Raw genomic sequence first — 72,089 nt, forward strand, 5'->3', positions numbered from 1 at the left:
TCAGGGAGTCATATGTGGTACTGGGGACCAAACCAGGGCTGGCCACAGCAAGGTTACTGCCTTCACCTCTGCACTACCTCTAGTCCCTTGATTATATTTTTGTTGATTATAGGTACTATGCTAGTCAGGAACTTGCCCTCAGGAATTTTTCTCATTCTAAGATTATGAAGCATTTGCCGAAATCATAAGGTGATCACTGTCACTGTCACTGTCCTCCCATTGTTCATTGATTTGCTCGAGTGGGCACCAGTAAAGGTAAAGGTAAAGGCCGTCCCGTTGTTCATCGATTTGCTCAAGCAGGCCCAGTAACGTCTCCATTGGAGACTTTGTTGTTACTGTGTTTGGCATATCGAATACGTCACAGGGAACTTGCCAGGGTCTGCCGTGCGGGCGAGATACTCTCGGTAGCTTGCCGGGATCTCCAAAAGGGGCGGAGGAATCGAACTCAGGTCGGCCATGTTGGCTGCGTGCAAGGCAAACGCCCTACCACTGTGCTATCGCTCTAGCCCATAGGCACCAGCAACATCTCCATTGTGAGACTTGTTGTTACTGTTTTTGGCATATCGAATATGTCACGGGTAGCTTGCCAGGCTTTGCCATGTGGGCTGAATATTCTCAGTAGCTTGCCGGGCTCTCCAAGAAGGGCAGAGGAATCTAACCCGGGTCGGCAGGCAGCATGCAAGGCAAACGCCCTACCCGCTATGCTAATAATAATAATAATAATAATAATAATTTGGAAAAGGAATCAATTTATATAAGGTGGGAAAGAGTGAGAAATAAGCCAAAGATGACTTGTAGGCACCAGATGGATGGCAATGATGGTTTTCACATAAAAGACTTCATCTCAGCACTTAAAGAGCCAGAGAGATTTTTCAGAGTTGCCTCCCCAGGCTCATGGTGGGAAGTTCCTCTTGGGACTAGAGTTCGGTGGGATCTAAGGCCTAGGAGGGGAAATAAGAACTTCCTTTACATGTTGCTTTTCTAAAGGTACTGTGCTTCTTTGGTTAATAGTACTTTCACAGGCATTATTTATAAAATAAAGATCTTTCCTCCCTCAAAGAATATCTGAGTCTAAATTTCAGTCTTGATTTCAGGGGCTTGAGTGATAGCACAGAGTGGAGGGCACTCGCCTTGCACGTGGCTAACCTGGATTTGATACTCAGCACCCCATATGGTGCCCAGAGCCAACAAAAAAAGAGTAAACCATAAGAAAGACTGGTTGTGACCAAAAATAAAACAAACAACAAAAAATAATTTTTTTTATAAAGCCTGATTTCAACCATTCATTCATTCTTTTCATGTCTGGCAAGACACAAGCACCAGAAGCAACTTTGTCCTGGAGCTAAAGAACCTGAAATCTTAGTATTCTCTTCTAACAGGTCTGTCCACAACTCTTTGAGGGCCTTTAGAACAGGTTCACCTGGAAATTTGTGGACTTATGTTTTGTCAAGTTTTGTCAAGTAAGGTAGTTAAATCGCACTGAGGTAAAACTTCCCTCTCCATCTGAGAGTCTCTCCACCTGACACTTTTTACCCGTGGCCCAGAAATCCTTGGAACAGAAAGGAAGAAGTGAATGAAGACTGATTAGACTTGCATTTGGGGGTTACTTTTCTGTCACGCAGTCTGTCTTAAGGATGATCTTGCTAACTTGGGAGACAGCATTTCCAGGAATTCTTCTGTCTTCTGTCCCAAGTTACTTAGTCTTATTTTTAAATTTTTGTTGAGTTTCTTTTATTTACAATACTGTTATTTGTTTTCCAGGCACATAATTCCAACACCACACCCATCACGAGTATATCTACCTCTTACTCCCAAGGGCCCCAAAGCCCCTCCCTTTTAGTCCCCATCAGCTCAATTGTGTGGATCAATTCTTCTGTTGTGTTGTCCTTGGCCCTCTGTTGCCACTTTGCTGTATAACTTTAGGTCCTATATATAACTGAGCTCATTCTGCATCTCTCTCTTTCTTTCTAACCACCAAAAAACTCGGTCTGAAAGTTTAGAATCAGAATCAGTTTCTTTCGAGGTAGGGGTTCTCCCAAGAGGTGCTCAGGAGTCCCAGGTCCCCCAGGTCCCCCTACATCTTGGCCAATCAGACCAGCCGTACAATGATTAGGCCCAGGGATGCCAGTGTCATGGATTTCCAGGAGCACCTGGAAATACTTGGATATACAGGGCCACACCAAGCAATGCTTGAGAGTTTCAGGATCATGTCTAGTGATGTTCAGGTGACCATGTGGTGCCAAGGATTGAACTGGTGTTGCCCGCATATAGAGCATGCACCTTAATTCCTGTATTATCTCTTCTGTTCTGTTTTTTTTTTAACTAGTAAAGCTATTTTTATTTTTTGCTTTTTGGGTCACACCCAGCAATGCTCCCAGGAGTTACTCCTGGCTCTGCACTCAGGTGTTACTCCTGGCAGTGCTTAGGGGACCATATGGTATGCTGGGGATTGAACCCAGGTTGGCCACATGCAAGGCAAAGGCCCTACCCACTATACTATCACTCCGGTCCCAAGGACAGGATTCTTGAAGAAGATTCTTAAGAGAAGGTGTGTATTTTCTTCAACCAACCTCTGGTCAAAACAACATTCTATTTAGGGAGTTAATTACAAGGTGACTATCATGAACAATGCTATGCATGAGGTCCTGGGTTGAAATCACAGCATCACACAAGTACCTTTACTCACTGACTAAAGATTCATGAATTTCTGATGAAAGATTTTAAGTGATCCAGACAATTTGGTACTCCTTTTCCTGTCCTACTTTCCTTTCACTGCCTCACTAGCTTCACCAAGAAGCAACAGCAACCCTTCTTTGTTCTCCCTCAGCACACTGCTGGTATTCTAGTTTTGCCATCAAATTGCCTTTGGGAGAGGTAACTGTTAGGCCACACCAACCAGTGCACTGGAGCTATTCCTAGCTCTGTGATCAAAAGTGACCCTCAACACTGCTCAGGGAATCATGTGAAGTACCAGGGACTGAACCTCGGTCGGCTCCAGGAAAAGTAAGATGCCTGAACTTACATCTTGAGGCCACATTCAACTGTGCTCAAGACATACTCATAGATCTGTGCTCAGGGGATTACTCCTGGCAGTGCCGAGGAGCCATACAGGGTGCTGGGGATTAAACCTAGGATAGCAGTATGCAAGGCAAGTGTCCTACCCAGCCCCCAGAATTGCCTTTTCACAAAAATGTTCTACAGAACAGCCTGAAAGCTGGGACTGTGTCTTCTTTGAATGTTTGCATCCTGGAACTTACTGCTTGCTTAGTATATAGTGGGAATCCAATAAGTGTTTGTAAATTGTTTAGTGAGCTTCTGTCATGGATAAAGTCCTGTTTGGGACACCAAAAGACACTGATCGATGAAATAGACACAGTCTCTCACCTCCTGAGATTTCCCTGAATGTCTATAAGGCTTTGGAAGGATGGGTGAATGGCAGCATCGGTGTGGAAGCAGATAGTGGAAAGCAGTGTTAGGAAAGGAAACTGAGCAAGTCTACATCTGTCCTCGCCAATCCCACTTTCAGAGCACCAGCAGCTGATCCATAGATATGAGTGCCACCCTGGCTGAAAATTCTCTGTTCATCATATTCAAATCATTGATCTGTTATTCAGAGTTTTCCTACAAGACCCCGCTCCTTCAGTTGTGCCCCCTTCTCACACATTTGTGGAAATATACATGAAGGGTTCTGACAATGTAATAACCCTTGTTATATGATACCAGCAACTACCAGCTACCCTAAGCATTTAGTGCCTGCCGTGTACCAGGCTCTGTAAGTTCCTTGGAAGAAAAAAGAACTTGTTTACCTTCCTGGAGGCTAGGAAGATATTCACATCAAGGTTTCACTGATGATACTAGGAAATCTATCAATAGGTAAATGAAGAGACAAAAATACCGAAAGCAGGAAAATAATTTTTCTACATCCTTTAAATTCATTAAAAGATTGATGCATATTATTTTATGTATCACAGATACATACATATTACCCATCAAACAAACTGTCATTCCACCAATTCCATTCATATTTATCAATATGCATTTATTGAGCATCTGGCTTATCCAAGAAATCATACCCAAAGCTGGAAACACAAAGAAGGCAAAGTCAGAATTTTGACTATTATAAAGCTTCAAGGAGAATGGATTCTAAGTTTAAGACAGATGGCGGGGGAGTGAAAGGTTTTATATAGAGAAACAATGGTATATGTTATATATATATATGTATGTATATATTGCTTTTGGGGGTCACACCCGGTGATACGCAGAGGTTACTCCTGGTTCTGCACTCAGGAATTACTCCTGGCGGTGCTCAGGGGACCATATGGAATGCTGGGAATCGAACCCATATTGGCCATATACAAGGCAAACACCCTACTTGCTGTGCTATCGCTCCAGCCCCAGTATATGTTATATTTTGAAAACATCACTTTTCCTGGGCTATGGCATAAATGTTTATACTCTAATGCATTTGATACATTTAGGTATATTAGATGAATCATTTTGATGGCAGTGAAAGGTATTGGAGAAAATTAAAATGGAAAAATATGACTAGTTGATAGAATATTGAATCAGGATAGTGATCTTAGTGGTAGACAGGAAGAAAATTATTGATGCCTTCTTTTTTACATTTTAGACTAGGCGATTAAGGAAACAGTATAAGAAACAGTGTAAGAGAGCAACAAAATAGGATGGCTCTCAGAATTGTATGTAGATTGTGTGGGTATATAATGCCAAGCCATAAAATACAAAAGGAGGGAAAGATATGAGGGAGTTCTAATGCTGAGTCTGGTTCCAAACAAGTATGTGATATGCCAGTAGGGATGCTACCATTCAAGTTGTAGATCCAAGGGAGAAATTGAGGCTAGAAATAAGAATTTGAAACATCATCAGGTTGCATAAACTAAAATATACCATGAGGAGATTCTGTTGAGAACATGAAACTGAAAACTGAGTACTGAGGTGGGGGCGGGGGAAGAGAAGGAGTCTTATGGTTGTTAGAAGAAAGAACATTGTAATGTTACAAGTTGGGGACTAGAATCTTTGGCTCAAAGATAGAACCCCTTGTCTAACCTTGCATGCATGAGGCCAAGAGTTCAAATTCTGGCACTGCCTCACACTTTACAGTTTGTTCACTGGCCTGCTGTGTGCTTCCAGTGCCATAAGTACAACAAAGGGTATGACTCATGGACAGTGTATCAATAACAACAAAGGGAAATGAGTGTATATATATATATATATGCACTATAGCACTGTCCTCCCACTGTTCATAGATTTGCTCGAGTGGGAACCAGTAATGTCTCCATTGTGAAACTGGTTTTTACTGTTTTTGGCATATCGAATACACCACGGGGAGCTTGCCAGGCTCTGCTGTGCAGGCTGGGTACTCTCGGTAGCTTGCCAGGCTCTCCAAGAGGGGTGGAAAAATCAAACCCACATTGGCAACATGAAAGGCAAACGCCCTACCCCCTGTGCTATTGCTCTAGCCCTCTCACTTCATAATTTAGAAAAATCTACTATTTTTAATAGTTTCTTCATTTGGGTCCAATGTCAATCAATCATGAATAAGGTACAATCTGAAACATATCTGAGTATCTGAAGAAGCTGAGGATAATTAAGTCATTAATGACTCTATCATCAGCATATCAACTCTTATTCAGTAACAATAACCATAAATACCTAAACAGGAGAATCAACACATAACATAGACTTTTGTAACTTATATGTTTTCCTTCCGGGTGTTTCTAAGGAAAGAATGACTAACTGTCATTCAAATGAATTGAGACCGTCAAATAAGGTAGGGCCTGAATAGCATTTATGTTTAGCAAAATGGAGTCATTTATAAGTGTCCTCCTAGAAACAGAACCTATAAGAGATTTATGTAAGTAAATAAATAGAAACATACACACATACATACATAGGAAGTTATAAAGACTGAAATCCCAAGATCATCAGTAAACTACCTGGAGACCCAGGAGGGTGCTTAATGTAGTTCTGGTCTGATCCTGAAGGCTGGAAAACAGGGAGAGACAATGGTGCAAGTTTCAATCCAGTTCCAAGTCCAGAGGCAGGCAAAGACCCATGTTCTCACTTAAAGGCAATGCAGAGAGAATGAATGTAAATTCTCTCTAATGCACCCATTCTCTTCCAGTCAGAATTTCAGTTGATAGGGTCCACCCATATGGAAAAGGGCTATCTCCTTCACTCAGTTTGTTTGTTCAAATATAACTTCATTCACAGGCCCATCCCAAAAGTGTTTGATCAAATATCTGGGCTCACTCAGTCCAGTGGCACATAAAATTAACTTCATTAAGGGGATGGAGCGATAGCACAGAGGTAGGGCATTTGCCTTGCATGCAGTCAACCCGGCCAAGCCAGATTTGATTCCTCCGCCCCTCTCGGAGAGCCTGGCAAGCTACCAAGAGCATCTCGCCCACACTGCAAAGCCTGGCAAGCTACCCGTGATGTATTCAATATGTCAAACACAGTAACAACAAGTCTCAAAATGGAGACATTACTGGGCCCACTCGAGCAAATTGATGAACAACGGGAGGGCAGTGCTACAGTGCTACAAGAAACACTAGAGGTGGTAAACATCAGAGGGGTGAGTGAGAAATAGGTGGAAGATTGTTCTAAGTAATTTGAGGGCTGGGGTGATAAAACAGCGGGTAGGTTGCTTGCAATTCATACAGCTGATTCAGGTTTGATCCCTGCCACCCCGTATGGTTCCCTAAACCCTGCCAGGAGTGAGTATAGAACCAGAATTAAGTCCTGCGCACAGCTGGATATGGTCTCCAAACCAAAACAAAATAAAATAAATTTGGCATAGGGATGAAGATCAAGTTAACGAGCCAATTCTCTGAGAGCATGGAGTTGTAGACTTTCATGTAATAAACTAAGTAGCAATCACTCTTCCAGACAGAGCTGGGGAGTGATTCAGCTTTGGGAAAGGAGATAGAAAAGAAGTACCACAGATATGAGTGTGAAAAAGAATTAGTAGATAGTGGACATTAGTATGTCTAGAGTGGGGTCAGAATGAATTGGGGGGCCGGAGCAATAGCACAGCGAGTAAGGCACATGGACGACCTTGCACATGGACGACCCAGGTTCAATTCCCAGTATCCCGTATGGTCCCCGAGCATTGCCAGGAGTGATTCCTGAATGCATGAACCAGAAGTAACTCCTGTGCATTGCCGGGTGTAACCCAAAAAAGCAAAAAAAAAAGTGAATTGGTAGAAGACCACAAAGTTTGGTATACATCACTGTTCTTAAGACCCTGGGTTAAATTCCAGCATGGCTAGTTGGGGCTGTTTGGGGCACAGACAAAGCCCAGGATACAGCCTGAAGAAGGAAGGGTACAGTGGAGTGGGTGAAGGCAGCTAGAGTCTCAAAGGTCAGGGAAGCCAAACACTCTAGTGCAGGCTAAATGATTCCTAAAGCCCTTTTATTCTCACCACCTTTCCCGCCTCACTTGTTTTGCTTTTTCCTTTGTTGATTTGGATTTTTCGTTTGTTTGTATTTTGTGTTTTGTTTTTAGCTTCTGTCATGGTACTACAGAGGACCAGTGGCCTCTTTTGGTGTTTCAAGTCCAACTAGGCCAATGGTTCAATGTAAGAGCCTGAAGATGTGGTACTGATTGAACCACATGGTGTTGATCTTACCCTGCAGTGCCAGGGATTGTCTGGGTTCTGGGGTCTCCAAAGCCACATCCCAAGATGCTCAACAGGCCATACAGTACCCAGGATCTAACCAGGGCTGGCTGCATCCAAGCTTGTGTCTTTACACCTGTAGTATCCCTCAGGTATCTCTCCCCACTGTTAAACATTCTTCAGGATTAGCATTGCTATATTAATTTTCCAATCACTACTCTACCCCCACACATATGACAGAGGTCATGGGGTACCCTCCACCAATCCAAGAAAATACAGTATAGAACTAGCATGACATTTTATCATAAGACATTAGATTTTCACAAGATTGAGAAATGGAGATTTAATAGCACAGCGGGCAGGGCGTTCACCTTGCACACAGCCGATCTGGGTTCGATTCCTCTGCTACTCTCCGAGATCCTGGCAAGCTACCTAGAGTATCCCACCCACCCTCAGGGTAGAGCCTGGTAAGCTCCCTATGGAGTATTCGATATGCCAAACACAGTAGCAACAAGTCTCACAATGGAGACGTTACTGGTGCCCGCTTGAGCAAATCGGTGAACAGCGGGAGGACAGTGCTACAGTGCTTGCTACCTTCTAAGCACAGAGAAACCATAGCTTGCTAAAGAGGCTGATGGAACAGATTCTGATTTTATGGATCTGGCATGAAGCTTCATTTGAATATTAGCATGTACTTCATATAGGTAATATGATGCTTGGTGGCGGCCATGTGACATAGGCAGCACGGTGCTTTATGTTGCTTTATGGTGGAACAAAATTTCTAGGGAGCAAAATGAGTAAAATGCTATAATGAAGTATTTCCACTGTTTCAGTTGCAGTTCGGAAAATAACCAGCAGGTGGCAAGCAACTCACACAACCCGCAAGTTTCTTCCTGCTCCACCAACACACTGACTGTAGAAACTGAGTTGTTAGTCCTTAAGGAGTGTTGAGTGTCTTCCCTTTGCATGTGGATCCAGTTGAGCGGAGGGGTTTTATACCTTTTAATAACTTCTAAGAGCTAAAGTTTTTCTGCCCTGGTTGACTCCTTCTGGCAACCTGGAACCATAATTTTGGCATCAGCAAGCACTGATGAATGAGGTCTCTGAAGTTGTGGATACATACAGTCTTTGGGTCTTTGTCCCTGGAGTTCTGGGGGTGGGGTGGGGGACAACAAGATATTTGCTCAGTGAGAGGAGCAGCTAGTAGTTGAAGGTTATGCAGAAATGCCTGTTTTGCTGTATTGTTTACTGCCAGAACTGGAAAGAACAATATCCAAGCCTACTCATTCGCAGAGGAAAAGTCTGGGTAAAAATGCGTAACTTGCCTTAGGGCACAGAACTAGAAAGTTCCAGAAATCTCTTAATGTCAAATCATAAAATCGTCCAAAAGTCTCTTGATGTCAAGTGGCTTCCTTTGTCAATGCACTTCACTATAGAAGATAAAGGGATGTGTGTGTGTGTGTGTGTGTGTGTGTGTGTGTGTGTGTTGAGTTTATTCTTGTTTGCTCCTTGTTTGTCAGCCAAGAGAAGTGGAGGGGCAGCTGGATGAGGAAATGGGACTGGAATACTTTAGGGTGTATACTTTAGGGTCTGGGGGGCGGGGGTCAGTGGCTGCCTGTTTTTTTGTTTATTTGTGTAACAAGTACAGTCTATTTTATCCAGATTGTGTATTCATGTGCCGATAACCTGGTGCATGAAGTAGGATGGCAGTTCAGATTAACTGAGCATGAAGGAAGAAGACTCTCCATTTCCCACCCCACCCCTCATATGGTCCAGTCAAAGAATTGTTTGAATGGACCTTCAATTCTTATACTGTAGCGTCTATGAAAATACAAGCCAATAGAGGTCTTATCTCCTATTATGCTCAACAATTATTTCCTGAATCAAGAGCATATCAGCCTTGAAAACTTATAGATAGAAACAGTACTCTCTACTGCCTTACAAATTGCATGCTTTTCTAAACTTTTGCAGCTACAAATTTCAATGTGATGTCGCATTTGCTGCTGTTTGCTGTTTCATGTCAAGGAATATGCACCCAGGAGTTAAGAAATCAACCGAATGTTCTTCCATCTTCTCCAGCAACCCCCCCATCCACCCCCCCCCACCCCCGGCAAAAGCCAAGGGGAAGGAAGAAAACAACATAGAGGCAGACCCATTTGGGAAACTTTCCCAAATGGGTCTGGGGGGCGGGGGTCAGTGGCTGCCTGGGTCCCAAGCTGCTGCGAGCAAACCTTCCCCTGGGCGGCCGCCCAGATCTCCCTGGAAGTGCAGAACCGCCGCCGCTGGGCTCCTTTCTAGACCGCAGCACTCCCGGGCCGCGCCGCCAGGAGTCGGGCTGAGCTCGCGCTTCGGGGAGGTGATGATGGACACAGGACACGTGGCCACACAATGAGGACACACGACTGACCTCAGTCACCGGCACACTGCCCCTGGCTTCGGGAGGCGGCAGGAGCGTTGCAGAAACCCCAGAGATCAGGGAGCCTCTGTTCCTTGCCCCCCCAGGATCTGGTGGCTCCCGTGGCTTGGGGGAGCTCAGAGAGCATCCAGGAACGCCGCACCCCGACCCCACGGAGTCCCTGACTCCTAGTTTTGAAGACTTTTCCTGGGAATGAGAGACTGGGTGCGTTCTGCACCGAGTAAAGAGGACGCAAACTGTCTCCTCCTGGAGGCCGTGAAAGAGGGGGTGCGGGGGTGCGGGGGCGAGGGGGGCAGGGAGAAGAGGGGGGCCAAGAGGGAACTTGCCCTGCAGGTCTCATAGGGGCATGCCCGGGTTTTGGAAGTCACAAAGCGGCCACCCCGGGCAAATGACCTAGAAGGGTCCAAAGGGAATGGGTTGGGGTGAGACAGGGTGAAGGAAAGATGTAATGGAAGAGAAATCAAGGCACGGAGAGGGGGCCGGGAGGGGGCGGGGAGAAAGCGTTGAGGGCTATGATTTTGAGCGCAATCAAGTTGGGGACAAAAATTGCAGGACTATTTTTTTTTCATCCCTCCTATATGCAAACTGTCACTTCGGGTTAGTTGGGAGCCCTTATCTGGCTCATTAGCATGAGCTGTGGCTAACACGCTTAAAACCTCTAATTATTTATTATGCCGTCTCAGAGAGGGGCGCAACCCCTGGAGACGCTTGCTGGGGCCGGCGGCGCACGGTTCAAGCCGCCCTGGACTCCGGGGAGCCCCGCGGAGTACCCTGTAGGGCGAGCCAAGCAGCCGGACCGTTGGGGGGGGGGGTCGTCCCTTATTTGGGGGGGCAGTATCGGATGCTTCGGCTCTCAAAATTCACTCTCTCTCGGGAAGGCGGCACTCCAGACTCCCCTGCTGTCCATTTCAATGACGGACGTTGCACAAAAAGGGGCCAGGAGTTGTGCAAAATTGGAAACCAACCAAGAAAGTGGAGCACTTGGGTTGCCTGATGTGCCCTGGGTGCAACTAGGGAGAAGCTAAAGGGAACCCCAGTCTTCCTGCCTCGCAGCCGCCTCCCCGGGGAGTTTCAATAAGTTCCTGGAGCTGCGGCCGGCCGGGGTGGGGGGGGGGGGGGGAATGCGCTGGCCTGAAAGGCAGCCCCCAAAGCCCCGCGTTCTGTTCAGAAAACAGTTCCCAAATAAGTTAACCTCCGACGGGTGTTCGCTCCCCTCCCTTATAATTGTCCTCTCTCTCCCCCGGCCCCTCCCCTTTCCAGTCTTCCAGTCTGTTTTATGTTCCTCCGCGTTGTGCCAACTATTTTATCTTTATTCCTGCTTTTTTCCCCCCTGCGGTCTTTCACCGTGCGTGCGTGCGTGCGTGTGTGTATATGTGTGTGTGCGCGCGCGCGCACTCCCCCGCGCGTGTACCTTTGGTAGATGTGCGGCTCGTTACCACCCACTGCACGCTCGCTCCTGTAGCTGAGGTGTTTCTATACAAACTCGAGCGTCCAGTTGTCATATTAATTATTACACTGGGTAATGACTGAAATGGTCAAAATAAGGGGCGACTCGAGAGCGCTTTTTCTTGTTGCTCAAAGATTCAGCAAAGAAGACGTGCAACAAAGCACTAATTGGTCCCCAGAAACCCTCCGACAAGGCATGGAAGATAGGTTTCATAGAAGACTGCGATTGTGAAGGGGGAAGGCTCTGAATGGACCCCACGCTTCTTTTCTAAACTCTCTTGCTGAGCAAAAAATGGACCTCTGTTTGAATACGGCCCTGATCCTTGAATACTATACCCAGCAGAGAAAAAAATGCACCATTTATTGTAAGTTTTTTTTTTTCTTCTCCAGCTATTCATGGGTTCTCTGTGAAGAATCAGCTGGTTTTGTTTACCGTGAAAGACCTTTACTTTATGTTCATCCTTGGAGGAGGTGGGGAGGGGGGTCGCAAACCTCCATGTGCCTAGACAGAGGAGCCGGGCCTACTGTAACAAAATAGAGTGTAACAAATCCTACAAAAGTTTAGAATGTATTGATTCTTTGGAGAGCTATATAGATTAACGACTTTCTTTATGCTTACCCGAGGAAGGTATTTAATCATAATGTAAATGGGGCTTTAGAAAAAAATAAAGACTTAGCATTACTTCTCCTTATTTGGAGAACTTCAAAAGGCCTTGTGAGGGTGGCTGCAAATTACCCCCTCCCCCACCTCTACCTCCCCAAAAGCCACAATAAAATAATAGTTTGTGCTTTTTTGTTGTTGTTTGGGTTTTTTTCTTCCAGCTTTGTTTTTCTTTTTTGGTTGTCTTGAAAAAAAGCAAATCAATTTGTTCAAAGGCTAGATTCCTTAATGCAGGTGCAGGCCCCGGCTGCTGGGACCAAAGAACCAAACCAAATGTGGGGTTTGTGCTGTTCTGCCCTCCTGCTCAGGCCATCATCAACTGGACAAACCCCACTCAGGCCGAGCAGAGGTGGTTTCTGAAGTTACCTAGTGGATTTTGGACAGGAAGGCGGCAGGTTGTGGGGAAAACATACATGTTTCATTTCCGCCTGGGGAGGACAGTGTCCAACACAGGTGCAAGGTAACACACAGCCCAGGGCAGAGGTCCTGTGTTACTGGCATCTGCTCTGAATGCTCCGCACACCCCAGCAACAGGGGCATCTGGGCCCTGGTGCTCACCAACATTGAGGCTTGCACCTAAAATGGTGTGTCCGAATCAAGAATGGAAAGCCTGTATTCATCGTGGTCTTCTTGTTACCCTTTATTTAGGATAAAATATAATTTTGTGAGGTGATACATCATAGAAAACCTCATTTCCTTTCTAATTCGAACTTCCTCCCACCACTTTTTTTTCTTTTGGGGTCACACCCATGATACACAAGGGTTACTCCTGGCTCATGCACTCTGGAATTACTCCTGGCGGTGCTCAGGGGACCATATGGGATGCTGGGAATCAAACCCGGGTTGGCCGTGTGCATGGCAAACACCCTGCCAATGGTGCTATCGTTCCAGCCCCTCCCACCATTTTTTTAAGACATGAGGTGGTCTCCTTTCCACAAAGAGAAAGTGTGCAATTCTGGAGGTTGATGCAAAAGAGGTGACCCCGGACTGGTCTTTATCTATGAGTGGAAATTAGCCAGTAGGTACCAGGCCTTCAAGAATTCTTGGTCACAGATTGCAATGTTCTGCCTTCAAAAGCTCTCAGTCACTGATTGCTATGTCCTAGTGTCAAATTTTGATCCAGGATTATTGGACATACAAGAGGGGTATGAAAGTGTAAACATGAAGTTCTGTGTTATTTGGCAGAAGAAGAAACCCCTCTCCATTTTTTTCTGCAAAATCTATATTCTGAGAAATGTCCTCCATCCACTATTCTGGGGTCACCAAAGGGGCCAGTGTTCTGACTCACTATCACAAGAAGTGGGGGGAGGGGCAGATAACTCAAGAGGTAGAGCACAGACCTAACATGTACCTACTCTGAGTTGGATCCAGAACACCACTGAGCATGACCCTGTACTGAGCACTGCAGGCCCTTACCACTAGACTGTGCACTGCTCAGAGAGGGGCCCTAATTAAGTTGAAAATAAAAAGAATGGCAACCCCTGGTAGAAGTGGAGGGGTTGCGTTAGATTTCTCCAGACTGTTCTGATAGGTAAGGAAAGGGGTGCCGGGGCAAATCCTTTCGAGGATGAAGGTCTCAAAAGTCAATGGGTCCTTGGGTGTTCTGGCCAAGTTATGCCCTGAGGATTTGCTGCACAACTTCTTGCTGACTTGAAGAAGAGTCTTCTTGAAGACTCACTTCAAGACAAGGAAGAGGTCAGGACTATGACTCTATTGGTGTGCTGCCAGGTGTGGCCCAGGAATCAAGTTTGTGTTTGAGCCCATTTACACTCTGTGATGAAACCTTGTTCTAATCTCCCATGCCTTCCTCCATGAGTTCCCCAACAGTCCTCAAATGTGACATTAGTACCCACTTCCAGGTGACTAGTGTGGTGAGATAAGATGACACTGGCTCACCAGGGGCTGCAACAATGATCACTGAGGGTTCCAGAGAGTCAGAACCGGCCACCCTCCTCCCACGGCCCTTTTCTGGATGGGCTGGGTGAATGTGACTTGTCCCACCAGTTTCTGTTAGTCCCTTCCATTCAATCTCATCCTGGGGTGCTCCACAGACATCTGGTTGAAATCTAACCACTCTTGGAGAGAGATACTACAATTTGGGGCCTGGTAGGAGAGGGAAAAGCAAGACTCAGTGTGCACTATTTGCTCAAGGTCACAACTGTCAAAGATAGAACCTAGACACCCAAGCAAGTCCATCTGTTTAACAATCCCCTGGGATTATGGCTGCAACCCCCCAGGGCTAAAGAGAATAAGTGGAAGTTTAGAGGATGGGACATACCATAATCTAGACCATGAGGTCATCATAGGGATTCTAACCTTCTCTTGGGCCCTAGAACTTTGCTCCAAAGTGTTGGAAGCAACCAGAAAGTTTATTTCAGTGGGAAAATCTCCCATGGTGATGCACAGTCTCCAAGAACCTGGGCCATAACACCTGGGGAAAAAAAACTCTAGATTGTAACCATCAGCATTGGAGAATGTGGGGAGGGCAATGTCAGGCTAGGGGAGCAAAGCATTCCCTGGCGTTCACTAGAGTAGGTAGAACATTTGGGCTTGTGTTCACTTTTGCTATGCATGTAAGAAGCAGAGAGCATGAGGCTTGGGGTTTGGATCAGGGCTGACCCTGAGAGAATAGGGACAAGTGTTCCTCTGGCTTTGGCAGGAAGGATCCCTGCACCCACTGTCTTTTTTCCAGGGCTGAACCCAATTATAAAGGGGCACCTCACTGGCTGGCATTTCTGTGTGTGTATGTGTGAATATAGTCTGCTGTTACTGGGCTCTCTGTTGCACTTGAGAAGCCCTCTCTGGAAAAGCAATGAGCTGAGTTCTACTATCTGGTGTTCACCCATCTGTACCCACCAGAAACTGGAGGTGGTCATGGAAGATGGATTCATTGATGGCTACAATGCAAAATATTGGTAAATCTAGTACTGTGGACTTTTGTCAAGTATAAGATAATAATTGGACTGGAAAATAATTCAGAGTAATGAATTAGCTTAACACAACTAGATGCTTCTGTGTCAACAATGCTTTCCACAACACACACGCAAACACACACACATACACAAAATACACACACACACACACACACACACACACACACACACACATCTCAAAGGTCTTCCCTACCCGCAGCTAAGGAGTGGACCCTGCAGGCCGAAGGCTTTTCCCAGACGCCTCCTAGTGGCCTTCATACCAGGACATGGTTGTAGAACCGCTAATTCCCAAGCGACTGGTAGGTTCTTTCACTTGGAAAGGCGCTGATCTGCCTCTGCTTGGGGCCTTCATCATCTCTTTGACTTCCTGGAGAAGGAGACCTCCCAGCTCCCTTCCTGCGGTGAGTTGCAGAGGGGACCAAAACTGTAGGTCCTGTGGAGTCCCCAGGAGTCGTCAAAAGTCCTGTCGGGATTGACAAACCACAGGTGACTGTGAGGGCGCTAGGGAGGTGCAGAGAACCAGTCTTGGAGGACACTCTCCGGGGATTTGCTTTCCAAATCCGGGTCTGAAAAGACCGACCAGAGGCAGAGAATACATTGTTGCATTGTTCGACGTAGCCACACTCACCAAAGCACCAAACCAGGCTTCCAGAGCACCCCTCCCACCCCCAAGCTTTAGAAATACACATCCCCACAAAGGGAAGTTCAATAAGAAGCGATTATCCGGATAATTCCCCACAATCACCCCCGCACCCAGGCCTCGGATCAAAACTGTCGTTTTCTACTGGACAAATCAACCGGATGATTACCCTCTGCTTTCTTCTATGTAGACGAGACCCATGGCGCGCCCAGCCTAAGGCCCTGGCGTCCGCCGCGGGGGCGGGAAGGAGATGGGTCGCGTGGCTCGGTCCCCTTGGCCCCGCGGCGTCCCGCAGCGCCTCGCAGCTGGACCCGGCTGGACCAGACAGCGCCAGGGCCCTGGGCCCGGGAAGGGAGCCGGGGCGGGCGCAGTCCGAGCGGCCAAGCGGCGGCGGCAAACGCCTCCCCCTCCCTCGCGGCGCCAGCACGCGGCCCCACCGGGCTCAGCTCCCAGTCGCCTGCCACCGGCCCGCCGGGCACACGCCTGGGGCGGGCTGAAGGCTGGGCCAAGGCCGCCAAGGTGCCCGCGGCGCAGCCCAACAACAAGGGAACCTTTCCAGGCACCCGCCGACCCCAAACACTCCACCCTCCTCCCCAGACCCACGCTCTTCCTCCACAATCCCCCAGACCTACCCCGGGAATATCCCAAATCTCTCCCCTCTTTAAGTGTCCCCTGAGGACAGGAAATATTCTGGGTTTTATTTGGGGCGGGGGGGGGGGGGCTGGTGGTCAGCAAAGCAATTCTGGCGAGTCTCAGGATGGGGCACCCCTGATAAGCGTTCCTACCTGCTGAGATAGCCACCACCACTCCTCAATGCAGACCGAGCCCTCCTCTCCCCCCACTCCCCAGCACTCACTTAATCCGTATTGGGGTTCCCATCCCAGCTTTTACACCTGGATGGGACATTGGAGACCATCTAATACAACCTTGTGTATCTACAGACGGACAAAGTAAGACTCGAGAAAATGCCCCTTCCCAAGGAGCACAGAATTGATGAGTACCAACGGTGGCACGAGAACCCAGGTCTCAAACGCACTTTGACTTTCAGAGACCAGCAGGTCCCACGGAGTTCTCCCCTTCTTCCAGAATTCCAGTAGCAAATTTGCCTCTTTTTCTAAGGACAGAGAACGCCCTGACCGCAACCACAGAAAGCATGAAGTGCATAGGTTGGGATTAGGGGCGGGAGGTGGGGGGGAGGGCTGCAGCCTCCCGAGCGCCCCGTGCCACTTTGACTACCCAAACTTATCCCTTGTGTTTTGCTCCAAGTTCTCAGGAGCATTCCGGGGGGTGCACTTCTCCCCAAACCTTTGTATGCATGCACCCCAACACCCGAAGCCGCTCACCCCTCCTGCAGCGCCGCCCCCCACCTTTCCAGAGCCACCCCCAGCTGCAGCCCGCCCCGAGCACGCCGCCTGTTTATTCAGCCGGGAGTCCGGCACGCGCCAGGCGCACGCACTGCAACAACAAACCCGGCTGAATGGAGAGTTTGCAAGGAGCGGGCTCCCGGAACGGGCGGGCGGGGGGTTGGGGGGGGGGAGGAGGGAGGGAGGAGGGGGGGAGTTTAGGGAGTTGGGTGGGAGGAGGAGGTGAGAGGAGGGGGGAGGGGGGGCCGCAGCCGCTCGCTGCAACAGCGGGGAGTGGGGTGCGAGGCGGGGCCAGGGCTGCGCGTGGGGCAGGGTGTCCCATTGAAAAGGCGGCCGCACTCCGGCCGCCCGGCACTCTCTCACTTCTGGCCAGGGAACGTGGAAGGCGCACCGACCGGGAGCTGGCCAAGGAGGGCGAGTGAAAGAAGGACATAAGAAAGGGGGGTTAAGCAAATGCTCATAATCATAACCATAATAAACCCGGCAGAGCCACGGTTGGAGAGACTGAGACTCCGCGCAAGAGAGCACTGCCCCAGGGGGCAGAAGAACCGGAGACCCAACGGCGCGCACTCACCACTGACGTTTGCTGCATCTGTGGCTTTTTAAACAAACAAGCAAACAAACAAACAAACCAAAAAAAAAAAAAGCCAACCGAGAAAACCGCTAGCGGCAGCCTCACACGCGAGCGCCACGCGAAGCTCCCGGAGCCAAAACCGCGACGGGAGGAGGGGGAGGGAGGAGCAGGAGCGTGGAGGGAGGAGGAACAGCTCGGGCACCTTCTTCGCTCCCATCCTGAGTAGTCTCCCGGGGGGCTCTCTTCTTTTTTCTTTTCTTTTCTTTCCTTCCCTCGGGGCTCCCTCTCCGTCTGTCCCCCGCTTTCCCTCTCTGTGCTCGCGCGCCCGAGTCCCGCGCGGTGTCCCCCCTCGCGCGCCCCACACCGCGCGCGGCCCCGGCTCGCTCCGATCCCGCGACTCCTTGGCCGGCGCAGTGCATGGAGAGCTCTGCCAAGATGGAAAGCGGCGGCGCCGGCCAGCAGCCCCAGCCGCAGCCGCAGCCTCCCTTCCTGCCGCCCGCCGCCTGCTTCTTTGCCACGGCCGCGGCGGCCGCAGCGGCGGCGGCGGCGGCCGCGGCGGCGCAGAGCGCGCAGCAACAGCAGCAGCAGCAGCAGCAGCAACAGCCGCCGCCGCCGCAGCAGCACCCACAGCAGCATCCACAGCAGCACCCGCCGCCGCCGCCGCCGCCGCCGCCGCCGGCGCCCCAGCTGAGCCCCGCCGGCGACAGCCAGCCCTCAGGGGGCGGTCACAAGTCGGCGCCCAAGCAAGTCAAGCGGCAGCGCTCGTCGTCGCCCGAACTGATGCGCTGCAAACGCCGGCTCAACTTCAGCGGCTTCGGCTACAGCCTGCCGCAGCAGCAGCCGGCCGCCGTGGCGCGCCGCAACGAGCGCGAGCGCAACCGCGTCAAGCTGGTCAACCTGGGCTTCGCCACCCTGCGCGAGCACGTCCCCAACGGCGCGGCCAACAAGAAGATGAGCAAGGTGGAGACGCTGCGCTCGGCCGTCGAGTACATCCGCGCGCTGCAGCAGCTGCTGGACGAGCATGACGCGGTGAGCGCCGCCTTCCAGGCGGGCGTCCTGTCGCCCACCATCTCCCCCAACTACTCCAACGACATGAACTCCATGGCCGGCTCGCCGGTCTCTTCTTACTCCTCGGACGAGGGCTCCTACGACCCTCTCAGCCCCGAGGAGCAAGAGCTGCTCGACTTCACCAACTGGTTCTGAGGGCGCTCGGGCCTGCTCAGGCCGGGTGCGAGTGGACTTGGGAGGCAGGTGAGTCGCCTGTTAGCGCGAACAGGTGTTTATTCTGGTCCGGGACCCCTTTTGCCCCGTCCTTTTAGTGATGATGGGGAGGGGGAGGGCGGTGTCTCCATGAGGGGCGTCGAGGGAGGCTTTAAAGGACTGTTTGTGTCTATCTCAAATTTGAATGTTTGGTTAGTTTCAACATTGACCTCGAGGGTGCCTTTGGGCAGTTCTCCTGGGGCCTCGAGGTAAGGGTCGGGTGGGGAGACGCTGGCTGAGATTTTGGAACTGTCAAAAGTGGCGTTCTTCCTGACAGGTCCCCTACCCCCACCCCTCGGTTTGTCCCCACCACGCGTGCCTAAATTCACACTAATCTCTCCTGTTCTCATGTTGTAGGGCGACCACACAACCTGTGTCTTCAGTGCTTTCTCATCAACCACGTTGGAAGGGAGAGAGACAGAGAGAGATCATTTTTAAAAAAAATTTGAAAAGAGGAAGAAGAAGAAGAAAAAAAAAAACAGAGGACCTGTCAATCCCAAGGCCTAGAGGAGACGCATCCCTAGAGAAAGCAAGACTCTCCCAAAACTGGGCTGCGCTCCTCGTGGTGTCCCGCACGCCAGCCAATCGCGGAACCAAGAGTGAAGAAGACCCCAGGCAAAGCTCGAAGTGCAGTTTGTGTACAAAAGCAGAGGGCTGCGAGCTCAAGGGAGCCCCAGGCCCCCACCCCCACCCCAGAAACTCCCACCCACCACTAACAGGTCAAGCCACAGCCGCTGGCTCGGGTGCCTTCAACTCCCGCCCTCTCTCCACGAGCAGTTTTTAGCCCTCCAAAAAGAGATTGGTTTCTTTTCCTCCCAAAATTCGCCCCCCCCCCCCCCCCCCCGCCAATATACTGCAGGCTTTTGCTTGCAGGGAAATTATAGTATACTCAGTTCTTTGAAAGTCCATCCTGCGGAGGGTCCCTTCTCCGGGAGCCACTCCCTCCCTCCCTCTCTCAGTCCCTCCCTACCTCTGTCCGTCTGTCCCTCCCTCCCTCCCTCCTACCCTTACTTTCCTCCCTCCCCTCCCCTCCCTCCCCCCTCCCATCGTCTTTTCTACTGTTTTCATTATAGAATGCTTCCAATCTTTTTGTGAATTTTTTATTATAAAAATCTATTTGTATCTATCCTAACCAGTTTGGGGATATATTAAGATATTTTTGTACATAAGAGAGAAAGAAAAAATTTATAGAGTTTTGTACAAATGGTTTAAAATGTGTATATCTTGATACTTTTAACATGTAATGCTATTACCTCCACCTCTTCTAGACGTGTCCTTTACCTTACAACTGCCACCCCCCCAACCCCCGCCCCTATGTGCTTTGTCAAGAACTCTCCTTATAGGTGAGGTCAAGAGGCCACCAGATGTACTTCAGCACCAATGTGTCTTACTTTATAGAAACTTTGTTTAATGTATTAATGATGTTATTAAATACTGTTCAAGGAGAACAAAGTTTATGCAGCTACTGTCCAAACATAAAGTGGCAGCCAGTCGGTTTTCATTGGTTGTCTTTTGGGAAATTTCTATCACTGCCTTTCCCCTCACCCCTGACTGTTTTATTACAAACTTACAAAAAAAAAAAGTGTATAACCCTGTTTTATACAAACTAGTTTCGTAATAAAACTTTTTTCTTTTTCTTTTCTTTCTTTTTTCTTTAAAGAAAATAATTCATGTCTCTAAGTCTTATTTGACTCCACTGACCCAGCCCAGATTATTTACTGAACCGCCAAAGGGTAAGGAGTGGGTGAGGGGACAGGGTGGCAGAGAATATGCTACTTGTCAGAAATGACAAAGATAAGTGCTATAGCCCATCCTACTCAGGGAGCTCTAGGATGGGTTTGGAGAAAAAGAATTTTCTAGAGATTAATGGTTACAATGGCTCTTATGCAGCCAGGGGGGTGGTGATTAATGTCTGCCTCCTTTGATAAAAAGACCATATATTTAAAAAAAAAAAAACTCAAACTGGAAATTGGAGAGGGCTTGCCCCTCCCCCCTACTTTTCAACTCTTATCACTACTAAGTTTCTTACTGTGGAAATGGAGGACGGTCTCACTGACCAGACTCTAGGGGTGAGTGGAGGAGTGGTCAGTGTTGCTGGATTTTGGGATGAAGAGGGTGGTACTCTCGCTATTCCCAGTAAGGGCTACGTTCTCCTCTTTCCGACATTTATTTTCCATGCCTTCTCCCCTTCCTCCCAAATGACACTTTGCAAATTAATTTTAAATGAACACTGGGATATGAAGTCCTTGCAAAGTGAGATGGAAAGAAATAAAATCCTTAGAAATGTGTGGTCGCTTTGAGACACTGGCCTATCAAAGCTTGTGACTCTATCCAAATGGCGTGAGCTGCGTGTAAAAGTACCCAATTACCAAGATTCAAAAAGAAATTGGTGGGTTTTTGGCTGGCTTGCTTCTTGTCAGTTAGCAAGGACGTGCTCAGAATCCTACTCTGCCTCTGCCCCGTCCTCGCTCGCTGCCTGCAGTACTTGCAGATTCAATTTGCGTGTCTCCAGCCAAGCGGAAAGCCCAAGCGCAAAATGCATCTTACAAAACCCAACAAAGAACAGGGAGCCAGCACGTCTTCCAGAGTTAAAAATCTAGTCTGTGTTGGTACATCTATACCATTTAGGGGGACCCAATAATCATTTTTTAAAGCCACGATGCGTGGAGCACGCCACAGCGTCTGATGTCATTTTGCTAAATGACCCTCTATAGAATGCACATTGAGGCTTCAGTCCTTTTCAAAGAGATGAGCGTAATTAAGGGGAAAAAAATCAGTAAATTCCTCGTCGCCATAAATAATCGGACTTTCTGCCAGCAGTGAGTGGGCCAATTTAGAGCTTACTTGAAGGAAGTAATGCTTTTGTGATGCCTGCTTTTATTTTTATCTCCTTTGGAGGACCAGAGTTAGGCTTCCTCCCTCCCTCCTCCTCCTCCCCAGCCCCTACCCCATTTCTTTTTCTTTTAATTTAGCTCCTTTGCAAGTTTCCAGATAAGGTAGGCAAAGAAAGTGTAGCAAGTCATTTATGGCTATGAATATAACATTAGGATAATGTTTCAGTCCCCCACAAAGGGCATCTCCCGCCCCTTCTGCTGAAGACAGGTGTTCTTTTACTCACTTCTGAATGGGAAATATCCAGTCTCCTTAAACTCGAGGCAAAGTTAGCCCTTGTTTGCCACAATGCGAAGGCAAACTCTCAAAATTCACAAACACACACACAATTTTGCCGAAGCTAGGAAAGGGCAAAGCGGGGATTGGGCAAAATCTCATTACATCTGCTCTAATCGCTTAGCAACACAAAGCCTGGGCTTGTGCGGCGAAGGGAAGCCATTCACGGGGCTGTGACAGGCGGCATTCAGCCGGCATTAGTCAGCTCCATAAATCACCGCTGCCCATTGGCTGCGCGGCGGGCTTTGCAGCGGCTCTGGGCTGTCAGCGCAATACAAAATATAGACCCCAGCGGCTAGGCCTGGCCGCTGCGCCCTGGGCCGAGCCCCCACCCCTCTTTCATTGGGGGGCGGAGGAAGGGAGTGCAGTGGAAGGACTTTATTGACTGAGGAAGCTTACCTATTAAAAAAAATACTCATAGAGTGCCGAATTCCCACTGGAGACGCGCCTGAAATGCAGAAGGAGAGGGGAGTGAGCGCGAGAAAGGAAAATCGGGCCCAAACGGGCTACGGAACTGTTGAATGCGAGCATGATCATAGCAGGCAGTGCTCGAGCTTCTGGGACACATGTTTCAGCTCCCTGACGGTCTTTATGTATGTATGCACATCATTGTGTGCATCAGTGTGTATATGTAGTGTGAAGAATCCCTGTCAAGTTCGCATCAAGGGGACCCACCCAGGAGGAGAGAAGGAGAAACAGTTATTGTTGGTGTTCTTTGTATAAAGCATCAGGAGTAGCCCCTTGAGGGCCTAAGGAAGTGAAAGTAAATGCCCCCTACTTCTGAGCTGTTCTGACTGGTCCGGGCAAGGTAGAATCCTCAGTCCCTGTCCTTGGTACCCACAGCAGCCAGAGGAGACCGTGCAGAGCTGTTATCTGCACTTGGCCTTGTGAGGAAGACTATAAGCTGTACATTAGTAAGAGTGCTAACAGCGATTTCCAACTTGCAATTCCCTCCGCTCATTTCCAAGAGAACTGAGCAGTTGGTGCATCTACACCGCTATCTAGCTAGCATCAAGGCTGGCTGGTGGTCAACTGACCTCTAATGCCTCTACTCCAAGAACTTTTTCCTTACTGTGTTATCTGCAGCAGCTCACGATAGTTCTCTATTCTTTATATGGTTTCTTCTGCCTAGCATTCACCACTCTGCAAAACCCTCATCTTTATTTATATGATGCTATCCATGGCTCACCACCAGATGGTAAACTTGTCCCTGGACAGACCCTTACCTGTTTTGCTTACTGTTGTATTTGATTGACTGAATGGTGGCTGCCCCCCACCCCCGCCCCCCACACACAGTGATTGCTGTTGCTCATTCTTCCTCCCCTGGGTCCATTAACTCTGTACCCTGCTGAGCTCTGCTTGTGTCTTTGGGACTAACCTCCATGGAGTTCATCTCTGGGACTCTCTTACCCTCCGGTTTCCATGTGGACTTGGCCCATGAGAGGTCCCCGCAGATTATGAGATACTTGCATTTCTGCTCCTCACTGCTGTGCTCAGTTGTTCTGCTCCTAGTCTTAAAGCCACAGATCTTGGCAGAAGTCTGTTCTTCCAGGGCAATTGCTCCTGCTAAGACACTGCAACTTCCTTGTCTCCCCCTGCAGGCCCAGAGCTGGTAAGGGCTCCCTGGAGTTAATACTCCCTGAGTGCTGCATCCAGTAGATTTTCTGAGCCATACTCATATCTCTGTGACTCCAGGAAACTCTCTTAGTCTTCCAACAGTGCAGACTGACTTTCACCTGTACCCTGCTGAGCTCTGCTTGTGTCTTTGGGGCTAAACTCCATGGAGTTCATCTCTGGAACTCTCTTACCCTCCGGTTTCCATGTGGGCTATCCATATTTTCCCATAAACTATCAAGAGGTTGTGAGTTTTGTGTAAAATTTTCTGGATCTCATAAGGCTACAAGTAAGATTGAGACTGGCTCTATTCAAGATCTAATTCTGGGAAATCACCCTTGAGTCAAAAAAAGTTTACTAAAAAAGTTTGCAAAAGAAGTCAATGCCAGTTTTCTCTTCTGAAAAAGGAAGATCATACCTTCCTTTGCATAGACCACCAGATCAATAGACAATGAAAGGACTTAGAACTGTTAATGTATGTGTTGGTGCCAGAGATAAACCCTTTCTCCAGAGTCACTGAGATTCAGGTAGAGGGGTGGTGTTGGGGACCTGCCACCAAGATAAACACAGTACCAGCTTATTTCCATTTGAGCCATCTGAATTGTTATTTACATATTCTTCTTTATTCATTCTGTATCTTTGCATGCTCTTAAACAGAGAGTACCAAGGATTAAGTAGAAAAAATTCTAGAACTTAATCATCTTTATTTTTATCAATCACTTTTTTTGGAGGTTTTGTTGGGGGTCCACACCTGGCTGTGCCCAAGGACTTACTCCTGATTCTGCTCTCAGGGATCGCTTCTTGTGGGACTTGAGGGTCCGTATGAGGTGCTGGGGAGTAAACCCAGGTTCCGGTTCAAGGCAAGGCAAATGTCCTACCCATTGCATTTCAGCACCCCTCCCCAATTACTTTTTTTTAAAGTAGCAAGGATACCACTTGCTACACAAAATATTCTCAAGCCCACTTTTTTTTTTCTGTTGTTGAGACATTTCTGAACTTGTCTCTCTGTTCTGGGGGCCAAGAATAGATGTTTTGGGATTTCCCCAGAAAGCCCAGGTTATCTTGAAATCGGGGGAGGGAAGGAGATAAATTTGCTAGCACTCCCCCCCCCACCCCCCTTCAAAGGCGAAGGGCTGGGCTCGAGCTCAGGTCGAAGTTATATTCCTTCTTCTTTTGTATGCAAGATTAGGTTGTTACAAAAGAGGGTGTGTAGGTTAATGGCAGGAAGCAAGTTTCAGCACTGAGATCGGCCGGGAGCGCGTGTCAGGCTTAATGATTTATTCAAGCCGCAGCGCATCAGGGAGGTGATTGGCTGCAGGCATGCGCCCGCTGTCAGCTGCGCGCGCCGGACCTCGCCCAGCTACCTGACGGCAGGGGCCGGGTGGGAGAGCTTGAGGGGGCCGAGAGGGGTGGGCAACCGGCTGCAGCGGAGAGGTGCAAAAAGGAGGAAGAGGCCAAGAGAGAGATTGAAGAGAGGAGAAAAGGAGAAAGCGATTAGGAGAGGGGCGAGGGAATGGGGGGCAAAGTAGGGGAGGGGAAATACGAAGATGATGGGGAGGATGGGAAGGAGGGAGAGAGAAAGAGGAAGAAACAGGAGGGCGAAAGAGACAAAGAGGCGAGGAGAAAAATGAATGAGAGAGGAGAGAGGTTGGAGAGCAGAGTGGGAAGCGCTCCCAGAACGTCCCATGTGCGCACCCCCCGCCGCACCCCCACTCCAGGCAGCCTGCAGGCGGCTCTCACAAAGCGTCCTTTGATGCACAGGCTCCTCGGGCTATTTGGCTGGGGGGGAGAGATGGGGGTAAGGCGCCAACCCACACTCCTTGAAGGGACTCACTTTTTGCAAAGTGCTTTGGCGAGGGTTGTTGAGTCCTGAGTCCGGGCGGTCACGGTCAGGGCAGGAAGTGAGTGCGGGGGGACAAAAGCCAGGCACCTGCCCAAAGGACATCACTCAGAAAGCCCACGTCCTCCCGCTACCCCTCCGTGCCGGGCAGCGGGTCGGAGACGCTGCTCGTTGGCGGGTGCTGGGACAGTGCCGAGCTGGTCTCCTGCAGGCGGCCGGCGCTGAGTCCTCACCGGAGTAGGGCGCTCCAGCGCCCTCTCCTCTAATCCTCCTGAACCCCGTCTCCTTCAAATCTCGGGGACCCCCTCTCCTTTCCTCTGGCCTCTCTGCACTCCCCTTTGGGCCCTTATGATTTATTTACAATGGAAAAATACATCCCAAGCAGTCCCTAGCACTAGGAGAGGGGCGCCCTAGAAGGGGGTTCAGGAGGAGAGGTGGGGAAGAACAAAGGAACGGTATTTGGGGTGGGGGCTGGAGGGGGGCGAGTGTCACAGTTGAAGATCAATGGGAGAACCACCACGGGGTGCCGCCGTTTCCAGATAAAGTTGTTGCTCCTACGGAGGCGGCAGCCTGAGGGTGACTCGCCCGTGCTGGGGGCTGCGGGACATTCTATCAATAACCACGCTCTCCCCAAGACCAAGAGAGAAGTAAAACGGGCCCCCAACCCTCCACCTCCCCTCCACACCGCTTTTGGCCTCCCCCAGCCATGGGTCTTTACTTGGAAAAACAATCTGTCTCCTTTGTCCAGGTGCCAGCGGGGCCTTTGGCGAAAGGGAGGCCGGCCAGCCCTCTGATCACACTCAAAGGTTAGTTAAAAAGACAAAAACAGCTGAAAGTCTTCATGAATAATGCCGGGCTCACCCTGAGCCCCTCCACCCCCACCCCGGCGCAGCTCTGTGTAGAGCAAGCCCCCCTCAATGCCCTACCACTTAGTTATGCTGCTCGCCTAAGTCAGAATTTCACAGAAAGGCCAAGAAGAAAAGCTCCCACAATTAGAGGTCGCCTGTCAGAAAACATTAACGCCTTCCTCTCCCAGCCTGTCAGCCGGCTGCAGCTCCAAACCTCCATGGCGAATTGGCTCTCCACCCCGTGAAGTGACCGCCAGCCAAAGGAACACAGAGACCAAGGACAGGGGACTCTCCTGAAGCCGTCTCTGTCCTGTCTCCAGACAGGGGTACAAGGGTTCAGGAGGTATCCTCAACTCTGGCTTTCTCAGAATCAGCACAAGGTGCATATGAGGGATCAGACAGGAACTTCTGGCCTACTGACAGACAATCCTTCCACATCAAGCAAGACCTTTTTTTTTTTTTGCAATGGGGATGGTTCACATATACACACGTTACCCTTTCTTCTCTGTTGTTGGAGCATTTTCCATACTCCAGACATCTTAATTTTCTCATGATCCTCACTATAATATATATGTGATATATATATTATATATCATATATATATATGCAGCACAGCGGGTAGGGCATTTGCCTTGCATGTGGCGGACACAGCCGACACGAGTTCGATTCCCTAACCCCTCTCGGAGAGCCCTGCAAGCTACTAGAGTATCTTGCCCACACGGCAAAGCTTGGCAAGCTACCCGTGATGTATTCGATATGGCAAACACAGTAACAAGACTCACAATGTTTCTGGGCCCACTCGAGCAAATCAATGAACAACGGGAGGACAGTGACAGTGATACATATGTACATACACACACACACACACACACACACATACACACACACACATATGGCTCAGAAAAGCATGGTTCAAATGACACATGCTTTCCATTGCAATCCAACCCACATTTTCTCCAATAAGACCCAGTGCTTGTACTTGTTTGCCTCTGGACATGTTACCAGTATGAGAGCCTGTTCCTTCTGTTCTCTGGTCCCAGGATGGCAAGGGCACCTATAGAGCATGCTGAAAATGTGTGCAAGAAAGGAAAGAGGAAAGGAATAAAGAAAAAGAAGAAGGGAGAAAGGAAGAAATTCTTAGAAAAGCCCCCTCCCCTTTTTGTTTTGGATATAATTTTGTTCTGGTAGATATTAATGGGGGGTGGCTCAAGAAATCTGCTTTAGGACCTTGAGAAATAGTTAAGTGAGTAGGGTGCGTGATTTTCACACTGCTGACCATGGTCTGATCCCCAACATCCCATATGGTCTTTGAATCTCACCAGGAATGATTCCTGAGTACAGGAGCCAGGAGTAGTAAGTTTTAAATACCACTGGGTAGGCTTAAAACTAAAGAGAAAAAGAGAAACACACACACACACAAAGAGACCGAGTGAGAGAGAAAACAAGTGTGCATGCATGAGAGAGAATGAGAGAGAGAGGGAGAGAGAAAGAGAGAGTGAGAGAGAGAGAGAGAGAGAGAGATCCATTTAGTGGGAAAGCAGAAAGTAGTTTGAGCAGTGGAGGCTCAGTTCAACCCCAGGCCCTGCATGTCCCACAACACTTCTGGTTGTGATAACCCCAGAGCTTGAAGTACTCTCTGAGCATCATCAGGTATGAATCCAAACTAGCAAGCAAAATGAGAAGTCTGATTGGGGTTCTGCATGCCCCACTAATTACCTACCTGTTTGAAGTTTGTTTCCTCATCTGCATAACTGGAGGTAGTAAAATCTTGGGAGGGGGTGTGTATGTGTGTCTGTGTGTCTGTTGGGTGGGTAGAATTATAAGAATATAGTTGGATAAATAATGCAGAAGTGTCTACCATATTATTCAGCACACAGTAAGTACTCAAGGAAATTCAGTCAAGATTCTAACACATGACTTCTGTACATCTGCGACCTCTTCCTGTGTTCCCCAGACTGAGGAAGCCCCTCCCAAGCCCCTCTCAAACTCAGGACATGCCTTTTCGAATCCAGAAAACTGACACTGGCCTCTTGTCATTCAGGTACATCAAGGGCACCAGTCCCCATACTGCCTTCTGGTGTCTGCACCACCTTATGTCCTCTTCTTGAGTCCTCTGAACTGAGAAAATTCCTTTCAAACCACTCTGGAACCGAAACAACACCACCCCTTCATCCCCACCATTTTCAAGTGTTCTTGGGTCTTCTATATTTCCTCAAATATGTCTGTTTTAAGGCTTTTATACAAAAGGATGTTAGACACTGAACTGCATGACCAGTGGAATAACCTCTAAGGGCACAGGCATTGTTAGACTAAGATTTTGAGAGTATTGCTTGCTAACTGTGAGTAAAAGTGAACGACATATTTGGTGGTCAAGAACTGCCTCCCTGGCTTCTCCAATGGAGGGACGATGAGATAGGGACCACAAAACTGATTGTTAAAATGGCCCCTTTAATTTCAGAGCTGGATAGTCTATATAGACCACCTAAGGGGGTCCGAGGTACAGCTCTGTATGTAGGTCTGATTGAGCCTTTACAGAGGTAAAGCGCTTCAATGACAGCAATTCTCTTGGGGGGATTAACGCAAGGATATGCTCTGTCTAAGACTATGCTGAGAAATTCTCTCAGTGGCAACAAGCATCCACGTTGCTTTTCTTTTTCCTTTGCTGCTAGTATATATTAAACAAATATTTTTACTTACTATTAATAATTGTACTGGGATGGAGCAATAGCACAGTGGGTAGAGCATTTGCCTTGCATTCAGCCGACCCGGGTTTGATTCCTCCACCTCTCTCCTCTAGGAGTGCCCAGCAAGCTATGGAGAGTATCCTGCCCAATTGGATATGCCAAAAACAGTAACAATAGGTGTCACAATGGAGGCGCTGGTGACCGCTTGAGCAAATTGATGAACAACGGGAGGACAGTGCTACAGTGCTATTAATATTTGCAGTTATTTGGATAAACACAGTAAGAGATAGAAATTAGTTCTCTGGGCTCTGAGGGCAAGCAAGGGTTAAAAGCCATTTAGGCTTTTGCCATAAATCTTAGACTAGGTCCTCAGACTGACTTAGCTCTTCCTACCTCATAGATTCCTGTCTCTTAGGTCATGGCTTGCATAAAAACTATGCTTTATGCTTTCTAGACAGTCCCATTTTGATACTGGGGTAGCTTTGTTGTTTGACTTGGGTCCATCTAGGCATCTTTCAGTGGGACCCAGCTTTTTTTGGTATTTTTGAAACTATGGTGATTGAAGCCTGAGTCAATTAATTATGATGGATGACAAGGAGTAAATATATTACAGTCAATTAACTCCCAAATATTAGAAGCAGAGCATTAGTGACTTTTCTGTGTTTAAGCAAAGAACATTGCTCTATAGTAAAATATGAAAAGGTTATTGGGGAAAGAGATAATGAATTAATTCACTACAGATATACACTCCAGAATCACGAGAAGGTTTGACATTATAAGCCACCTAGCCTGACTTGGGGAATCTAGTAGCTAACAGAAAGAAAGGTAAAGCGCAAAGGAAAGGTTAAAGATAAATTTGGGAATTAGGAGTGCTCATAAGAGCACTGTAAGCTTCTCAAGGGGTAGGGGCAGGAAAAGAGGCAATTCACTGGTGCAGTGAATATTAACCCAATTCACTTTGGGTTAATATCCAAGAGCTGACAAATAACAAATTAGTTCAGATCTCAGATACCTGGCATCTGAAACTGAAATCATAGGAACAATGGTGAAACGAAGAATTTCACCTGCTCTGGTAGACAGAGACAGAAGTCCTTGTAAATAACAAGTGAATAAACCTTCAAACCTTCAATGATGAACTTAAATCATTGGTCCATTCAATGACCATGGAATTCCAAAGCAATCACTGGAAGAAAAATTCAACCAATTTAAAGATGAACCGATTGAGGGCATCATAGAGTAGTCCATACAAGTGGAAGTGAAGGAGTTAAAAAAACACAACAGCAAGTCACAGCAACAGAACTCAACATGCAGAGGACCATTTACTGATATTGAAGACAAAATATTAGTCATCACCAATAACGAAGTGAAAAAAGAAAAGTAAACAAATGGAAAAGAATAGCACAGCTGGTAGGGCGTTTGCCTTGCATGCAGCCAACATGGTCGACCCGAGTTCAATTCCTCCTCCCTTCTCGGAGAGCCCAGCAAGCTACCGAGACTATTTTGCCCGCACAGCAAAGCCTGGCAAGCTACCTATGATGTATCTGATATACCAAACACAGTAACAACCAAGTCTCACAGTCGAGATGTTAGTGGGCCCGCTTGAGCAAATCAATGAACAACGGGAGGACAGTGACAGTGACAATGGAAAGAGAAATAATCTTCAAATCATAGAAATATCAGAAGGAGAGGAAAAAGGCAACCACTGCTCCCCTGGATCCCCCTCGCCACCAGTGATGCCTGTGGCATATTATGGATGAAAATATTCCTGAGAATGGACACCGACTGCCTAAAGACTGGACCTGAAGAAGGGGGTGAGTGTCCCCTGGACAGGTTCTGCTGGACTAGTGGTAGTTCCCCCAAACTCCACCCACCCCAGAGCTCTCAAGCCACATATGGTAGGTTCCCTGGCTCCATTCTGGTCCCTCCCGGGGCAGTTGCTGCTGTTACAACAGGGACCTAGAGGGCACAGCACTGCCAGCAGGTCAACCTAGACCAGCAGAGTGAGATCATTAGCAACCCAATGGTGCTCTTGGGCTTCCAGACACCTCAAAATCACTTCTATACCACTGGCCAGACCCCAATAACTCAGACCAAGTGTTCTGAGAAATTAAATGGCCAAAATTTAAGAATGAGGAGCCATGCCCACAAACCACCTCAGGCTCGGCCATACAAACTCATTTATCCATCTTGCTCCACAGACTCATAAATACATCTCAAAAGAGATAAAAAAACACAATAAACCTCCTCAAACCCATGCATGGCTGAATAATCTGTGGTATATAGGAGGTGGGACTGGTTAGCTCAGTGCCTACCCAAGCCCAGGACAACCACTTGCTCCCACAATCCAAAATCATTATAATGTCCCCAGCTGGACCCTATTGTCTTGAGATAGACTTCACAGAGAAATTGACCTGCTGAAAATTTGGGTATGCAGGTTTTGTGACTGAAATCTCCGGGCTTTCTCAGAGTTGAGATGGACTATCTCCCCTCACCTCGTTGTACTTCTGGAAGTCCCCGCAGTCACATCCACACCTAAAAGTTGCTATCCAGTTAAAAAGGCCTTTCTAGCTGTACTTCATCAATAAAAATACTGAGCTCCCTCAACAAACTCAATAATCTTTAGTATCTGCATTTCATACCATAATACACAGAAGGAAAGAAAAAGATAGAGAGAAGTAAAGTGCCTGTCATAGAGACAGGCTGGGGTGGATGAGGGTGTTTTGTGGTGGTCAGAGAGAAACTGGGAACATTAGTAGTGGGAAATATACAGTGGTGGGGAGATGTGTGCTGGAACATTGAATGACTGAAACCCAATCAACTCTGTAATGGTCTGTTTCATTGTGATTTAATTAAAATAAATAACGGAGAACCTTCATGATATATTGAGAGAGGTCCAAAGAGTATCAAACAAAATAGACTCAAATAAAAGAATTTTAAAACACATAGTAATAAAAATGGTGAACTCAAAAAACAATACTACTTAAAGCAGCAAGAGAGAAGCAAAACCTCACGTATAAGAAAAATAACAAAAGAATTGACAGGCCTTTCATATGTCATTGTACAAGCCAGGAAAATGTGGAATGACATACTCAAAGTACTGACTAATAAAAACTTCCAGCCTATAGTCCACTACCCTGCAAAGCTGTCATTTAGACTTGAGGGAGGGATAAGAACACTTTTAAACAAACAAGAATTGGCAGCATTTTCAACAACTAAATCAATCCTGCAAGAATTACTAAAAGACTGCTTACAAAAAAATAGATTCTTGAAAAAACAACTATCTCTCACACACATACATTTACAGATGGCAATATAGACTTTTATGCCAATAATCTCTCTGAATATCAATGTACTAAAAAAGACATAGAGTAGCTGGATGGATCAAAAAAGAAAACCCATTTGCTGCCTACAGGAAATGCACCTAAACTCTCAGGATAAATACAGACTTAGAGTGAAAGGATAGAGAACAAGTATACAAGCAATGTAAGACAAAAAAAGCTAAAACAACCATATTTATATTAGACCAAATTCCATTAAATATAATATGCAATTATTGACGATGTTGGATACTGCTTATTGGTCAAGGGAACAATAGATCAATAAATTAAACTGTCATCAATATTTATACACTAAATGAAAACTCAGCAAAGTTCATAAAGCTTCTGTTCACAAACTTTCATAAACACATAGATGGAAACACTAGTAGTGGGAGACATCAACACACCATTTTCCCTACTAGACAAATTAACTAGACAGTATATCAGTAAAGAGACAAGAGCCTTAAATAAGGAGCTGAAAGAACTGGGGTTGTTGAACATATAAAGGGCTCTACATCTTCCCAAACAAGAATACACATACTTCTCTAATGCACACGCAATGTTCCAGGGTATATCGCATATTAGGCCACAACTCAAACATACTTAAATTTACAGATATAGAAATTGTACAACTATCTTCTCAGACCACTATGCCTTGAAATTAGAAGTAAACCATATAAAAAGATGGGGAAAATATGCAACGTTCATAAGCTGAATGAAACATTGCTAAATAATAATTAGAACAAAGAGAAAATCAAGGAAGAAAGAAAAAGATTCCCTGCAACTAATAAGAATGAAGGCACAGCTATCAGAATCTATAAGATACAGCAAAAATTGTATGAAGAGGTAAATTCATAGCATTGCAGACCTACATTAAGAAAGAAGAAAATCATCAACTTAAATTTTCATCTCAAAAACCTGAAGAAGAAACAACAAACAAACACAAAAAGTAGCAGAAGGAGAAAAATAAATATAAACTAGAGTAAACTCAACAACATAGAAACCAAGAAAGCAATTCAAAGAATCAATAAAACCATGAGCTAGTTCTTCAAAAAAAAAAAACTAAACAATATAGATAAACCTTTCTCTAATGAAGAAAAAAGAGAAAATGGTCAGATAAATAGAATCAGAGATGAAAATCTGTTATAAGAAGTTATAACAGATTCTTCAGAAATCCAAAATATAATGAGAGGTTACTATGAACAACTTTATGCTTTTAAACTGGAGAACCTAAAAGAAATGGATAGATTCTTAGTCACGTAATCTCTAATGCAAAGGAGGAAGTAGAAAGCCTAAACAAACCAAATGCAAGTAAGGAAATTAAAAAAGTAACTAAGAATCTCTTCAAGAACAAATGTACCAGTCCATTTGGGTTCACTGGTGAGTTCTATCAAACACTCAAAAAAAGATTTATTGCCTATACTCCTTAAGCTCCTCCAATAATATCAAAGACACAGAAATCTTCTGTGAACTAGCATTGCAGTAATATGAAAACAAATAGAGACACTTCCAGAAAAGAAACTTTCAGGCCAATCTCCCTGTTGAATATTGATGCAAAAATCCTTAACAAAGTCTCAGCTTATTTAATACAAAAACGTATCAAAAAAATCATACACCCTGATTAAGTGGGATACATCCCAGGGATGAAAGGATGGTTCAACATATGAAAATCAATTATCATAATCACCACTTTAATAAAATGAAAGATAAGAAGCATATGATTATATCAATTGATGCAGAGAAAGCCTTTGACAAGATATGACATCAATTTATGATGAAAACACTCAACAAAATAGTAGTGAAATGAACCTTCCTCAAGATAATAATGGCCATTCATAATAAGCTCACAGCTTGTATCAACCTTAATGGTGAAATTCTTCCAGTTTTACCTGAATTACATTGAAACAAAGAATTTCACCAAAACTAAAGGAATTCCCTGAGATCAGGCATAAGACAAGGATATCCACTGTCTCCATGTCTACTTAACATAGTATTAGAAGTCCTGGCCATAGAAATCAGGCAAGAAAAACAAATCAAATGATCCAAATTGGAAAAGAAGAACTCAAGTTATCACTATTTGCAGATGACTTGATAATATACCTAAAAAGTCCACAATAAAGCTCCTAGAAACAATGAACCAATATAGCAAAATGGTTGGTTACAAAGTCAATACACAAAAATCAGTTGCATTCTTATATACAAAGAATTAATTAGAGGAGAAAGTGGTCAAGGAGTCTATTCCATTTAAAATATTATTCAAAAAATCAAATATCTACAAATCAACTTTAAAAAATGTGGGAGATCTATACTATGATAACTTTAATCACTTAAGGTGATATAAGACCTTAGGAAATGGAAAAGTATCCCATATTCATGGATTGGAAGAATCAACATTATTAAAATAACTATCCTACCTAAGTTATTATATAGACTCAATCCACACCCAAATTCAGTTGACATTCTTCCGGGATCTAGAAACATCAATAATAAAGTTTGTATGGAATCATAAAAGATCACGAATAGCCAAATCCATACTGTAAAATAAAAAACTGGGAGGTATTTCATCACCTAATTTGGAACTGTTATAAAGTGATAGTGATCAAAACTTCATGGTACTGAAATAAAGATGGACCCTATGATCAATGGGCCAGAATCAAATACCCTATGCCAAACCCCCATATATATGAAGAGTTAATTTTCAATAAGGGCACTGAGAACACAAAATGGAATAAAGATAGCTTCTTCAATAAATGGTTATGGGAAAATTGGATAAATTGTGTAAGAAATTACAGCTGAATCCGTATTTTACAACTCAAATAAGAGCCAATTCAAAGTGGATCAAAGATACTGAGATATAGCCAGAAATTATGTGTTCTGCCTATATTGAGTGAAGAAAAGGCAGAATACTTCAAAATTTGGACCTCAATGTTATCTTCAGTGATCTGATACCTCTGGCAAAGACAACACAATAAAATATTAAACAAATGGGACTACATAAAGTTAAAGAGATTCTGCATAGCAAAAGAAACAGGGATAAAACTAAAAGACAAGTAACAGTATATGAAAAAGAAATATTTGCACTTAACACATCGGATAAATGTTTGATATTCAGGATACATAAAATACACAAAAGTCAACAAAAATATTAAAAAGCCCTGTCAAAAAATGAAGAGAGGAAATGAATAGACACTTCTCAGAGGAAGTCTGGAGGCATATGAAAAATGCTCAGCATCACTTGTCATTAGAGAATCCAAATCAATATAATATGACAATGAGATGCTGTCTCAAACCAATGAGAATGAAACATATCAAAAATAGCAGGAAAAATCTGTGTTGATGAGAATGTAGTGAAAAAAGAACTCTAATCCATTGCTGGTGGGAATGTTGTCTGGTAGAAGCCCTCTATAAAACAATATGGGGAGTTTTCAGTAATTAGAATTGAACTGCCATATGACCCAGCAATACCACTTTTGGGTATTTGCCCTCAGGACAGTGGTAGGGCGTTTGCCTTGCACACAGCCAACATGGTCGACCCAAGTTCGATTCCTCTGCCTCTCTCCCTCTCTCGGAGAGCCTGGCAAGCTACCCGTGATGTATTCGATATGCCAAACACAGTAACAACAAAGTCTCCAATGGAGACGTTACTGGGCCCTCTCGAGCAAATCAATGATCATCGGGAGGACAGTGACAGTGACAGTGCCCTCAGGACACTAAAACACTCTCAAAAGGACATATGCACATCACTATTCATTGGTGCATTAAGTGCAATAGCTAAGATATGGAATCAACTAGGTGTCCAGTGATAAATGAATGGATTATGAAGACACGGTATATAATGCACAATGAAATACTATGAAGCTACAAAGAAAAATGAAATCATGCAATTAGCTGGTTGGAACTGGAAGATAACACGTTGAGTGAATAAGCCAGAAGACAAACACAGGATGATCTCCCTTACCTGTGGTATATAGAATACTGGTTGAGGGAATGTATCGTAGTAAAGGGGATATCCAGACCACCCTTGACTCAGTGTTTAGAGAGGAGAAGAATATACAAGGAAAGAAATCAAGTGGGGAAGAAGAGAATGGGAAATAATGGGTGAACAGGCATCAGGGCTTCAGTTTACTGGTAATACGTATGATTGGCATAGCCATATATTCAAAACATAGTCCACAAAATGAAAAAACATGAGATCTAAGGAGCAAAACAGAAACTCTGTAATCTTCCCTTCAAGTTGACGGGGATGGGAGTAGGACTTTCGGTGGGGAGGGAATATGGGAACAAGAATGGAGGGAAGGTGATACTGGTGGTGGGATTGATGTTGAAGAGTTATAATGCCTAAAACTCAGTTATCAATAAGTTTGTAAATCATAGTGTTTTTGCTTACACAATGGATAAAAAGATTCCACCTTTTAACAAAAATGGCACTGTAGCACTGTCCTCCTGCTGTTCATTGATTTGCTCAAGCAGGCACCAGTAATGTCCCCATTGTGTTACTGTTTTTGGCATATCAAATATGTCACGGATAGACTGCCAGGCTGTGCCGTGCAGGCAGGATATTCTCGGTAGCTTGCCTGACTCTCTGAGCGGGATGGAGGAATAGAACCCAGGTAGGCCACGTGCAAGGCAAACACCCAACCCACTATGCTATCACTCCAGCCCATGAACAAAATGAAACAAACAAAATGAAATGAAACAAATGAAATGAAATGAAACGAGAATATTGTCAATAAATTGGCAAAACAGAATGAGGTATCTCTTAGATCTTCTTTGTCTTCCAGAAGACAAATTCTGTTATTGATACAAAATCATTACCTCATGGACTACAGCCAAGAAATAATAGAGCTGTGTGAACACAAGATCTACATTGAGGCTATTTAATAAAAATATTACTTTGAAGATGTTTGGGATATAATCTTGCTGGAACTTGAGAATGTTTCTTCTTCATCTTTTCCTCTTAGAGCAGCCATGAAGAGGGCTTATGCACCCATATCCCCCCACACAGGAATGTGACCTTATTTTCCTGGGACATGGAAGGAGGGAGTTATATTCTGCGTCATCTAAAGGGTATTCAGATATTTCAATGAAAAGCTAATTTTCCCCACCTTTTTGAGGTGCCCTGATTTACAATACTGTTAATGATAGTTTTGTTAGTACTTTACACCCATAAGTTCCCAATTCCTTCCACCAATATCCCAAAGGCACCTCAAACACCTTTTCCCAACCTAATTAACATCCCCAGGTAAAGCCAATTCTATGGATAAATTCTTCAGTTCTGTTGCTTTGGACATTTGTTGCTATCTAACTACGTATCCTTATATGAGAGATCATTCTGCATGCACTTATGAGAGATCATTCTGCATCTGTCTCTCTCCTTGTAAATAACTTTATTCAGCATGATTACCCCTTTTACCATCCATGTAGTGGCAAGTTGCATGTTTTTGTCTTCTCTTGTGACTGAGTAGTGTTCTATGGTGTTTGTACACCACAGTTTATCAGTCATTTGTTTTGGGGCATTTGTTTTTTCCAGAATTGGCTGTTGTGAATAATGCTGAGCAGCTAATTTGTTGCTAGAGACCTACAGATGGAAAAAGACATGGTAAATTCCGAACACTATTATTTTTCTTTTTTGGCTCACACCAGGGATGCACAGGAGTACTCCTTGTTCACGCACTCCAGTATTACTCCTGGCGGTGCTCAGGAGACTCCAGCCCCAAAACACTATTATTTTTTTCTTTTTGGGTCACACCCAGCGATATACAAGGGTTACTCCTGGCTCATGCACTCAGGAATTACTCCTGGCGGTGCTTGGGGGATCATATGGGATGCTGGGAATTGAACCCGGGTCGGCCGTGTGCAAGGCAAACACCCTACCCGCTGTGCTATTGCTCCAGCCCCGCAAACACTATTTTTATTTATTTATTTATTATTATTATTATTATTTTTTATAATTTATTTATTTATTGAATCACTGTGGGAAAAGTTACAGAGCTTTCGGGTTTAGGTCTCAGTCATGTAAATATCAAACACATTTCCCTTTACCAATACTTATTTTTAACCCCGAACCCCAATAGACCCCCACCTCCCACCCCTCCCAATTCTTGTGAGGCAAACACTATTTTTAAAGGGAGAAATTAGACCTGTTCCAAAGATATATAGCCAAGGCCATTTGTCTGTAGTAGCATATTTGTATAATGTCAAAAAAAGAAGAAATAATCTGCTACCTTATTGTGGGATGATTAGTTCAATAAATATTGGCAGTCTTATATAATGGCATATGGGGCAGAATTTCAAATGGTAATAAATATTTGTATTTACTGACCTGGAAATTGAGCTGTTATTTGCTGTGTGTAAAAGAAGAGAATAGCTATGGCCTATAATTCTGTGAGTCAGAGAAAACCACCCATCATCAAATTATCTATATATTTCTTATAAAGTGGGAAAATATGGGCAAGGGAGATGAATCAAAGCACTGAAGTGCATGGGTTGAAGCCTTAGGTTTGGTTCCCATCACCAACAGCAGTAACCTCCTCACGGTCAGTCACGGTCCTCCCGTTGTTCATCGATTTGCTCGAGCAGGCCCAGTAACATTGTGAGACTTGTTACTGTGTTTGGCATATCGAATACGTCTTGGGGAGCTTGCCAGGCTTTGCCCTGCGGGCGAGATACTCTTGGTAGCTTGCAGGGCTCTCCGAGAGGGGCGGAGGAATCGAACTCAGGACGGCCATGTTGGCTGCGTGAAAGGCAAACGCCCTACCCGCTGTGCTATCGCTCCAGCCCAAATTTAAGAATATTTTCCAGGACCCATTTATTCTTAGAGGATCACTGTCACTGTCACTGTCCTCCCGTTGTTCATCGATTTGCTGGAGCGGGCCCAGTAACATTGTGAGACTTGTTCCTGTGGTTGGCAGATCGAATGGGTAGCTAGCCAGGCTTTGCCATGTGGGCGAGATACTCTCAGTTGTGAAAATAAGAAGCATGATCTGACAGGTGATGGGGTGAGAAGAATACAAATATCTGAACCATCAACTAGCCTTCAACAAAATAATTTTAAGCATTTCTGGACGATTCGATGATATTTTGGCAAATCTGTTAATTTTTATACAAACAGACCTTTTAAAATTTATTTAAAATTTTTGTGATTTATGAATAAATTTCATGCTTAAAGAAGCACCTTGTAACCAAATTACACAAAATTACATCCTCAGGTGACACCTGAAGAAAGAATCGCTTTGCCAAATGTGTTTTTGGATTCTTATTCCTTAATTGCCTTCAGAAAGGTGGAATCCTGTTATAATTTCATTAGCAGTGATATGAGTGTCAACTTCCCCACAGCTTTGCTGGGTATCATTATGCAAATAAGCACTGTGCTACACAAACAACTTTATCAACTGTAAGTTAAAAGAAAGTGATGCCTCATTCTTCCATTCTTATGGTCATACATCACTTGTGGCATTCGAGGAATTTTTTTTGTATTTAAATATATGGATTTTTTTAAAAAAATGCCATTTTTTAAAAAAACACTAAAAAATATAGTGATTGTGTATGGGACTGGAATAAGATGGGCCTCACAAATGGGAAACACTGTTTGCTTAAAATTTCTATTTCTGTTCATTCTGATCAATTAAGTGGCGCAGATATAAATTCACATTATGGCCAGATATTTTAAGTTTAGTTTTTTTGGGGGGAAATGAATCAAATAGAATACACTAGAAAGAGCAACTGAAAATAAAGTGAAGCCCTTGATCTTATAAAAGTGCTGTATTCCAAATTTATGATTCCCAAGTATTTCCAAGTTGAATGACCCCAATAATTACTCTGAAGAGGGGAATGTGGAAGATTACTCTGGACTTTGATTCCTCTCTGCCATCATTCCCTCTCCCTTCTGGATTCTTCCTCTTCTTGCTCACCTCCCTCCCCCCACCTGCTGCTGACCTAGAGAAGAAAGCCATTTCCATTGGTCGTGGTTGCCTGGGGATAGATCTGTATTACTCTGGGGGAGACAAGAGCTGTCCCCATGTTGGTAAAGTGTGAAATTCAGTTTTGATTGCGAAGGAAGCCACTTCAATGAGATTACACTGTGACCATGTAGATTAAACTTAGCCATAAGGCCCTGGGATGCTTCTTCTACTGTCAGGTAACAGTACAGTGCTAATGACGTGGTGATGACATTTTCAGATGGAAAACAAAGCCACCTGGACTGGAAGAAGGGGTGGAGGGAGGAAATGACAAGATGTTGGTAAGCAATGACAGAGCTTTCTCTCTCTCTCTGAGGCTTTGAAGAAGAGATGGGATTTGTGCAATTCACAAGTAAAAGCTGAAAATGTTCAGAGTGTTAGAAACATCATCCTACCTCTTGCTTGTCAGAGTAGAAAGATACTGTGTTTTCATGTATGGGGATTCCAGGGTTGACTCAGAGATGGCTTGACCTCTTTTGCCATCAGTTTCTTCATCTGTTAAATGGATTTAAAAGCACACTTTCGTGAAGTTGCCGCACGAATGATACAGTTTATGTAATAATGATTTATAATGTGTTGCCATGTAACTTTAAAAATAAGCTGGTGTCATTGACTGGATTTCTCAGTTTCAAGCGGTAGAAATAAATTCAAGTTGATTTAAAGAGAAGAGAAACCTATTAAAAGGCTTTGAGTATGAGAGAAATTCTGCTAAGGTCAATTCCCAAGTCTAAAAATGAGATAGAAAAGATGAAGCATAGGAGAATTCCAATCATGTTGCAAACTAGCACTGTAGCGCTGTCCTCCGTTGTTCATCTATTTGCTTGAGTGGGCACCAGTAATGTCTCCATTGTGAGACTTATTGTTACTGTTTTTGGCATATTGAGTATGTCACGGGTAGCTTGCCAGGCTTTGCCGTGAGGGTGGGATACTCTCGTAGCTTGTCGGGCTCTCTGAGAGGGATGGAGGAATCGAACCCGGGCCGGACGCATGCAAGGCAAATGCCCTACCCACTGTGCTATGGCTCCAGCCCAATAGTTGAAAACTATTCTCCACAAATAGTTGGGAAAAGCTGCAACCTTTCCCACCTTCAACTTCTGGAAACTACTATTTGTGTTGACCACATTTCTAGAACCAAGCATGGAGTGTGTCCCACTGATACTGATGGCGCCACTATCTGGAAATGGATTGGCTGTAGCTGTACCCCCATCTTTCTATGTGACACAAATGGATTCACTGCTTCCCCTGCTTCTCTGTGTCATTATTATGTCCACAAATGAAAGGGAATCTGATTGATTGGAACACTGATATGAAAGAGTTTTGGATCTGGTCTTGCCCTCTTTTTTTTTTTTTTGGTTTTTGGGTCACACCTGGCGATGCACAGGGGCTACTCCTGGCTCATGCACTCAGGAATTACTCCTGGTAGTGCTCGGGAGACATATGGCAACCTGGGAATTGAACCCGGGTCAGCCGTGTGCAAGGCAAACACCCTACCCGCTGTGCCATCACTCCAACCTCTAGTCTTGCCCATTTTTATTCCAGATGATGAATTGTACTTTTTTCCAAAATGTTTAAGAACAGTCCATGTAAATTCCTCCCAAAACAAAATAAACAAAACAAAGCAAAACAAACACCACCAACAAAAGCCTTACACCTTTTAGAGCAGGAGCCATCAAATATTTCTTCAAAGAGTGAAAATTAGCTTTTAATTTGTGAGCAACTGATCAAGCTTGATGTGTTACAGTTGCAGTCCAAAGCAGTATGAAAACGCAAGTATATGGCTGTACTCAATACAATTTTATTTACAAAAATATTTGACTCTTAGGTAAAAAAATTTGCATGTTCTTGCTTTAGAGCAGTGATAGTGCTACAGCGGTCCACTCTACATGCTGTCCCTAACTCTTGGCTCTTGGGGGGCAAATGGAGATGGTGACAGGTCTTTGAATTATATTCTGGCAAGATGTCGCCACTCATTCAGTCATTTTGCCCCTGATAATCTAGTTTTAATGTTAATATTCTTGCTAGATAGTAAATCACCTGACATGTATGGTGTGTAGTTTCTGCTCATATATGAGTGTTAAACAGAGTTCCAGGTGAAAGTGTGACAGAGAGTGAGCAGAAGAGCTTCCACCCCTCCTCCTGAATGTTCTCAGTTCTGCTGCTTTATATAACCCCACTATAGGGCAACTTTCATCATTGCTTGTTATGGATGATATCAGAAGTATGCGTAGTTTATTTATCCCAGGATCTCAAATATTAGTTTCTTCATAAGGATGCATCAGCTACATTTTAAAACTCATCATCATCATCATCATGTACTCTTAACATGTTCCCAGAGTTGGCTTATGTGACCTGAGGAAGGAGAATAGTTCATCCAATCTAATTGGCTTAATGACAATCATAAGATATAAAAATTTTGTATCAAATGAATAAAGCAACTGCTAGATGGAAAAATATAATTTCTTTCTTCTTATAGTTTATTTAATTCAAGGGAATTATCCTAAAGTATGCCATATCTACTCCGGGCAGTGGAGCATGAAGATGTGTAAAATACCTTTTCTGTCTTGGAGGACATTCTATTACTTTTCTTTTTATAAACAAATTCTTTTCAGGTTATTTATCATATAAAATTATCTCAAGAAACCCAAATTTTGAAGGGTGATGTATTTATTCAATGGGGGAGGGCATTCATTTCTTTTATCAGGAATAGATTTGATGACAAGTGTGAAAAACCTGCAACAATAAGATATAATGAATACTTTCTTCTTTCCTTCTCTCCTTTCCTTTGTCTTCTCTTCTCTCCTTCCTTATCCCTCCCTTTCTTTTCTCTCAGAGCAATACGTATGTGTAGGGGGTAGGACTGGAATGATGATTGGTTCAGTCATTCTTGGTGTTTTTCAAGTTGTCTTGTGTTTTGGGGATGATGGTTCCATGCCAGAATGTGCCGTCTTCCCAAATAAGAAGGGGAAGGAGATAAAAAGGACATAAAGGGTGCACTAGCAGATGGCCCTTTCTTTAATACTCTATAGCAACTTCCCCCTAGTAACAGCTATTTATATTTCTTTGGTCAGAATGATATCAATAGGCTACTAGAAGGGGTAGAGTAGAAGTATGGGGAAGGACAGGAATTCTGCTTATTTTAATATGGCAGAAATATGTTAATAAGAGAAAAGAGAAGAATGGATATTATGTTTCAAAGCCTCAAGTTCCATCCTATATAACAGAATTTTAAAGCTACTTGGGACCAACCCATGGATTCCACCAATGAACTGACATCTGTCATGGATTTTTGTGGTCTTCTTGATTGCTCTCTACTTTTCTGTTGGAAAGTAGATTTGATTTTTCAACACAGTGTCCTCAATTTCATCTATGTCACTGAATACTGAAAAGGCAAAACAAAAAAAAATCTAACAGGCTTCCTCTTTCAGTTCCCTGAGCTACAGGGGTAAAATGGAACCTGAGAGGTGTTAAATGATTCATCTAATATTGTATCACTATTAAGTAGGTCATCCAAGCTCAGAACACATGGGTAGAATGCCAGGAATTTTCTTTCAAAAGATTATGTTCTCAGTCATATATCAAGGTTACAATAGTTACAATCTATTGAAATAAGATTGAATCTTAATAACCGTTCCTTACACTAATATAATCTACTTTTATATTTGTGGCAGTAGTGATTAAACTACATTTTCAGTCATTTTTTTCCCCGCTCCTGGAGTTCTCTAAAGGTTTCAATATTATTGAGCTCTGAATAAATAATAGTTGAAATCCCGTGACAAACTTATTTTCCAAATCTTGGTTTCTGGTATTTCTACCCACTCCATATCTGCAACTTGAAACCCAGAAATAATTTAGATACTGCTTCATCTTTTATCCTGGCTACCTTCTAAGCATCACTACATCCAAAAAGAAGTTCTAGAAAATTTCAGAGAAGTTTGAAATAAAAGGAAAATATTTTAAGGTATTTCCAAGCTAGTTCCCAAGATTAATGATTAAATCCACCATATTTACATTTAAATAAATTTTTACCTCTAAAGTATCTGGAATGAATCACTGATCAAAGGAGCATACTGAAAAGTGATTTGAAAATGTAACTAATGCATTGTTAAGACATGTGTCTTATTCTGTTTTCAAATTTTTCCAAGATCTCTTCTATTGAGCACTTAGATTCAGTTCCTGTTTCTTCAATCTACTGCCTCTGCATTTGTTCAGGACTTTATCATTTATCCATGGACCTCTGCCCCTTAAATGATCCCATTTCTCTTGTGGCCTCAATCCATTTTCGCTGAGACAACTGTGAGTACTTTAAAAAAAATATGCGGATCGATCACCTCACTGCCACTAGAGTGTCTTTCTGAAGTGTAATCATGTTCAAAATAAACTATTATGGTTTTCTCCACTGTCCATGCTAATATTTATGTTAGTCACTTGCAATTCGCTGTTATTATGTACTATATCAAGTACTCTGCTAGGCAATTTCCATTTGGTGCTTTTATGAAAAGGGCAAACATGGCTGTTCCTCTCCTGGCATTTCCTCTGTTCTAATGAATTAGTAGGCAAGGTAGTTGATGACTTAGCTGTCTCTGCAGCCTCACTAGAGTTCCAGCCACTTCTGTTATCCTTTATATCTCAGCAAGACCAAACCACTTACAATCCCTTATCCAGATCCTGCTACCTCTCCTCCCACTGCCTTGTCATACAGCCTCTTGGTTGGTCTGGTGAATTCATTTATTCTTTTAATTCTAACACCTCTCACTTCAGGAAGCTTTCCCTGAACTCATCTTACATTAAGTAATCACATTTCCCCTGCCCCCCCAAATGTTTTTCTGCCCCCATGCCTGACTGTCCTCGCCGGGGCCCCTTGGAGGGGAGTGGGTTGAGTTTCCCTCCCCGCCCCAACCAGGGCTCCAGCAGCTGAAGACCTCCAGAACCAGCCACCACCATGCTGAGACCACTCTCCACACACATGAAGGTACCGGCAGAGGAACAAAGGCATGTGGGGCCCGGGACTGAGATCCCCAAGCCTGCTCGGATCTGGGCTAAGCATCCTCCACCCAGATCCTCCATATTCCAGTAGGCCTGGGTCACACCCACCAACTGGCCCCCTGGTGCCATGTAATCTCATTAATGGCCAGAGTCTATAAAAGCCAGCTCCCGGAAGTGCGCAGCTGCATTTGCGGCTGCGCAACATCTTATTATCTCATTCTTACTTTGGACAAACTGGCAAGCTACTGAATGTAACCTGCCCACACGGCAGAGTCTGGCAAACTCCCCATGGCGTAACAATATGCCAAATACCAGTAACAATGATGGGTCTCATTCTCCTAACCCTGAATGAGCTTTGCTATGGCACTTTAAAAAAAAAAATCTCAGGGCTAGGATGAAGGAGACGTTACTGGGGCCTGCTCCAGGTAATCGATGAACAATAGGATTGTCCTGATCTTGATCATTATTCCTTTCTTGCTTTTTATCACAAAGCATCCTACTTTATTTGCTTAGAGCTATCCTTTCTTCTTAGAGGTAGAGAAATCAAACAAAAGAACTTTGAGTACTATTTAGAAGTAAGCAAAAGTGACTAGTAAGTAGACTTGTTATATCAAGGAGAAAAAAACACTGAAATTTTCATACTAACCAGCTGAAGTTGCAATGTGCTCATTGTAGCTCTGAGAACAATAGCTCTTAGAAGGACTCTACAGAGGCCTGAGAGATGGCTCAAAGGCCTGGAGCAAACACTTGTATGCGGGAGTCCCATCATTGTATGGTCCCAGAGTACCCCCTCCTCCATAAAATCCCAGAGATCCCATGATGCTTTATCTTACTTAACAACAATCTGTGGATCTTCATTAATTGTCCAGCAATGTTTTACAGATCTTGAAAGCAACTGAAATAAAAGGGTTGTTAATGTGTGCTTCATTATAGGGAAAACCTCTCAATTTTAAGGCACAAGAAAATTGCTCTTTTTCTCTTTTTCATGGTCAGGAAGTTGACAGAGCAGAAAGAATGGCCTCTAGCAAACTGACTTAGAATCCCCTTCCTGTACCCATTCTAAAAATTCCAGGCAACAAGAAAATAGGAATGTGAAGAGAAAATCCAAGGAAAATGGATTTATGAGTTAAAAGGGAAAGTTCATGTATCATTGCTTAGAATTATAGTTTTCCTCTCAGTAGGGGCTATAGATGCTATTTTCACATTAGTTATTTGGGAAAGGAACTGTAAAGGTTTTTTTTTATAGCCTCAATGCCTGGTGTAGTAGAAACATAATAGGTGCTCAATACATTCAGTAAAGCAACACTAAATGTAGTAAAGTAGCATTAAATAATTAACCCCTAGCTCTGATGAGAAAGCTTTCAAATCTAAAATAAGTGACTGACATAGTATAGAAATTGCCCTAGCTAGGTAAAAGCACAGACCACAGGGGGTTGTCTAGTGCTTTCTTTGTTCTACAGACAGAACTGTAGCAGGGCCTGGAGAAGGTGCAGTGTATATACATATGGCCGGAAACAGATGAGCCATATGTCCATCCCAAAGCTAGTGCTCGTCCTCTCATGAACTCCCTAACTTGAGTCCTATAGCTCTGACTATCTTAGTGCTCTTTTGTTGCCTTTTCCGGTGCTCACCAAGAGTTTACTCCTATGGTTTATTTTCCACTTTCCAAACAGCCTCAGGGCATCCAGGTGTAGGAGGTGGTATGAAAGGGGAGAGTGGGGGACAGCAGTGCAGTGGGACCCCATTGGGAGAGAGAGTTCTGTTGCCATTCTTTCTGGCCCTGATTCATAATGTTTTATTTTGTTCTCTGAGCGGTCTCTTCTATAAATCCATTCATCAATTAAAAAAAATTTATACAAATTCAATGCGTGTGTGGGTTTTGGGTGGGCTGTGGAAATTGATTTACGAGTCAACCACTTTTCTCTTTTCTGGCCCTCTCCCGCTTGAGTGGTTTGTCGGCCCTGGGCCTTTCTTTCACTGGAAGAGAATAAGGTCGGCTCTGGAAGAGGTCAGCATTTCAAATTGGTGGAGTTCAACTGCACAAATGACATAGAACTGACAAGAAAAGACAGGGGTTTGAAGGTCACAGACTGCAGAGGTCTCGCTTAGGGTTTTTGCTTTGTGATGAACCCTGGCACCAAAATGAATTAAATAACAGGCTTAAGGACTATTGACGGAGGACTGAATGCAAATCAAAGATAAGTCGAAGTTTTCTTTCCTAAAAAGGGGAATGGATTTTTTGTTGTTGTTGTTGTGTGTGTGTGTGTGTTTCTTTTCCTTTTCCCCCTTTCCATATCTCTGCCGCCAAGAGCTGCATGTTAAACGTGATTTCCTGGCTTTGTGCGGGCGCTTTCACCGCCGCACAGCAGCGATGGCCTATCTTGGCCTGTGATTAATGACCTGCTCGGCAATTTGGAAGCCATAATAACTCGGTGCTCTGCACACACGCTATATAGTCGCATTCCTTTTGCGGATTTGCCAAGCGGTTACCAAGGGGCCTGCACAGGAGCTGGATTGCTCGAGAGATAGCGCAGCATTGCAGCAAATGGTAGTTGGGCCTTATCTTGCTTAGAATGCATGAGGTGCAGAGGCTCATTTACAAAATCCTGAACGTGGATCTCACAGCCTCTTTTCTTCAGCCCAGATTAGGGCAAAAACAAAACAGAACAAACAAATCACGAAGGGGGTGGGCAGTATGGTTGATAGAATCTAGCCCACTCTCTCAGTGTTCTGGAGCTGGGCGATTACAGAGACATTATACTAGTGTTGCTGAATTTTGACTCAGTATGCCCTCTGAAAGCAAAAAGTGCATTTATTTTCTTTCATTATTTAAAGCCCTCGGCCGGAAATAAAGACTGTTCTTCCAGGTTTTCTGGATCTGCTTGTGCACTTTGAACAATAAACTTGCACCCTAGAGTGAAAGTGTGTTAATCTAGGAGCCAGGCTTTTGGGGTCCCATCTGTGTTCAGTCATCAACTTGCTCAGTAACCCGGATACATTCCTTGTCCTTACTGGGTTGTAGGTTTTTTCCTTTATTCAAGTGAGATGGTTGATGTAACAAACAATCTTGTGGGATTTGTATTTTCCTGACTCTAGTTTTCACTCATTTAGCAGATATTTATTAAGGACTCATCATGAATTTGGCAATCTTCCAGGCTGATGAGATATTGAGGAAAGAAAGCGAAGATCCTCGGACTCAGAACTTTATATTCTGGAAGGATGAGATAATTATTGACTGTGAAGATAATAAAGTAAATGAATAATTGTTAAAGATATGAATTTTAGGTTGCTGGTTTACCATCATTTCCGGTCTGTGAAAAAAATATTGTTCCTTAATACAGGATTTTTGTTTTACAATATTAGATTAAAAATGAAAATACAGAAACTATTATTAACAATGTTCTATATAAATTCTACCTTAGCAATCAAGAAAAACATTTATTGTATTTTTATTGAGCCACAGGTGTTAGAGGGATGTTGGTTCTCTCTATATAAATGGAAAAGCCAGGCAGAGTAAGCGAAAAGCAGGAGTGTCATGGGGAGGGGTTGGCGACAGGTGACAAGCTGAAGTCTAGTGATCAGAATGGGCCTAGGGGTGAAAGCAGGATTGGGTAGTGAGCTTCAGGAGAGTGAGTCAAGTATCTGTCGAGGGAAGAGCATTCTGACCAAAAGATATTTAGAGGAGAAGTTTCAGTTATTGTGCTGTTATTTGCTTTAAGAGTGACTGATTTCCAGACTCCTAGCTCTGTGGTGCTCAACTTTGATTGCGTAGTAAGAGCATGCTGGAAACTAGAGAACTACAGAGGTCTGGGTCCCATTTCCAGAACTTCTGATTGAATCAAACTGGGTTGCAGCTTGGGCCAAAGAGAGTTTACCAAGTCCCTCAGGTGTTTCTTACATGCACAAAACTGAGTCCCACCCCACTAGAGCAAACAGGCTAACCTCACCATAACCTTCCTGAAGACTTTTTGTCATTCCTAAATCACAATGTGAAACAAAGTAATTGCCAATCTACAAACAATATCTTATTAATCTTCTACACAAACTCACTGGTCACACCAAATAGTAATGGTCTGTGCCCTTGAGAAGTTCATAGAGGATAGAGAGGACAGAAGATGAAAATGATTCCTCAGAAACTGAACTTGGCACAGAGTGGTAAATTTGTTGTGGGATCCTAAAATTCAGTTTTCCCAATGCATAATCTTTTAAATATGTCTTAGCTGCTTTGTTTCATGCATTTAAAAATGTTTCAATGCATGTTTCAATGCATTTAAAAATGAACTCATTACTTTTATTTAAAATCATTTTGGACATCACCTTAAGAATTTTCTGCAAAATTATTTTTAATGTTTTAATTGAATCAGTGAGATACACAGTTACAAAGCTGTTTATGATTGAGTTTTAGTCATATAAGTGTTTCAACACTTCCTTTTTCCAGTGTAAATTTCCCACCACCAAAGTCCCCAGTTTCCCTCCTGCCACCCCTGCATGCCTCTATGGGGCTTTTCTCTCTCTCTCTCTCTCTCTCTCTCTCTCTCTCTCTCTCTCTCTCTCTCTCTCTCTCTCCAGGCATTACGGTTTACAGGAACCAGTATGAAAATAATAGTTGGTAATGATCACTTTGGACAGGAACTGAGTTTTGAAAGTAGTAAAGGGATATACCTGATAACCTTTCAGTATCTGTATTGCAACCATAATGTAAAATTCCTTATTGATGTAATAAACACATTTGGGCTCAAAATGTAAAATGTTCTGCATACTTTCTAAAACTCCAACATTGCTAGAGAAAGCGGAGCCACACTTTTGGAAATTCAGCTAGATGAGAAATGATGGTGATAACAAAGAGAGGTAGGGAATATTTGAAGATGAGGGGTTCATGGAATCTAAATTATTTATATGTAGGAATGGTGACTGCTGGGCAGAAGAGAACCAATGGGCAGAAGAGAAGCAAAGTGAGTGGTTGAGATAGTCTCTGTAAATATGTAATATATTAATCAGTTTTAGACCACTAAGATGATTAGCAGGTGGATTTTTTTTTGAATTCTCAAACAACAGGCATCACTTGGTGTTGTCCATAGAGCTAGACTCCTCTTTCCCCTTTCGGTGTCTTACGAAGGGAAATCCATGAAGTGATACAAATTCCATGGAGCTCAAAGTAGAGATGCTCTGGTAAATTTAGAAGAATTATCAAATTAGTAGCTTTGATCTGGTCATTGTAACTTACAGAAGAGTCTACCTATGAAAGAAAAGGATGTTTAAAAGTCTTTTTTAAAATGTTAAATTTAGTTATAGGTGAAGAAAAATGCCTAAATTCACATGTTTTTAGTGTATATTTCTGAAAAGATTCCCCTTTCTTTCCTTGCATTTTCTAACTAAAAGGTAGCTGTATAGTTTTCAGTAAGATAAATATACAAATGGGACTTGTGTTCTCTTTAAAAATCATTTTGAGATTAAGTAGATCACTTGCCTTACATGTTATCCACCTGGGTTAGATCCGCAAGTACTCAATTTGGTGCCTGGAGTCCTGTAAGAAGTAATCCCTGAGTGTAGTACCAAGAGTAAGCCCTTAGCACTGCCAGGTGTATCCCAAAAACCAAAATAAAAATATTTTGAGTTGATTATTAAGTAATAAATTAATTCCCACTGGAAATATTTAGGTAGTTTATTTTATTTATTTTTTGCCTTTTGGGTCACACCCAGTAATACTCAGAGGTTACTCCTGGCTCTGCACTCAGGAATTACTCCTGGCGGTGCTTGGGGGACCATATGGGATGGTGGGGATTGAACCCAGGTCGGCCACATGTGAGGCAAACATTCTACCTGCTGTTCTATCACTCCGGCCCCTATTTAGGTAGTTTAGATGATAACTATAGCTCTAGCACTCTGCTCAGTCTACAAGAAGTCTTTGTTGTAGGTTGAATATTGTTTATTTTTTTGGTATTATAATACATTAAGCCTTAGGAATGTGTATGTATGATTTATATAAGTACATTATTAATGCACTCTGTATTGGTTATGTTGTTCTGTACCTTTATTTTTTATGTGTGCAAATGTTTATAAGTGTACAATGTTACCACACCACACTATCTTCAAAGAACAAACACTCCTCCATTGTTTTCCATGGGATTCTTTCCATCTACTCCCTCCTCTTTGGTAAATTAAATTCTGTTCTTGGAGTTTTGTTTTCTTAATTTACATAGCACAGTGGTAGGTGTTTGCCTTGCATGTGATCGGCCCAGCTGACCCGGCTTCGAGTCCTCCATCCCGCTCGGAGAGCCCTGCAAGCTACCGAGAGTATCTTGCCCGCATGGCAAAGTCTGGCAAGCTAACCATGGGGTATTTGATATGCCAAACACAGTAATAACAAGTCTCACGATGGAGACGTTACTGGGCCCACTCAAGCAAATCGATGACCAATGGGAGGACAGTGCTACAGTGCTACATTATAAATATATATATATATATATATCACACGTGCATCACGATCATCCTGTTGTTCGTTGATTGCCTCAAGCAGGCACCAGTAACGTCTCCTTCTTCCTAGCCCTGAGATTTTAAAGGAGTCATATTCAATGCTCTTTCAGGGTTGGGAGAATGAGACCCATCATTGTTACTGGTATTTGGCATATTGAGTATGACATGGGAAGTTTGCCAGATACTGTTGTGCGGGCAGGATACTTTCGGTAGCCTGCCAGATTCTCCAATGTAAGAACGAGATAGTAAGATTTCGCTCAGCCGCAAATGTGGCCTGCGCTTCTGGGAGCTGGGTTTTATAGTCTCTGTGTCTTGGCTGTTGATGGGACCAACCTGGCACCGGTGGCAGCTGGTGGGTGTGATGCCTACGTACTGGAAGATGGGGGATCTGGGTGGAGAAGGCCCAATCCAGATCCGAGCAGGCTTAGAGATCCCAGCCCCGGGACCAGCATGCCTGGGTTCTTCTGCTGGTTCCTTGTGCATGAGGCTTGTTCGGACGTGTGGAGAGTGGTCTCAGCATGGCTGTGGCTGGTTCTGGAGGTCTTCGGCTGCTGGGACTCTGCTCACCGGGGGAGGGGGGTGTAGGGAAACTCAATCCGCCCCCCTCCAAGGGGCCCTGGTGAGGATAGCCAGGCGCGGTGGCAGGAGACTGCACTGCCATGTTATATATAATATACCATATACATGAGATCATTTGGCATTTCTCTTTTTTCCTCTTATTTTATTTAACATGATGCCCTCTAGTTACATCTAAATTATAGCAAAAGGCAAAGCTTCATTTTTTCTTATAGCTAAGAAAATATTATAGTATTCCACTGTGTATCCATACACCAACCATTCTTTATCCACTCATCTGTTGGGCATTTATATTGTTTTCAGATCTTGATTATTGTAAAAGTACTGCAATAAACATTAGTGTCTGCAATATTTTTTCCATTAAACATTTATGTCATGTATATTTTAGAAGTGTACAGGGTTGATATAAACGAATCCAACTTATTAAAAAATACTGCACAAATTTACAGAGAATACATCTATAGTCTTAAATTATCCACTGTTGTGCCCTAGATATTCATGAAGTGTATCCTGACTGTTCATGAAATTGCCTCTCTTTACATACTACTTACGTCTATGAGTATGTTGCTAGGGTAAATTCTGAAAAGTGAAATTGTTATGGTATAATATTTGGAATTTTTAACTTTGATACATACTGACTTACTAAATAGGTAAAGGTAAAGGTAAAGCTGTAGCAATAGCACAGTGGTAGGGCGTTTGCCTTGCACGCAGTCAACATGGCCGACCCAAGTTCGATTCCTCCGCCCCTCTCGGAGAGCCCGGCAAGCTACCGAGAGTATCTCGCCCACACGGCAGAGCCTGGCAAGCTCCCCGTGACGTATTCGATATGCCAAACACAGTAACAACAAAGTCTCCAATGGAGACGTTACTGGGCCCGCTTGAGCAAATCGACTTACTAAATAAGTCAGTCAAACTCTACATACCATAGGCTCAGGTGCAATCAGTTCTGTCTTTCATAAATAGCAATTGTTAATAGGTGGTGTATTCTTACCATTATAATAGGACTGTATTTGCCCAAATACATCCACACCTTCATTTGTATCCCAGCAAAGTTTTTAACAAATAATTTTTATTTAATAAAAAATAATTTACAATGTAATAGATAGCTGATTTTAAGGCATATAGTATTTCAACATCAACCCCACCATCAGCAATCAACTTCCCTCCACCAGTGTTCACATATTTATTGCCTCCAATTCTCCCCACTTGTCCCATCCACCACATTCCCCCACCAGCCACCTTAACAGGCACATTACAGAATTTGGTGATTGCAGCTTAGATCTCTTCTATCTGTCTAGCTAGCTAGTTAGCTAGCTAACCACTGTCCCGCATCACCAATATAATAAAAGTCCTGTGTCCTGTTTCCCCATTACTCACCAGTGTAGTTTTTTGTAAGCTGTTGGAAATACTTCTGAATCAGAATTACCTGTCCCAGACAGATATTTGGTACTTTTCATAGGAGCACTGTACTTTCACCAACTGAGCTACACTTTGGTCTAGTGAAACCTTGGCATATTCATGTTGCATTATGGTACTGGCTATTAGGTAATGGAACAGAGAACTAAAAGAATAGTAGCGCTGTAGCAGTGTCCTCCTGTTCATCGATTTGCTCTAGCGGGCACCAGTAACATCTCACAACAAATTGTGAGACTTGTTGTTACTGTTTTTGGCATATTGAATGCTTGTCAGGCTTTGCCGTGAGGACGAGACACTCTCGGTAGCTTACTGGGCCCTAAAATTAATTTAAAAATGGATTCTCTGACTAAATTGCCCAACTGTATATGTTCAGAAGTGATAATGGAGAACCACAATGGTATGAATTCAGACCTCTTTCCATTGTTACTCTTTCCTTAAGGTGTCCTGGTCTGAGATGATATATATCCATGTCTACATTCTACCCAGGGGAGATAAATTGCATTCAGTCTCATATCCAAAATTTTTGCCATTTGATCACATCTATATAAAAACAAGTTTGATGCCATTATTATTTTTGATGCAACTAATTAGAAGAAAGGTTACTGATTCTATTATTATAAAAGAAAAGGTGAAAATAGTTGCCAGAAGACATAAACAATCTTGTTACATATACCAAATCACATTGCATGGTATCGCAGTAGCAGAAACAATGACTCATTACATAACTGGAGACATTTAAAATTTGCAAGTTATTTTCACATATGTCATCCCTTTTTATTTTCACATAATCTTACAAATTAGAAAAATAGGAAAGGAAGAACTCAAGAGACAGAAACAATGCAATGGGTGATTCAGTCATTGTCAGTTGCTGTATTTAACATTAAGGCCTCATCAGTACCAATTTACTTTCCCACTAACAACGAATAGTCAGCAAGCATGCATCATAACCATACATGGCTACCAGTCATTGCAAGCAATAAAGTGAGGGGAATGAGAGGAAAGCATCCTGAGAAAATCTAAAGATGCAACAACACAACAATTAAATAAATAATAATAGAGTCACAATGGAAATGGCAAGGGTGTTCCTTAAAAGTACTTTTTTTAGTCTATATGTATTGTAGATAAATGGGCACAATAATAAGCAAAGTTAAAGTTAAAAGACTGCATTCCTAAATCGCGTGTTTAGTCTGCATTCAAACCAATTGTGGTAGCATACTGTATTTAACAACTTAGAAAAATTTCTGAAAAAATGATAACATGCTTAGGGGAAAAGGGAGCTCAGATAGAGAAAGGAGCACCAAATAAAAGGTGTTGGGAGGATCCTCCCAGGATGGGAGAAGTATGCTGAAAGTAGACTATACACCAAACATGATTGCCACTCATTGTCTCTTTTGCAAACCACAACACCCAAAAGGAGAGAGAGAACAAAAGGGAATGCTCTGCCGCAGAGGCAGGGTGGGATGGGGGGATGGGGGGGGTGGGAGGGATACTGGGATCCGTGGTGGTGGGAAATGGGCCCTGGTGGAGGGATGGGTACTTGATCATTGTATAACTGAAACTCAAGCACAAAAATTCGTAAGTCTACAACTGTACCTCATGGTGTCTCACTAATAAAAATTTTTAAAAAAAGGTAGCATGCTAATATTAATGGGTAGAAGGATTTAAATTTCATGTGATTCTAATCATCTTTTATATTTTCTATGTGATAAAGGCTTTATTTGTATATGAAGAAAAATAATAATGTTATAAAATCTAGCATTATAGTAGATAAGCAGGCAATCTTCTTTACTCTCTCCACTACCGAGCACACACACACAAACACACACACACGCACACACAGACACATGTGGGAGCACACATACACACACACACACACACACGACAATAGGTGCTCTAAGGGTAAGCAGTATTTGAAAATTGTGAATGATGTTTTGACTCATAAATTCAAGAATAGTCCTGACACTGAGTCATGGGCTCATTCAGGGGTATCTGCTGATAGATGGCACCTGTTATACTTAGGACGAATATTATATGCATTGGTTATTGCCTACACATTGTGTGACAAATAGGATGCTAGGTACTTGCTAGTTCTCTATATTGGTGGAAGTACTGCCTAAATCCTGCCCAATAAATTCCCTGTAGCAGGCTATTTAGATGGGGCGTTTGGCTTTTACAAGGAGAGCAGGGAGGAAGGGATGCTTTCCTGGATAACCAACCCAAATTTAAAAATTGTTTCTTCCAAGAGATTTGAGTTTCCCCTAGAACTAACTCACTTTATAGTTTGCATTCTTCCTTTTTATAGACTCCAAAATAATAAGGCCCTTCTTATTTGAGATGGTTGAGTTCATAGAGAGTGCTAGGCAGTGGACTTAGGAAGTCATTTATTGGGATGCCGGGGATGGAACCCAGGTTGATCCCATGCAAGGCAAATGACCAATCCGCTGTGCTATCGCTCCCCCCTGCTCCCTCCCCCCCATGGCTATTTATTTACTGAGAGAAATCTGGGGCTCAGATGGCTTGATTTTTTACTTCTCATTCTTTTCTGTGCCCAATAATCAATTGAGGGTCTTGTTAAAAAGTGGGTTCTGCTTCAGAGGACTAGAGTGAGGCTTGAGGTTGTGCCAGACCCTGCTATACTGAATCTTCCAATCCCTGGACTGCACTTTGGTTGGCAAAGGGAGCACTCCACCTACTAGTTGCTTGTTCAATGTGGCAGGACCACCCTGCAATCCCAGATGGCAGAGTCCACACAAGGCTATGCCACTTCTGGCAGGCTCAGGAGTCCATGTATGATGCCAGGGGTTGAATCCGGGTCAGCTGCATACAAGGCAAATGCCCTACCTGCTGTACTATATTTTTCTTTTTTTAAAAAATTTAATATATTTTTAAATTTTTATTAGTGAAACACCATGAGGTACAGTTGTAGATTTACAAATTTTTGTGCTTGGGTTTCAATTATACAATGTTCGAGTACCCATCCCTCCACCAGTGCCTCCACAACTTGGCCCTTGTAGGCTACAATTTTCTGTCCACCTGCCTCCCAGGTCCAGTGTCAAAACCATGGTTATGTACCATAAGGGAAGGTTTGAAAGCATTGGACTTAGACACAGAGAAAAACTTCCGCTCTAAAATTTTACAATCTTCAGCCCCTCAGGCCAAGTCTAGCCTGAAGACATGTTCTAATTAACACATCTTAGAATTTCATATTAACACATGTTTAGAATTTTAATTGCCCATACTTAAAAAATCTGGGACTATATCTAAAAATTCAGACTTCTTTTGTTGTTTATTTATTTATTTATTTATTTATTTATTATTTTTGTTGTGTTCAGAGGTTACTCCTAGCTCTGCTCTCAGAAATCACTTCTGGCAGGCTCAGGAGACCATGTATGATGCCAGGGGTTGAATCCGGGTCAGCTGCATACAAGGCAAATGCCCTACCTGCTGTACTATATTTTTCTTTTTTTTAAATTTAATATATTTTAAAATTTTTATTAGTGAAACACCATGAGGTACAGTTGTAGATTTACAAATTTTTGTGCTTGGGTTTCAATTATACAATGTTCGAGTACCCATCCCTCCACCAGTGCCCATTTTCCACCACCAATGATCCCAGTATCCCTCTATTGCCTCTTCCCCCCCATCCCACCCCGCCTCTGTGGCAGGGCATTCCCTTTTGTTCTCTCTCTCCTTTTGGGTGATGTGGTTTGCAAAAGAGGCATTGAGTGGAAATCGTGTTCGGTCTATAGTCTATTTTCAGCATGCATCTCCCATCTTGGGAGGACCCTCCAACACCCTTTATTTGGTGCTCCCTTCTCTATCTGAGCTGTCTTTCCCCCTAGCATGTGTGGCTGACCTCCAAACCATGGAGTGAACCTCCTGGTACTTATCTCGGCTATTCTTGGGTGTTAGTCTCCTATTTTGTTACTTTATGTTCCCTAGATGAATGCAATCTTTCTATGTCTGTCCCTCTCTTTCTGATTCATTTCACTTAACATGATACATTCCATGTAGTACCACTTGTACGTAAATTTCATGACTTCATCTTTTCTAACAGCTATATACTATATTTTTATGACCTCAACCAGACTTAAAAAAATTCCTGTAAATCCTGCAAATGAGGACTTATTCTCTCATGCAAAGGATGTGCTCTGCCACTCGGCAGCAGCATTATTTGTTCCTTTCTAGAGATACAGGGGCCGCCCCAGTGGGCCACAGTGTCTTCCTGACTCATTCCCATTATTTATGTTGTCTGTTACTCAAGGGAATTCTGGGTGTAGATATGAAATGCAAGTGAAGTTAGAAAAGAACAATTAGACCCAAGATTATGCATCAGGGAATTAAGGGAGCAAGATTTTTAACAGTTCCCAGACATGGAACTCTCTGTTGACTTTCAAACCCTTTTTTAAAAGTTAGTGAGACCTGCCACCCTTGCTGTCCCAGAACAGTTGTGGGTAACTGTGGCCTGTTGGGACCTCCAGAGATGGACTGTGCCTTCACTGGCTCATGACCTGGCCTCAGAATCAAGAGTGAGTCAAATCTAACTAAAAGAAGAACAAGCTGAGCCTTGTCCCAGTTGCTTATCTACATGATCATTCATCACCTCATAGGGACCATGAGGTGCTGGAGCGATGCAGAGTCTCACATGCAAGGGATGTGCTCTGCCAGCCATTTGAACCACATCCCTTGATCCTTGGTTATTATTTTGTGCTGCTGTGTTGATTTTATTATTTATTTTTGGGTTGGGGGGGCCATACCCAGTGATGCTCAGGGGCTACTCCTGGCTCTGTGCTCAGGAGATATCCCCACCCCCACCCCACTGGTGATGCTCAAGGTACCCATTCATACTGCTGAAATAAAAAAGGGGTAGGTTGTATACAAGGCAAGTGCCTTACCTCTTGCACTGTCTCTCTAGTCCAAGACTGGTTTAATTTTTCAGGCAGTCAAACTTTCAACCTTACAGTGTCTCTTAACATGATGTATTGGTTTTCTAGGACATCTATAATAAAGAACCATGCTTAAGACGACTTAACATAACAAAATTTACTCTCTCATTGTTCTGAAGATTATAAATTTGAAATAAAGGTATCTGCAGGACTGATTTTGTCTGGAAGCTCTGAGGGAGAATTTACTCCTGGCTTTTCTTTCACTTTTTCTGGTTGCTGACAATTGCTGCCTTTCTCCAGGTTATAGATACCTGATTCCAGGGTCTCCCTCTGTCATTACAAGGTGCTCTCTCTTCTATGTCTCTACCCACAGTTTCCTCCTCTTCTAAGTACAGCAGTCACTGAGTTAGGGCCCACCTGATTGCATCTTCAAAGTCTGATGCCAACTAGTTGCAGTCATTGGTTCCAGAGGATAGAATTGCCACCAGTTTTCCTTTTATCTCCTCCCTCCCTCCCTCCCTCCCCCTCCTTCCCTCCCTCCCTCCCTCCCTCCCTCCCTCCCTCCCTCCCTCCCTCCCTCCTTCCTTCCTTCCTTCCTTCCTTCCTTCCTTCCTTCCTTCCTTCCTTCCTTCCACATTCCAGGATTATTTGTACTGGAAAATTTATTCTGGGTTCCAAATAATATGTGCAAAAGGAATCTTTGTGACACCATCCACTGATAAAAATAAAGTAGACTAGAGTTTATGACACCATAAATGCATTTCAAACTTGTATTTATGGTACTTCAATTGTCTCACTGACTCCTCACAGCTAACTCTTTTGTGTCAGAGATCCCATTCCAAAACTCAGAGTTATTAAGAAATCTCCCACATTAATAGTATGATTATTAACCTTTGGGACAGGGAGTGGGACACACACAGTGGACTACTCCCAGCTCAGTTATCAGGGTCATTCCAAGGACTTTGCAATGCCTGCAGTCCAATTGTGGTTGTCCACCTGCAAGGCAAGCACCTTAACCCCTATAGTCATTCTTGGGCTCCATAGTATAATGTAAACTCTGCAAAGAGACATTTGAGTGCGTGTCTCTAATTACAAAGAAATAGTTTTTCTTCTACACCCCCGTGCATCTTCTTTGACTTCAGAAGATGTATATTCTAGTCATGATCTTCTTCCACTTAGTGATATGAACTGGAGCACGTCTATTATTCAAGTTGTTTTTCAACCATTGCTGATCTATAGACTAGCGCCGTTATGCAGAAATTTTCCACCAGTCCAGTGTCCTCAAAATAGTTATTATAGTTATTGAACATGATCCAGGAATACCATGGATTAAGTAGTAGTTAGTTCCCAAACATTTATAAAGTTCTCCTGTGTAAAATGGAGTAATAAATATCAACCCCAATGGGTTTTTATGAGTTTATGGAAAGATAAAATAGAATGTGGTGGTTGGGACTGGGTTTTTTCTTTAGATAACTTTAAATTGGAGTCTGGATTTTATGTGATTCTGGGCATGTCATATAAGCTTTCTAAGCATTAATTTCTTTATCTGTAAAAGAGAGATAATATCCCCTACTTTTAAGACTTATTACAAAGATTGAATTAGATTGTATGATCTAATTCACTTAACTCCGTATCTGGTCACAGTAAATCCTGAAAGATGATCTATAATTAGGTATTTAAAAGCATCTTCTAAAGTGCAAAGTTCTAATTAATGCCAATTAACAAAATTACATTTTATTTTGGGTTTGATGGAATCATGCACTCTCTTAAACCCAGGGTGATTTCTTTAGATTTTTTTCTAACTGAGCATCACCCTGGTTTGACCATCAGTTGTCACTAGAGACTCTACACAACCCTACAGGCAGAGCTACTCTCTGGGTTGAAGATTTGGATCAAAACTTCAGAACTCCAAAAGCTGGATTGCCCTGGTCCTGGGACAGAGGGAGGGTCATCAGTTCACTGAATCTATATGAAGTCTTAGGGTTTCTGACAAGACCCTCATTAGCTCTAGCTCATCCTTGTCTTCACCCTCTGTCACCAGTGTGCCCTGTAGCCATCTATGATTGTTCCACCCTCTGTCACCAGTGTTCCCTGTAGCCATCTATGATCTAAAAATCTACTACTACAGAAATAAGCCTTTCCCGGAAATGTTTCAGCTTGAGCAACAGAGAGCAAGACAAATTATCAAAATACTCACCAGGGCATTATAATCAGGCTTGAGCGCATTTGCCTGGCTCCCACTGCAAATACCTCTAGATTTCTCCACTATAAATATGGCTTTTTAACTTCTATACCCATCTCTTCTCTTTATCTTTCCCTCACTTTGTCACTCAATGGCTATTAGGTGCGCAGTATTCAGGGTGAATATTATACCAACAGTCGTTTCTAAAGGAAGTCACTGCGTAGAAGCGTTGATGCTTTCTATACAAATAAATTTGGTCACAGCAATTTAGAACAGGGAATAGTGCTGTCCCCCCTCTCACCCATCCCCACACACCCAAAGCTAACTTTAGTTGGTCTAAGAAATTGAGTGGCTTAGGATGAGTAAGAAAGTAAGGGAGCTCTATGCTTTCAGGTAAACTTAGCAATCAACAACTCTGGGGGAAGATTGACTGGGGACAAAGTGATAATAGTCAAAGTATAGAAAGGGGAAGAAATAACTAGAAAGAAAGAAGATATTGAGAGACAGAGGGAAGGAGTAGCAACAAGAAGAAAGGCAGTGAGTAAGTCTTGAGTACTAGGGAGTTGTGAGTAATGAGGGGCAAGTAATTCAAGGGCCAGGTACAAACAGGTAATGGACTTGATCTATCCCAACCAGTTAATGCAGACTTATCCACTTTGTTTTAAGATAATGATGGCTGTGGTGTTAAAATTTTATATGTGAACAATTGTCATTAACAATATTTAGGAATTTTTTTCTCCCAAGTAGTAGATTTTTAAAAATCCTCTTCATGTGTATTTTCACAAAGTAAAGTACACAGGTGAAAAGATGGGTATTGGAACATTGTATGACTGAAACCCTATCATGAACAACCTTGTACCAGTGTATCTCACGGTGGTTCAATTTTAAAAAAAAAGAGAGAGAATAAATAAATAAATAATTTTAAAAATATTTGTAAATCACAGCACTTCAATTAAAAAATTTTAAAATGAACTATTTTGATAAGGTGAGGATAAAAGTCACTTAATCACTTAATCACTTAACTTCCCGTTAGTCGTCGATTTGCTCAAGTGGGCACCAGTAACGTCCCCATTTGTCCCTGTCGCATATTAGTGTAGCCCAATGGCATCTGTTCACTCTGGGAACATGAAGAGCCTCAAATCGATCGTTCATGATCTTGATGAAGAAGTCTGACCATCTGGTAGGTGGGCGGCCACGTGGTCTTTTGACATCCCATGGAATCCAGTCGGTAACAGCTCTAGTCCAGTGGTCGTCTTTAAATCTCATTATGTGACCAGCACATCTGATTTTTGACACCTTGGCAAACGAGACAGCGTCCCCTATTCTTGATCGTCGACGGATGTCAGAACTCCGGATTCTTTCTCTCATTTGAGTGAAACGTGATATTCCAAGCATAACTCTTTCAATTCTTCTTTGGGAGACCTGAATAGTGTTTCATCCTGTTTGCGTAGGGCCCAGGTCTCTGAGGCATATGTTAATGCAGGAAGAACAGTGGAATCAAAGAGATGTGCCCGGAGCCGGAGGTTCTTCGTCCTCTTAGCTATTTCTTCGACATTCTTGAAGGCGTTCCAAGCCACTCTTTTCCTGCTGCGCAGCTCGGGTGCCAGGTCATTTGTCATGTTGACTTCTCAACCTAGGTACACATAGCTGTTGCATTCGGAGATGGTCATTCTGTTGAGAGCGAAAGGGGCATCAGGAACAAGACTTTTTCTCATAAACATTGTTTTCGTAAGATTCAGCTGTAGTCCTACCTTTCCACACTCACGGTCAAAGTCAGCCAGCATTTGTGCCGCTTGGCTGATGTTTGGTGTTATTAAAACAATGTCATCAGCAAAGCGGAGGTGATGTAGTTGCCGACCATCTATCTTCACTCCCATTCCTTCCCATTCCAGTCGTCGCATGATGTTCTCGAGGGTGGCACTGAAGAGTTTTGGTGAAATGGTATCACCCTGCCGAACTCCTCTCTTGACATCAACGATCACTTCTTTGTAGAATGGTGAGATCCTGGTAGTGAATCCACAATACAGCTCAAGGAGGCTCTGGATGTATTGGGCTTGAATGCCCTGATTGGCTAGGGCTTCAATGACCACTTCCGTCTCAACAGAATCAAAGGCCTTCTTTAAATCAATGAACGTTAAACAGAGTGGCATCTTGAACTCCCGAGAAACCTCAGTGAGCTTAGTTATCATGTGGATATGGTCAATGATGCTGAATCCTTTGCGGAACCCGCTTGCTCACATGGTTGTCCTTCATCTAGTGTTCTGCCAATCCTATTTAGGATGACTCGAGTGAACAACTTGTAGATGACAGACAATAGGCAGATCGGGCGATAGTTGCCAATGTCATGGATGTCTCCCTTCTTGAACAGTAGTACGGTCCTGCTGGTTTTCCATTGGGACGGAACCTTGCATTCAGACAGGTAGTGTGTGAAGAGCCGAGCCAGTGTATTGATGAGTACCGACAGCAGGTTCTTCAGGTGTTCAGGTCTGACCTTGTCTGAGCCGGGTGCTGTTTGTTTCTTTACTGACGAAATGGCATTTCAGATTTCGGAAGTGAGAACGTTGGGAACGACATATCCATCCTGTGGAATTTGGTATGTCGGCAAGTGGACATGGCTATTGAAGAGATTTGAGTAGAAGTCATGGATAATCTTCTTCATTGCTGTTCTGGAGGATGTGATGGATCCATCAGGACGTCAGAGCGCAGTCATTTTGGTCTTGTAGTTGGCGAAGGACAGGTGGGCGTTACGAATACTTTTCCCGGCTTCTGCCGCATCTACCAGCACTTCTGCTCTTCTCTCTTTGAGGTCTTCCTTGATCGCATCTCTGCACTGCTTTGCGAGCTCAGATGTTAGCTTGCGGTTGCCTGAGGCATCTGCCAAACCACGCTGGCGAATAAGCTCAAGAGTTTTCGAAGACAGGCTTTTTTTTTGTGGCTATCTCTCTCTTCGTGTTCCTCACACATTCATGGAGGTGCTGTACCATTCGATTATAATCCTCATCAATGTCGTCAACAATGGCATCTTCCCATGTTGCCGCAATAGTGCCAAAGAGCTCCCAGTTGGGAGCGTGACACATCATAAGACACTAAATACCCATCTTCCGGAATTGTCGTACCATATTTGATAGGGTTCAAATAAAGTAACACCTACGAGGGCGATTTGAGGTCGCCCCAATAGCCTCTATCCTTCTCGGAAAGACTGGCAAGGTACCAAGAGTATTCCACCAGCACAGAAGAGCCTGGCAAGCTACCTGTTGTGTATTTGATATGCTAAAACCAGTAACTACAACTGGTCTCATTCACCTAACCCTGAGGATAAAAGTGTGTCAGAAAAATAGAGAAAGGTCTTAGAACTAAAAGGGGGGTGAAGAAATGGGCGTGGTGGAGAGCAAAAGGCAGGTGTGTTTGGGAATCTTAGAAGCAAGGTCCTTCTGAGTTTGGATTCTGTGATATGTCAAGATCAACTCCAATTTTACTCCACTTGAGCTAAAAATCACTGAGATAGTATGAATGGCTTATCCTGAACTTCTCTGTGATAAGAAAATTGCCAGGAATAGAAGAAAGGCCATTGGGAGGCTCCACAGCTCCCAGAGAATGCTCCAGGAGAATGCTTCAGGTCCCAAACAGAGCCGAGATCACCGGGAAGTCCCAGATGGGGTAGGTGTCGCATCCCGCCTTCTCCAGATGGAACCCCGGTGACCATGAGCCTCTACAAGCATAGCTCGGGCATGCAGGAACCAGGACTTTTACTCCAAACTGCACTGCCGCTTATGTGGCCGAGCAACATCTCCTTATATACAAAGTGATCAATGAAAAGTAAATCATCTAACATTTCTCCCTGATAATCAGACTTAACTCTTTTACAAATCACAACACCCAATAGGAGAGAGAACAAAAGGGAATGCCCTGCCACAGAGGCAGGGTGGGATGGGGGAGATGGTGGGTGGGAGGGATACTGGGATCCGTGGTGGTGGGAAATGGTCACTGGTGGAGGGATGGGTATTCAAAATAAATAAATAAATAAATAATTTTTAAAAATTGCCAGGAATTTTGCTGGAAAGCAAGTAGATTGCTTAAATTAAAATATAGAAGTCTAGATGCTAGCTATTGATTACTAACTCTGCTTTCTGTGTTTTAAAATTTCCACGTGTAATCTCCCATCACTGAAGTTTATTATAGCAGGTATATGGCGGGAAATCATTATTATTTTAGTATGCATTCCCCTAACTATACTGTGAAATAAATTTCATTAGCCTATTTGGTACTGTATGTCTCTTTTTTATTATTTTCCTTTAGGGGTATATCCTGTAGTGCTCATGACTTACTCCTGGCTCTGCACTCAGGGATTTTTCCTGGGGGTGGAGTCAGATGACCATATGTGGTGCTGAGAACCAAATTACTACTTGCTGTTCTATTGCTATGGCCCGAATGTCTGTTATTTTATGTAAAATGTTTGTTCATGTCATTTGCTTTCTAAGAATTTTAATAACAACAATAATTTTGTAAATTTTTATTTTTAACTAGTTGAGTTTTAGAATTTTTTAATATATTTTAGATAGTTATCTTTTGTTAAGTGATTTGCAAATTTTTCTCCCAAGTAGTAGATTTTTAAAAAATCCTTTTCATGTATATTTTCACAAAGTAAATATTTCAAATTTTGTTGTAATGCAATTTTCTAACCTTCTTCTATGGATGATAGCTTTTGATGTTAAATCTAAGAACTCTTTGTCTAACCTAAATCACAAAAATATGTTTAGGTTCATAATCTGTTTTGAGGTTTTCTGTAAAGTATGAAGTTTAGATTCATTTTTGTGATTATGATTGTCCAATTGCTTTAGAACCATTTGTTGAGAAAGATATTTTTTCATTTCTGTTATCCTTGTAACTTTGTTAAAAATTAGTTGGGCATATTTATATGGGATTATTTCTGGGTTATTTTTATATTTTATTTATTTATGTATTGGTATTTCCATAAGTACCACATTGTCCTCCTCACTGCAGTTATATTAAAAATATTAATATTGAATATTTTACCTATTTAAACTTTATTCTTTTTTGTTAAAATTATTCTAGCTATTTAGAAATTCAGAAATAATAGTTGACAGTTTTTTTCCTCTCAACACTTGTTAAATGTTGTGCCACTACTTTTGGTTCTCATGATAGGTAAAAATAATCTGTTGCCATTAAGCTGAATATTTGCTGTTATTTCAAAATTTCTTTTGCCTTTAATTTTTTAAAATTTAATTATATTGTGTGTTTTGTCTTGAAATTCTTTGGGACTTTCACTCATCTTATTATATTTTTTGTAAGAAGAATTTTTTGTTTTTTTTCTATATCTGTTATGTTTTTAGTTATCATTTGTTCAAATTCTTTTTCTTAAGTACCTTATTTTCCTGTTCTTCTTCTGGAGCAATTATGGTATGAATATTGATTATTTGGTTGTTGTTCTACAAGTACCTAAAACTCTCATCAAATATTTTTCTATTTTCACTCTTGTGGCAAAGTTTATGTGATTAGAAACGGTTTTAAGTCTTAAACATTTTAATTTTCAGTTGTTTATTGCTTGTTTATAGAGATAAAATCATTTTCGTATTTTGATCTCATATTCAGCAGCTTACTGTTTTTTGTTGTAGTTCATATCTATTTTTCTACATAAACAATCACTTCTACAAAAAAAATGAACCATTTCACTTTAGTTTTCTCACTTAGATTATCATTTTTTTCCTTTATTGCATGTGTAAAAACTTCTGAATTGGTGTCGAAAGGCATGTTTTTTATTTTGATCTGATGGTAGTGAAAGAGAATCTAGTCTTTCCGTCTCCATATAAATATGGCATTAGCTATAAAATATTCATAGATATCACTTGTTTAGTCCATTAACTTTCTTCTATTCATAGTTTTTTGAGAGTCTTTTAAAACTTGGTCATTCATTCTTCAAAGAAAAAGATCAAGCACTCCTGAAATTCATATGGAACAACAAACCCCCATGAATAGATAAAGCAATTCTTGGAAAAAGAAGATGGAAGGCATCACCTTCACCAACCTTAAACTCTACTATGAAGCAGTTACAATTAAAACAGCATGTTACTGAAACAAAAGCAGGGTTGCATCTCCCATCTTGAGCGAATCCTCCTAGCACCCTTGACTTGGTGGTCCCTTCTCTATCTGAACTACCTTTCCCCCCAGCATGTGAGGCCCACTTTTAAGCTGTGTGGAGTAATCCCCCAGGTATTATCTCTACTATTCTTGGGTGTTAGTCTCCCATTTTGTTATTTTATATTCCACAAATGAGTGCAATCTTTCTATGTCTGTCCTTTTCTTTCTGACTCATTTCACTTAACATGATTCTTTCCTTGATCCACCTATATGCAAATTTCATGACTTCATCTTTTCTAACAGCTACATAGTATTCCATTGTATCGATATACCAAATTTTCTTTAACTTGGTCTGTTCTCGGGCACTCAGGATTTTTCCAGATTCTGGCTATTGTAAACAGTGCTGCAATGAACATACACATGCAGGTGTTATTTCTACTATTCTTTCTTGCATCTCCAGGATATATTCCCAGAAGTGGTATTGCTGGGTCAAATGGGAGCTCAATTTCTAATTTTTTGATAATCGTCCAATGTATTCCAGGCACACAAGGAGAAACCAAAATGCTGTCCCAACACCATTGTGTAGATTTTTTGCTGTAAGGACCTGGGATGAGGCCCCCATTATAGAGTACATGCTCCGCATGTGCAAGGCCCTGGGTTCCTTTCTAATACCACATAACCTTGGAGTGCCACCAAATAAAACCGTTCCCCAGAATCATTGGGAGTGGGCATTGGCCCCATCCCACCCCATTTTTTTATGGCTGGAAAACAATTATTTTAATGAAGAATATCTTTTAAATGGCCTGGGTGTTCATATTAGTATCCAATGGCATAGATTTCAGGCTGAAAAAGGTTACCAGAAACTGTGAAGGTCTTGTGTTAATAATCAAAACATATGTACATAAGGAAAAAAACCACACTCAAAACATATGCACACAATGACCAATCAGAAAAATACATAAAAGAACTGATAATGCACTTAAAGGAAGACATTGATAGCAGCACAGTAGTAGTTGGAAACTTCAACACTCTTTGTCATCCCTTGATAGATCAACTAAACTCAAACATAGCAAGGAAATACTGGCTTTGAAAGAAGTGGAACCGAGGGGCTGGAGCGATAGCACAGCCCACCCCATTTTTTAAACTTTACTCTGATTGTGATGAAAACCTAATAAAAGAATGGCCTTGAGGAAAAGGACAGATCTACTTTATCTTTAACAGGATCACCTTTGTTGCAGGGCTGAGCAGGGGTCTAGGAGTAGAAAATGGGCAGGGAGAACATTAAGGCCAAAGTGGTGGGATCACTTAGGAGGCTTGGCAGTAATCCAAACAAGAGACCCTGGAAGCCTGAACCAGGGCAGCAGGCACGGAGGAAGGGAGAAAAGATCTATCCTGTCTGCATTGTGTATTTTCTGAGAGAGGAGAAATCCCTGCTGCAAGATGGGCAGTGGGATGTAGTGATGTCAGGGAGGGTCCAGATATTACAAGATAGTAATATAGTAATAGTCCAAATATTACAAGATATTACAGTGACTGTGACACCAAGAATGGTATTGCCTATTAGTGTGATAGGAAAATGTGGTAGAAGAGGGTTTGGGGGGGAAAGTTCAAAGGGTTCCATTTTGAAGATGTTAAGTTTGAAAATACAGTATAGATAAAAATAAAAGCATTGTAACTCATAAGATATTGTGGCTGCAAAGCAAACATTGAAAGCAACTATAGAAGATATTCATATTTGGTCATGGGATCTGACGAAATTCAAAGGGAGGAGGAATTAATAAAAAGGATTTGGGGATGCAAACATGATCCTTGGGTCATTCTAAAATGAAGTGACCGAAGTTTTAGGATAACACATGTTAAGGAGGAAAAGAATTTTCAAACACTAAGAATTACTTTTTTTTAAATCATCAACACCATCTTTTGATAGTTATAATAGTAACAATACCTACCTGGTATGGATTTAATGGCATAACAACTAGATATTTAGAACGGTCAATGACCTGTCATATATGTGCAATAAACTGTAACTATTTATTCTTACTTGTATTTCACCAATGAGAAAACTGAAGCATCATTTTCCCAGAAGTTCCCTTAGTCAATAGCTGATAAAACTGAGTTCACACACAAGCCCCTTTATTTCCAAAAATCTCTACTTTTGCCCACAAAATAGGAAGTGATTCCAAAATATTTTTACCTAAACCAAGGAATAAGTAAGATTTCCAATTCATAGTCAACTAACATTTATGAAGCATTTTAATGTCCAAGAAAGAGATAGTACAGCTCCTATTTATAATGACCATGAATCTTGAGATGATTAAATAAATAACTCTAGCTAAGTATGCTTAGGTGACAAAAGACAGTAATCATTGGGAAGACTTGCAGGGGTGGAGTAGGGGCTGTTTTCTGTCCTGTTGAGTTTGGGATCTTGCTGACTCTTACTGTTGCCAACTACTATTTACAGGTCACTTTTTAAAAAAGAAGTGCCCAATTAGTTTTTTCCACTTAAGGTAGAGCTTGACATCAAGCAAAAATTTTATATATTTAAGGTCTAACTTTCACTTAATCACTTAACTTCTCGGTAGTCATCGATTTGCTTGAGCAGGCGCCAGTAACGTCTCCATTTGTCCCTGTCGCATGCTAGTGTAGCCCAATGGCATCTGTTCGCTCTGGGAACATGAAGAGCCTCAAACCAATCGTTCATGATCTTGATGAAGAAGTCTGACCATCTGGTAGGTGGGCAGCCACGCGGACTTTTGACATCCCGTGGAATCCAGTCGGTAGCGGCTCTAGTCCAGCGGTCGTCTTTAAATCTCATTATGTGACCAGCAAATCTCATTTTTGACACTTTAGCAAACGAGACAGCGTCCCTGATTCTTCGTTGTCGATGGATGCCAGAACTCCGGATTCTTTCTCTCATTTGAGTGAAATGTGATATTCCAAGCATAGCTCTTTCAATTCTTCTTTGGGAGAGCTGAATAGCATTCTCATCCTGTTTGCGTAGGGCCCAGATCTGTGAGGCCTATGTTAATGCAGGAAGAACAGTGGAATCAAAGAGATGTCCCCAGAGCCAGAGGTTCTTCATCCTCTTAGCTATTTCTTCGACGATCTTGAAGACGTTCCAAGCTGCTCTCTTCCTTCTGCGCATCTTGGGTGCCAGGTCATTTGTCATGTTGACTTCTTGACCTAGGTACACATAGCTGTTGCATTCGGAGATGGTCTTTCCGTTGAGAGCGAATGGGGCGTCAGGAACGAGGCTGTTTCTCATAAACATTGTCTTCGTAAGATTCAGCTATAGTCCTACCTTTCCACGCTCACAGTCAAAGTCGGCCAGCATTTGTGCCACTTGGCTGATGTTTGGTGTTATTAAAACAATGTCATCAGCAAAGCGGAGGTGGTGTAGTTGCCGACCATCTATCTTCACTCCCATTCCTTCCCATTCCAGTCGTCGCATGATGTTCTCGAGGGTGGCACTGAAGAGTTTCGGTGAAATGGTATCACCCTGCCGCACCCCTCTCTTGACATCAACGATCACTTCTTTGTAGAATGGTGAGATCCTGGTAGTGAATCCGCAATACAACTCACAGAGGATCGTGATGTATTGGGCTTGAATGCCCTGATTGGCTAGGGCTTCAATGACCGCTTCCATCTCAACAGAATCAAAGGCCTTTTTTAAATCAATAAACGTTAAACAGAGTGGCATCTTGAACTCCCGAGAAACCTCAATGAGCATGGTTATCGTGTGGATATGGTCGATGGTGCTGAATCCTTTGCGGAACCCGGCTTGCACGCATGGTTGTCCTTCATCTAGTGTTCTGCCAATCTTATTTAGGATGACTCGAGTGAACAACTGGTAGATGACAGACAATAGGCAGATCGGGCGATAGTTGCCAATGTCATGGATGTCTCCCTTCTTGAACAGTAGTACGGTCCTGCTGGTTTTCCATTGGGACGGAACCTTGCATTTAGACAGGTAGCGAGTGAAGGTCTGAGCCAGTGTATTGATGAGTACAGAAGGCAGGTTCTTCAGGTGTTCAGGTCTGACCTTGTATGGGCCGGGTGCTGTTCGTTTCTTTAAGGACGAAATGGCGTGTCGGATTTCAGAAGGGAGAACATTGGGAACGACATATCCATCCTGTGAAATTTGGTATATCGACAAGTGGACATGGCTATCGAAGAGATTTGAGTAGAAGTCATGGATAATCTTCTCTATTGCCATTCTGGAGGATGTGATGGATCCATCAGGACGTCGGAAGGCAGTCATTTTGGTCTTGTAGTTGGCGAAGGACAAGCGGGCGTTACGAGTAGTTTTCCGGGCTTCTGCCGCCTCTACCAGTACTTCTGCTCTTCTCTGTTTGAGGTCTTCCTTGATCGCATCTCTGCACGGCTTTGCGAGCTCGGACGTTAGCTTGTGGTTGCCTGAGGCATGCGCCAAACCACGCTGGCGAATAAGCTCAAGAGTTTTCGAAGACAGGCATTTTTTTGTGGCTATCTCTCTCTTGGAGTTCCTCGCACATTCATGGAGGTGCTGTACCAGTCGATCCTATTCCTCATCAATGTTGTCAACAATGGCATCTTCCCATGTTGCTGCAATAGTGCCAAAGAGCTCCCAGTTGGTGATCATTCTGGAAGTTCTCTTTTTAAACTTTGCAGCCCTTTCTTACTGCTGTGTGAAGTAGAATTTTGCACGAAGGAGATGGTGGTCCGATCCCCTTCGGAATTTTGGGACAACAGCGACATCGGTCAGGCAAAACTGTCGATTGAATATGATGTGGTCTATTTCATTGTGGAATCGTCCACCGGGAGACTCCCATGTCCAACGTTTAGATTCTGCCTTCTGGAACTGTGAGTTACCATGGATGGTCTTGGTCGACATGATGAACTCAGACAGTCTCTCACCCTGTTCATTCCATTCTAGGCCATGGGTCCTGATGTGAAGTTCTTCAGCTGATCTTCTCGGTCCTATCTTGGCATTAATATCACCCACAATGATCTTGTAGATGGTGTGCTCTTCTTTATAGAACTTCTCCAGCTCCATGTAGAACTTCTCGATTTCTCTTTCATCATAATGAGATGTTGGTGCGTAGATAACGAATTGGGCATCAGGCATCAA

General features: G+C 43.4%; 1 protein-coding gene across 1 annotated transcript; it reads left to right on the plus strand.

The window, feature by feature from the left end:
• Positions 1-17,476: 17,476 nt before the first annotated feature.
• ASCL1 (achaete-scute family bHLH transcription factor 1) lies at positions 17,477-18,884 on the plus strand. The gene has a single exon (XM_056117736.1). It carries the CDS (start codon positions 18,095-18,097, stop codon positions 18,878-18,880), a length of 786 nt encoding a protein of 261 aa, XP_055973711.1. The 5' UTR covers positions 17,477-18,094; the 3' UTR covers positions 18,881-18,884.
• Positions 18,885-72,089: the final 53,205 nt, after the last annotated feature.

This window comes from Sorex fumeus, unplaced genomic scaffold (assembly GCF_029834395.1).
Source record: "Sorex fumeus unplaced genomic scaffold, SorFum_2.1 ptg000003l, whole genome shotgun sequence".
Classification (NCBI taxonomy): Eukaryota; Metazoa; Chordata; class Mammalia; order Eulipotyphla; family Soricidae; genus Sorex; species Sorex fumeus.

Bases quoted from the DNA above. Each gene is read 5' to 3' on its own strand.
- ASCL1 (XM_056117736.1), top strand. From the start codon at position 18,095: ATGGAGAGCTCTGCCAAGATGGAAAGCGGCGGCGCCGGCCAGCAGCCC.